Source organism: Natrix helvetica (genome assembly GCF_964273705.1).
Source record: "Natrix helvetica genome assembly, chromosome: 12".
Taxonomy (NCBI): domain Eukaryota; kingdom Metazoa; phylum Chordata; class Lepidosauria; order Squamata; family Natricidae; genus Natrix; species Natrix helvetica.
The window spans coordinates 11,154,707-11,225,645 of NC_138556.1; the positions used below are offsets into that span (position 1 = coordinate 11,154,707).

The window sequence follows — 70,939 nt, forward strand, 5'->3', positions numbered from 1 at the left end:
CACAGCCCACATCATTGTTGCTTCACCCAGAAAGGGTGAATTCAAAATGGCAGCCTGAAGCGGCGAGCTGAGGCGCTGGCTGCGCTACACGTGACTTAGGCCCGCCCCGTTCTCCTCCTGGGACTCCGCCTCTCCCTTCCCCTCCTCGCCGTCGATCAATTGCGTCACAAGGACCCAATAGCTCGCCGCCTCTGCTCCTGGCTGGGCGGGGCGGCGGGGCGAGCGGTACCTCCCTCGCGGCTTGGAAAGTCCGCTTTCTTTCCCCGCCTCTTCCTTCTCCGCCCGATATTTTTTTTTGTTTAATATTCGTCGCACCCGGCATCCGGGAGCCAATCCCGTGTCGCTTAGAGGCGGCGAGTGGCAGTCGCCGCCGCCAATGGAGTGACCAAGGCGGCGGCCCGCGAGTGGGTGGAGCCGGCGGCGGCGGCGGCGCAAGGTGTGTGAAAGGTCGTGCCTAAGGAGGGTGGGGGCGTCTCGATGGGAGCCGTTATCCGGCCGGGAATCGGCGGGAGCGCCAGCGTCGGGACTGCACAGGTGAGGCCAAAATCGGAGCCGCGAGGTCGGGCAGGTGCCCATCCGTCCACCGGCTCGAGATCCGGAGGCGCCCCCACATCCTCAAGCCGCATTTGTCCCCCCCTCCTTTTCGACCCCAGTGGATGCGGCTGCATTATCCACCCCCCCTTTTTTTTTCCCTCTGGCGTCCTCCAGACAGGCTGGACTACAACTCCCATCATGCCTCAGCCAGCCCGTTGGGACGCCTTGCCTTGACATCCCCACTACCCGTAGTTTTCTCTCTCTCTGCCATTCGCATCCTGCTTTGGGTCGGGCAGGACGTTGCTTCCTCGGAGAGCTCGAGGCACCTTCCGTGGGAGGGAGGGAGGGAGGGAGGGGCTGATTTTACCTTCACGACAACCCTGTGAGGTAGGTTGGGGCAGAGAGCGAATGTAACTGACCCGTGAAGGGCACTTGCGAAATGGAATTGGGATGGGAGGGGGGGCTTGGTCCCTTCATTCACTTTATTGGGGGGGGGATCTGGCTTTTTTTCTCCCTCTCCTCACTTGCCTCCCAATCTCCCCAGTCCCTATTTTATTTCAAGGGCATTTTCATTAGGGTTTTTTTCTAAATGGGTCCAAGGAAGACATCATGTGTTTTCTTTTTTTAAGATTGTTCCAACAATAATAAGTATACCTGCTTATACTTCTATACTTATGCTTATTATTATATACTTTATTCATTATTATTATTATTATTATTATTATTATTATTATTATTATTATTATTATTATTATTATTATTATTATTATTATTATTATTATTATTATTATTATACGATTGTATCACAGCGGCCAGTTGTTTTGCCGGATTTGACATTGATTACTAGTCAATATTATTATTATTATTTGGTTAATCATTGGTGAGATTCACAGCTTTTGGGGCTGGTTGGTAGCCTAACAGCTCGAGTCCTAACCGAGGACCTAGGAACTGTAAAGGTAACATCGGAGGATATAAGTTGTTCCAAGTAGGGTGGTTTTTTTGTAGAGTTCAGAATGTTCAAGTCAGGTAAATTTAGAATTTCCAAATAGCGAGTAGGTAGCCCTTTAGGTATTGCTCCAAGGGCTCCAATTACAATTGGGACAACACTCGATTTCTTTTTCCACAGTCGCTCAACCTCAATTGGCAAGTCCCGGTATTTTGTGCTTTTTTTTTTCTTGCTGTTTGTCTTCAATTCGTGCATCACCAGGTATTGCAATGTCAATGAGCCACACTTTTTTTTTCTTTTCAATTATTGTTATGTCAGGTGTGTTGTAGGCCAAGTGCCTGTCAGTCTGGATTCTGAAGTCCAACAAGATTTTGCTTTTCTCATTAAATTTTTTTAATTGTTTCTGGATTCTCACTTTAATCCCATACAGGAACAATCTCCAGAGGCTCCAATATCCATTGTGAAAGGCCATATTTATTTTTCACTTCCCACTTCTTCCTCTTCCAGGGCAGTGTTTTCTGATTGCACTCTTTTTCGCTTCCTTATCCTCTTGTTTGTCACTTTCTAAAACTGCTCCTATTAGGATACTAGTGGCTTGCTTTGAGAGGTTCATGGGCTGAGACTTACTTTTCTCCTGGCATGGTTTTAAAGATGGCATTACCCTTATCCTCCCCCCTCCCCCTTTTCTGGTCTTTCCACTATACAAAGAAAAGACAATAAAAGGGAAGTTCAAAACTACTGTGGAAAGTTTTCAATTATGTGCCTATTTTATAGAGTAGATAGAAGAAGGGAGTTGTTAGTTCTGGGTGGTACTTCACAAACCAGTTGCACTAAAATTAAAAAGGCAACTTTAATTAGATGCTAGGTAGGCAAATTGTATAGTTTGTAAAAATGGTGGGGATTTTTTTTTGGGGGGGGGATACAGTAGTTTTTTAAATGGAAGCTGGAAGAGTGCCCTTGTGAAGATGTTAGAGCCAGTTTGCCATAGTGATTAAGCTGCTGGCCTAGAAACCAAGAGTCTGAATCGTAGTTCTGCCTTAGGCATGAAAGCTGGCTTGGTAACTTTGGGACCAGACACTCTCTCTCAGCCCAACGCACCTCACAGTGTTGTTGTAGGGAAAATAAGAGGCAGCAGGAAGGGCTATTAAGTATGTGTTGTTGTTGTTAGTTGTGAAGTCTTGTCTGACCCATCACGGTCCCATGGACAACGTTCCTCCAGGACTTCCTGTCCTCTACCATCCTCTGGAGTCCATTTAAGCTGACGCCGACTGCTTCAGTGACTCCATCCAGTCCCCTCTTTCTCTGTCGTCCCCTTCTTCTTTTGCCCTCCGTCGTTCCCAGCATTCGGCTCTTCTCCATTGAGTCCTTCCTTAGGTGACCAAAGTATATGAGTTTCCTCTTCAGGATCTGGCCTTCTAAAGAGCAGTCAGGGTTGATCTCCTCTAGGACTGACGGGTTGGATCGCCTTGCAGTTCAAGGGACTCGCAGGAGTCTTCTCCAGCACCAGAGTTCAAAGGCCTCCATTCATTGGCGCTCAGCCTTTCTTATGGCCCAACTTTCACAGCCACACATTGCAATTGGGAAAACCATCGCCTTGGCTATACACACTTTTGTTGGCAGGGTTATATCTCTGCTTTTTAGTATGCTGTCTAGGTTTGCCATAGCTTTCCTCCCCAGGAGCAAGCCTCTTTTAATTTCTTAAGTATGTACATTGCCTAGATAGATGAATGCATAGGATAAAAATACAATAATGTTGCAACTTCAAATAATCTGCATTACTAAGTTATCTGCCTTAGCAAAGATGGAGTTTGATGTCCTTTCAAAGACTTCGAAATCTGTGTTAATGGTTCCTATTATTTCTTGAGTTAAGGCGGGAGAGAATAATGCGTCTACACCCTGTTGTTTTGGCCATCGTCCCAAAAGTGGTTTCACCCAAGTTTTTTGCTTCAGGAATTCTTTGACAGTTATTGTGACCATACTTAACACTTTAATGGGTAGTTATTTATCTTTTGATTCTTACATCACTCCCATCTCACGTAGCTGAGCTGTGTTGCAGTCTGATCTTTAATAGCTTTTTATGGGTCTTCGCTATTTATTTGCCTTATTTAATGTCACGTTAAGTAGTTTGCCGGGGGGGGGGGGATTACACAATCACACTTCTAAAGTGTGTTAGTCCAATTAATGTGCAAGGAGGCCTAGACTAGACACATCTTGCCTGCAGGTACAGAAAAACTCTTTGGTTCTCCTCTGCAGTTAATTGTGTTAGCAATTTAATAGTTCTATTGGATTGGGTAAGTGAATTCCTGTGGCGTCTTAACATTGACTATCACTGCTGCTGTACAGCTTGGTTTTATGTCATGATATAAATCCTGATTTCTTCTCGATAATGATTCTTGGAATCATGATGTCTTGGAATTGCTGTCAGAATAGAAAAATGAACTACAGGTCAAGGGCATGTTTTTACCTATTCAATTGACACAGAGTTGCATTTATTATTCCATGATTCCTGGCTTTTAAAACAAATATTAGGCAGTGTTTTTTTTTAACCTAACAATAATCATAACATTGGGACACGGTGGCTTGGTGGCTAAGACGCTGAGCTTGTCGATCAGAAAGGTCGGCAGTTCGACGGTTCGAATCCCTAGCGCCACGTAACGGAGTGAGCTCCCGTTACTTGGCCCAGCTTCTGCCAACCTAGCAGCTCGAAAGCAAGTAGAAAAATAGGGACCACCTTTGGTGGGAAGGTAACAGCGTTCCATGCACCTTTGCCGTTTAGTCATGCCGGCCACATGACCACGGAGACGTCTTTGGACAGTGCTGGCTCTTTGGCTTTGAAACAAGGATGAGCACCGCCCCCTAGAGTTGGGAACGACTAGCACATATGTGCAAGGGGAACCTTTACCTTTTTAATTGCAACATTCTCACATTATCTTGCATTTAATAATAATTAAGATGCCAAGATAGGGGCTATGGGAAAGTCAGTAAATAATTCGATGCCAAGTATTTTACTTTTCGGAACTTTCCAAATTGCTTTTAACACAAACTATTGCAATATTTCTCTGATATTTCTTGATATCCCCATTTCTTGATATTGTCTACTCTGTTTTTCAGCTGTAGGCATTGTTTTCTGACACTTTCTGGTGAACCACCTACAATTTCAATTCATTTATTCTTTTCTTGTACTTAAAACAATGTGCATTTTCTTTCGACAAATTACTTGTGTAGGATAGCCTGTTTTGTTGAAAAGGCATGGCTTTAAATCTCTTTTTCTTGCTTTGGTCATATAACATATCTTCGATGCCTGTCTAACAATGCTGTTTTAAAAACATTTCTCAGATGTTTATTTAAACTTTATTGGAAGTTTTGTTATATTTATATGAGATAGGGGAATTTGGCCCAGGTCTGAAATGGCAGAAAACATTCCCTTTTATTGCTCTTCAGACAGCTTAACAATATGGTATAAATTTTAACACCTCCACGGCTTCTTTATTGAGACAACAGGTTTGTAAAAGGTTTTTGGTTGGCTTTTGTCATGGTGATTAATAGAAGGAAGTTTTTCCTTTGCACTAAGAAAGCTAGGTCCAGAATTATTATTTTTTAATTCTACTTTTGAAAGTATAGATTGCATGTTAATACTTTCTTTCGAGGGAAGAAATTGGCATGTTAATTTAAAAAAGCTTTATAGATTTTCTATTTTACTTTTATCACTAATTTACTGTATTAAAGTTGTACATTTACTGTACACATGTTGTACATTAACTGTATCCACAGAGAGAGAGAGAAAGAGATGTAAAACATGCACATACATGCAAACAATGCATTTGAACTTCCTGTGATGTAAAGTATAACAAAAACAAAGAAGAACTGGCTATCATTGCTATATAACAATGTTAGGAATGAATATTTTGCAAATGAATTCACTTCCTTTCAGAACTGTTCCATAAACCTGAAAATAGTGTTGTAAAAATGGACTTGAGCCTGTCTCTAAAGGAGGACTGTCAAAATCGATTTAATTGACAGCCGCATCAGAGTTGTGTTTGAACTCAGGGTGGTGGTGGTGGTGGTAAGGGAGGGTGTGACCACCTCCACATCACTTGTGTCAGGAGCACCTGTGATGGCTCGAGCGCTCCGTCAGCAAAAAGGGGTTCCCAAGCTCCATTATAACTTCAAACAGTTACTAAATGAACCGTTGTAAGTCGAGAACTACCTGTATGAGCATTCAGAGTGTACATGAGGAGAGGGTGATATGTTCATGTCGATGTCATGGGAATTATGTACAAGTTGCATATCTCTGTCAAGCATCATTATGTATTGATGTACAGTACGTCACCATGGCACAAAACACATGTTATCATCTGATATTGCAGCTTGTTGTGATGGCTGCTGCAGTAAAATATGCTTTGGTCATGAATACCTATATTACTGCTTTAGGTAATGTAGTTGATGTTAGCCCATATAGTCTGAGAAATGAGCCACTTGTACATCAATGTTATATGGCTCTTTTTCTTCCTTTGTTTAAAAAAAAAACTAGTTTATTTCTTGCTGTTACATTTTATTGTATCACTATTGCTTTTTATTTTTGTTCATTACATTTCCTAATAACAGAAAAATACGTTATCACCAACATAAGGAGTAAAGATTCACACATTTTATGCTATGGATATGACTGTACAGTTGCATTGCTAAAACAGCGCTTTGGAAAAGACAGTAGAAGGACTACTATAGAGAATCTTAACATTTACTGAAGGGATTTCTGTTTTAAACTTGTCTTTTTTAGACTTTCCTTCCTGTTTATGTTTTGTTCGGGTCATTTGCAATACCCAGAAAGGGTCATTGCTCAAGATGTAAACCGTAATCTTTAAAGAATAGCAGCTGGGCAAATTATCTGAATAATTTGTAAACAGTGCTTGTTTTTGTTCTCCCCATCATCTCAGATTTTAAGAAAAAACCCATAATAATTATGAAATAATGGAAGCACTTATATTACAGAAAGAATTCACTTTGTATGGCTTCCTAGTTCATTGAGATAAGCTTTTTATATATGATTGTCTTGCTTATTATCAGTAATAGCAATTTATGAGCTTATCCCATTAGTATAAATATGTTTACAGGATCGTTATGGAAACAGTATTGTTGATTATCACTAGGTTCTTCATACAACACACACACACACACACACACACACACACACCTGTCTGTTGATCTAGCTAAGCTACCTCCAGCCTGGTGTCAACTTTAGCTGATGGTTTGGAGATAAATCAGGGGTGTCCAAACTTGGGAACTTTAAGACTTGTGGACTTCAACTCCCAGAATTCCCCTCCCAGCATTCTGGGAGTTGAAGTCCACAAGTCTTAAAGTTCCTAAGTTTGGACACGCCTGAGATAAATGAAACTATGATCATTGACGCCTATCTCAGAGAAAGTACTTTGTTTTCATTTTTGTGGAAACGATCATACAGTTGATTTGTAATATGAAGACAAATTTTATGCACAATGTCCCCCCCCCCCTCCCCGGATAAGTAATGATGAAGATGCAGTTGAAGTGGTTCCTATCAAACAGATTTGTATGGAATGGGCCAAAAATAGTATAGCAGGTGACTTTTGCTTTAAGTAGGATACCTATGCTTTGCTGTGACTTGTTTCTTGTGTGTATTTCTGCTGCCAATAGAGTGATATACAATCTGATTTTGTTTTATAGGCTAACTTTGAATTGGACTTCACACTTGCTTAGACAGCCTGGAGTTTCCTGTTTTTAAGAATAAGTGTCATACTACGCAGGTGGGTTTTGTATGCTTGGAATGCATTGTTTCCTACAGTATTAAATATATATTAACTAGCTATTGTTCTTACTAAAGGGACCAACCCAGGCAAATCAGGAAGTAATGGAATGTTTTCTCTGTGTTTCTTTCATCTATTTGCTTATAGTCTTCTGATTAAAATTTGGGCAGGAATACTATACCAAGTAGGAGTACAAAATTGGAGAGCGTATTTCAGATCGCACATTTAAAGACAGATTTGATATCCTTGGGAAATATCCTTTCTTCCAGAGGTGATATTCAACCAGTTCTGACTGGTTCTGGCAAACCGGTAGGGGAAATTTTGAGTAGTTTGGAGAACTGGCAAATGCCACCTCTGGCTGGTTCCACCCCCATCTATTCTCTCCCTCCCGAGTCCCAGTTGATCGACTGGGTCTTGTTCTGTTGCCCTGCACAGGAGAATGGAGCTAGAAAGCAGGTTAGTTGGGTGGGGAGGGAATGGGGATTTTACAGTATCCTTCCCCCAGGAGTGGGGAGGGAATGGGGATTTTGCAGTATCCTTCTGCTGCCTTGCCCACCAAGTCACTCTCACAGAACCTGTAGTAAAAAAAATTTGAAACCCACCACTGCTTTCTTCCATTCTCCCCCACCCCCACCCCGCTGGATACAACTTTTCTGTAAGTTTTTTTGGGGAAAACTTAGCAAGGTTTGAAATGAGACATAGTTTACTTTATTAGTCATAAAGCAAAACAGATAACCTACAATGTTATCAAACAGGTGCAGTTAGATATTGTATCAAAAAACCTGAAGAACATTGATAGAAATGTATATTGTACTGTACAATGCATAGTCACCGCCTGCGTGATTAATACCTCCAGTAGAGAAAAGGAAGATGATGCAATACATTTGCTCAGAATAGATCCACTTCCTACCTTTTGTAAGTGATCAGCTATATTTTATTTAGCCTTTTTGTAATGGGATGTGTAGATGACTTTGGGGGATGAGGGGAACAGATACTGCTCAAGAGTCAGAGAAAGAAACTTAGGGAGGCCTCACCCTATTGGATCCAGCAGTTAAAAATCTGTGATGGGAAGTTTGTACTTTCAAGCTTGTAAAATTGATGTCAACCCTCCCAGCTAAACCAGAGAGGAAGTAACAAACTGGACGAACTAATTCTCTTTTACTGTAAGACTACATTAATAGAGCTCTGTGAGTCTGATGCCATACATTTCCTGCCAGCTCTTTCAACTGCTTAATCGGTTAGGGCAGGTCCTTCCTACGTTGGTTTGACCCATAAGCCGCTGGGGGCTCCACCCTCTCTTGTCTGATTGTTTCCTAGGCAGCATCTGTTTCCTATGTTCCTTCAAGGTCATCTTCACAGGTCCCATTAAACTTGTGGGCTTATTAACAACCAGGCTTATCTTACCACAAGTAATTGATTTTGTCTTTGAGATAAGGTTTCTTTTCTTGGTACACAGGTAAGTGACTGAAATACATTAAGGAAGCCTATCATGATTTTTCAAGCACAGTAATATTTTTTTAATAAAAAACCTTGCACACTCTTAATCCATAATGAAATGTGGGATTTGGGGTAGTGCAGTCAGATTGAACAAACTTTGTCCTTTGAAAATGTGGCAGTAAAAGGTATTCATTTATTTTTATTCCACTTTATTATTATTTTTAATAAATAGCTCAAGGTGGAGAACATACCTGATACTCCTTCCTCTTTCGAATTTTCCTCATAATAAAAGCCCTGTGGGGTAGGGCTGGACTTAAGAGAGAAAGTGACGGTAAACAGTAACAGAGTTGGAAGGGACCTTGGAGGCCATCTAGTCCAACCCCCTGCTCAGGCAGGAGACCTGTACTGGGGATTCGAAGTCTCTCTAGTATAGCTTTCATGCTTAAGGCAGAACTAGAACTCACTGCCTCCTGATGATTGACCCAAAGTCACCTGGCCAGTTTTCACACGTAAGGTGGAATTAGAACTCATAGTCTCCTCGTTTCTTGCCTTCAAAATACCTCTGTTTTGTTATCAAATATTTTTTAAAGTTATGTAGGCAGGCTTCTGATGCTGAACTGGATGATCTGTTCTGTATGAAATTTCCTTGAGTGGTCTTAGATTTGAAAGCTTTTTTTTAAAACTTGATAGGTTAATATTTGTTTTCCAACCTTTTTTTCCCCTTTCTTTTTCAGATAGCAAGATGAGTTCCTTAATAGAAACCCCTGAGCTGCCGGCAGTGTTTGATGGGGTTAAATTGGCTGCTGTCGCTGCTGTTCTTTACATTATTGTCCGTTGCCTGAATCTGAAGAGCCCAACTGCTCCTCCTGAACTCATCTACCAAGACACACCTTTAGCCCGCTTCCTAATAAAATCGTGCCCTCTCCTGACTAAAGAGTGAGTAGTCCACCAATACGTGGAATTATTGGCTATTTTGATTGAATGTTAAGGTAATAGGAACCTGTGTACAAAATTGGAAGCAACTTCATCAGGTTAGACTCTTTCTTTACATCCTAAAAGCCTTGCCTTCAGAACCTTTTCCTACAGTAAATGAAATTTGCTTTGCTTAATTAAAAGTGCCTTCTTTACGACAGTAATGTACAAAAGTAGAGGGACGTGTTGGCTCAGTGGCTAAGAGCTTATCGATCAGAAAGGTCGGCAGTTCGGCGGTTCAAATCCCTGGCGCCGCATAACGGAGTGAGCTCCCGTTACTTGTCCCAGCTCGTGCCAACCTAGCCGTTCAAAAGCACGTAGAAAAATAGGGACCACCTTTGGTGGGAAGGTAACATGGTTCCGTGCGCCTTCAGCGTTGAGTCATGCCGGCCACATGACCACGGCGACGTCTTCGGACAGTGCTCGCTCTTCGGCTTTGAAATGGAAATGAGCACCGCCCCCTAGAGTCGGGAACGACTGGCACATATGTGCAAGGGGAACCTTTACCTTATTAGGAAGCTGTGTACAAAATTGGAAGCAACTTCATCAAACTCCTACAGTAAATGAAATTTGCTTTGCTTAATTAAAAGTCCCTACTTTACAAAAATCTCTCTCCTGAAAAGGAGAGCAAGTCTGCCTCTATACATCTGAAACCATCAATTCAGCCAGGACCCAAGGTGTGGTTGAATCGGAGAATCTGCGAATCCACTTCTTTGTGGGTGGGGGTTGGGGGGAAAGCACTTCTGAGAGACCTATTAGACCTGAAGTTGAAATTCAGGTAGAGACTGAATTGGCTAGTCTAATTACAGACTAATTTGTTTTGTTTTGGATAGTTGAAGGAGTGGTGCCCATTGGCCTCAGGAAATCTTGTGCAATCTCAGATTCCTGATGTAGTCGGTTTCCAAGCCTTGCTTTTCTTTTGCATTCAACTCTCCTGTGTTCCTGAATGGCTGTAAAAATACATCAGTAACATCTGTCAATCTCCAATTTTGCCCTTGAACTATTTGGGGAAGGAGATAGGTGTGATATAGGCTATGGCTGCAAATTATTATTATTATTATTATTATTATTATTATTGTTTGATAGTGGTTTTTATAATAGGTTCTGTAACATCTTCCAAGGGCTTATTTTAGTCTTCTCCTTATGATAATGTTCATTTATAGGGCATATTTGAAGTATTTTGCAGTGCTTTACTTTGGAAAGATGCTTATGCATTCTGTTACGACAGTTTTAAGAAAAAATGGTCATTAATTAAAAGCCAAAACTGGCCAATTATTTCAAAGAGTTCCTGGATTTTTCAGATGCAACCGTTAACAACATTTTGTATAAATATCTTTTGCTTTCTATTTTATGTTTTCATATCCTGAACAGTGATTCCCCTTTGTCCTTTTGGGGGAGGGTGGGGGGAACTGTTAGTGCTTTTTTTCTGACAATCTCCCATTTATCGCAGTTTTAGATTTAAGCCTCAGCGAAACAGATGCAGCCCTCTTCACACATTTTAAAACTCACTCCACTTAAGTTTTGCCTGGCAAGAGAATGAGGATCTACATTTTAGTTCCAAGTAACAAAAGCCCCGTGAATACGTAGCCAGCTTGTAAAAAAAAATCTGATCTTTCCTATTGCCGGGCAATGACTGCCTGCTTTCTTTCCTCTGAGAAAGTTTAGTAATTGGATTATCTAGTTTTACTACTCACATCAAGAAGCTTTTCATTGGTATTGTGTGCCAGCAGAATGCAGTCTGATTACCGCCTTTGCCCACAGTAATCTGGGTGCTTTGTGAAGGAACAAGCTTCTGAGTTTGATGTATAACCATATGCAGATATGAAAACAACCCTATTCCCCTTTCCCATCTGTGTTTAAGAAGTAAAAGGAAAGCAGGTTTAACGGCTGGATGTTGGCACTGTGGGCTGATGCTGAACTGGGATTTTATGCTAACTTGTTGGCTGCTGTTTTTGAATTCAAGGAACACTAAACCACCATAGTTCAGGGAGGCACTGAGCTTGTCAATCAGAAAAGTCAGCGGTTATGAATCCCTAGCGCTGCGTAACGGAGTGAGCTCCCATCACTTATCCTGGCTTCTGCCAACCCAACAGTTTGAAAGCACGTATGCAAGTAGAAAAATAGGGACCACTTTTGTTGAGAAGGTAACAGGGTTCTGTGCGTTGTTCGGCGTTTAGTAATGCCGGCCACATGACCACGGAGATGTCTTTGGACAGCGCTTGGCTCTTCGGCTTTGAAAAGGAGATGAGCACCGCCCCCTAGAGTCAGGAACAACTAGCACATATGTGTGAGGGGAACCTTTACCTTTATACTTCTACAAGTTTTTGTGCTATATCAGAACTTGCCTTATCTTTTCCCTTTCCTGACTATTCCATCTTGATATATTATCTTTTTAAAATGTTGATTTAATGGCTCTTTCCTAGTCACATTTTTCAATGCCGTTGTAACGTCAAACGGTCACTAAATGAACTTTATAAGTCAAGAACTATCTGTGTATGATACATGAGAACTAAAATACTGTACTTCCTGGTATGGTTCCCCTTTCTCCTGAAATGAACCAATATATTTTAAGTTCTCTATTTCTATAGCCTCAGGAACAAGTGGTTCTTACAACATCAGGAGTGAAAGTCAGCTTTTAAGAATATTCTGTCCTTTGCCAGAACATTGAGCACAAATTTCCTACCCCAACCCACAAGTAAAGGCATAATATTGTGTTACATTTACTCATCCATAGTTCTGGAAGATCATCTGCTCATAATTTTTTTTTTTTTAAGGAACCAATTTTGTTCCTGAACGATATTTGCTTTATACAAGTACTTAATTAAGCTTCTGTCTCCTCCACTGGATTTCCATTTAGCTAAATCTTTTCCTTGAGAACTAGCAAAAAAAACCAACAACCCTCCAATATGTTGTATAATTCTTTCAGTTAGCTGGATCCGTTGTAATGGGTTTGTACTTAAAAACCTAAGACTTTAACAAATATTCTAGGAGTTTTAAAAAAAAACCTGCACTTAAATAGCTTCAGAAATGACAACTGATACAAAGTGTGGAACAGGGGGAAAAATTGCTGCCATTAAACTAGGTGCAGAATGCGTGGAATTTTAATTGCCGTGTTTCATCTGGCAATTCCAAGGATCTTATTGAAGCTTAAGAGATTTTGCATATTTCTTCTAGCTTGATCTCCGAACAAATGGATAACAACACATGTAGGTGAAATTGTACTTTTCGGTTCTAATCAAATCAGCTTGTGAAGCAGTTGAGTTTTTCAAACAGGCCCATGAAAAATAGCATTCTCGGGGCACATTTGATGGGATTTAATTCGCTTTCCAGTGAAACTCAGTGATTACATTAATCTGGGTATTTGTTCTGGTTTACCTCCAAATTGTTCAACAATAGTTAATGATGGGTTGTGAAGTAATGGAACTGCAAACAGCATGTGGTAAAGGCCTGGATATTCTTAGCACGATTGGGAAGGTAGTGTCCCCCTACTTTAGCAGAATAGATGAATAATAGAAATGTGACAAAAAGGGGATTCGAATCATGGGCCACCAACTTTTTGGAAGCCTTCTGGATTGAGGTTCTTGATATCCATGTAGCACTCAAGATATCAATGTGGCTTGATGATATTTCAGAAATCCTGAAGACTTGTCTGTTCGCCCACACTTTAGATTAGTTTAGGTTAGTTTACCCTGTTTCCCTTAAAATAAGACCTCCCCGGATAATAAGCCCACTCAGGCTCTTGAGTGCATGCGCTAAGATAAACCCTCCCCTGAAAATATTGCAACACAGGAGCAGCCATGAGGTGACCACGCTTGCCACCTCCTACACCTCAAAAATAATAAGACCTCCCTGAAAATAAGGCCAAGTGCTTATTTTGGGGGAGCAAAAGAAAATAAGACCCTGTCTTATTTTCTGGGAAACACGGTAATTTAGTTTAGTTTATTGTCATTGCACATCGTACAACGAAATTAAATGCCATCCACAGTGTACATTATAACTATAAAAATAAAAACACAAACACACATCATTCACACATCCCAAGATGGTTGGGACTCTGGTAAGGTTACTTGTGGCCATGTTTTAGCCAGAGTTGCCATTGTTCTTGTTTTTTAAAATTGTTTTTGTGATTATTTTAGAGTATTTTCTGTTTCCTTAGCATTATAGTGCACCGCCCAGAGTCACTGGGAAGTTGGACAGTGTCAAAACTGAATAAATTCAGTTAAATCTCTGTAGCAAAAGTGGTTTATTGTGTTCTATTCAAAATGGTAGGTTTTAGATATCCACATTGGAATGGATACTCTGCAGAGATTAAATGTAACAAGGCAGAGTTTATATTTAACAAATAGGTTTTTCCAGCCCTTAGTGATTGGGACAAGAATATGTATTACACACTAGGCTAGACAGAACAGAACAGAGTTGGTGGGGACCTTGGAGGTCTTCTACTCCAACCCCTTGCACAAGCAATGGACCCTATGCTATTCTGGACCAGTGGCTTTCCAATCTCTTCTTAAAAGCCTCCAGTGATGGACACCCATACTTTTATATGAAAGTTTAACATAGAGCCAGTTTATACATTGAACTAAGCCATAATGCAAATTATTTAATTGTGACTTAGCAGTACTATATGGACCCATTCATTGTGCTTTGTAAACCATGGTATAAACCAGGGGTGTCCAAACTTGGGAACTTTAAGACTTGTGGACTTCAACTCCCAGAATTCCCCAGCCAGCCATGCTGGCTGGGGAATTCTGGGAGTTGAAGTCCACAAGTCTTAAAGTTCCCAAGTTTGGACACCCCTGGTATAAAGCTTAGTGTGATAAACTAACAAATTACAGCTTGTTGAGTAGCGTAGAGTACAATTTGGATTAGAATAGAATAGAATAGAATAGAATAGAATAGAATAGAATAAGGGACCTTGGAGGTCTTCTTATCCAACCCCCTGCTCAGGCAGGAAACACTATAACATTTCAGACAAAGGTTGTCCAACATCTTCTTAAAAACGACCAGTATTGGAACATTCACAACTTCTGGAGGCAAGTTTTTCCATTGATTAATTCTTCTGTCATGAAATGTCTTCTTAGTTCTCAGTTGCTTCTCTCCTTGATTATTCTGCATCCATTGCTTCTTTTCCTGCCCTCAGGTGCTTTGAAGTAAAAGTCTCTCTTACTACTGTATGTCTCCTTGGAAGAATATTCTGTAATCATGCCACCTAGCAGAGAAGCAACTTGATCAGCAAAGATATATGGCGGGAATTTCATTTAAATTCAACCTAGCACTTTGAATAGGAAACAGGCTGAAAGCCAGTGCATCTGTTTTGAAGTAACTCAAAATCCTTCCCAGTCTCCAACAAAAGTATTTTTATCTGCAATACATTGCAGTAATCCAACAGAGAGATTACACCGCATGATAACCGTAACCCAGCTCTTCCTTTTCTAGGTGGGGCTCGCTGTTGGCATATCAACCGGTAAAAAAGTACTTTGTCATAGAGGACATTTACATATCCAGGAACAGATTCAAGGGCACCACTTAACTTTCGCACCTGATTTTCTAGTGTGCAGCCTGTCCTTCACGACAAGTTGGACGCCGAACTGGGCATACAAGCCAAATGGCAGGAACATTCTTTGGTGAATTAATTCTTCATTCACCCTTGTTCTGTGCTGGAGGACTGATTCCAAACACTTGGCTCATTTGGGTTAAATGAAGTTTGAGCAGAGTGTAATTTGCATTTTAGGGACAACTCTTGTGCCCTGTTCTCAGCTGTTATATATATAAATGTGTGTGTGTTAAATAAGTTGATGGATAAAACGGAGGCCAGAGGAACAGAGCGATGAACTTCTAATACCATCACTCATCTAAAAATAGAGTTAATGTAAAATAATGCTACCCTTTACAATACCCAAGTCAACAGTGATATTATAACATTATTGCTTTTTATATCAAAAGCTATACCGAGATGTGGTGGCTCAGTGGCTAAGACGCTGAGCTTGTCAATCAGAATTAAGTTCGAATCCCTAACGCCACGTGATGGAGTGAACTCCAGCTTCTGCCAACCTAGCAGTTCAAAAGCATGTAAAAATGCAAGTAGGAAAATAGGAACCACCTTTGGTGGGAAGGTAACAGCGTTCCGTGCGCCTTTGGCGTTGAGTCATGCCAGCCACATGACCACGGAGATGTCTTCGGACAGCGCTGGCTCTTCGGCTTTGAAATGGAGATGAGCACCGCCCCCTAGAGTTGGGAACGACTAGCGCGCATGTGCGAGGGGAACCTTTACCTTTATCAAAAGCTATAGGCGGTCCTAAAGAAACGCTCCAGTGGATTGTGGTGAGAAGGAAAGAATTGTGCCACTGTAGTTTGATAGCTTTGTGTTTCATTGACAAATAAGAAAAGGCTTTTGGAATATTGTCATCAGAGTTTTAAACGCGCACATTCCTGTGTTATTAATCATAAAGATTTCAAGTGCGTTCTGTTTGTCACTTTTAATACATCTCATTTCTGAAAGAACTTAGGGAGGTGGCCAAACTGCTAAAAAAAGCCTCAGCCCTTTAATTTCCAGTACAAGCATTTAATAACTTTGTGGATAACCCTTCATGCATGTACTGCTAGTCAGTTTAAAGCACTGCATGGAACGTGAAAGATGCATGAATGTCTCTGCAAACAAATAGGATAGGATTACAATCCTAGTGTCCCACTGCTTTATTACTTTTTTAGTGTCAGAGATTCCATGACATAACAAATTCCTTCTATAAGTGTCTGCCTTTCCCCCCCTGCTTTTCATTTATGGGTGTCCTCTGAAGGCTCTTTTCATTTGTTTTTCTATATATGCCACTGTCCGTTTTCCCTCCCCCTTCCCCCACTCCTCAGGATCAAGCATTTCTCCATTCCAGCCGTTTCCACTTTTATTCTCCTTTTGTCTATGTTGCTAAAATATATTGTCGTATTTGTGCTGATAAATAAATAAAGGGAGACTAGTATAGATCTATTTCAAGCTATTTAGCTCTCATCAGCTAGCCATACCCTTACTGGGATTTGAACCATAGAAATGACTTGAAAAGCGAAATAGGAAGAAATATATATATACACATGCATGCATGCATGCATGCATGCATGCATACATACATACATACATACATACATACATACATACATACATATATATACCTCAGCCTTTTGCTTCCTATTTCTATAACAGTGTTTCGAACCATTTCTGTAGCTGCTTTTCAAGTCATTTCTATAACAATGTTTCAAGCCCTTTCTGTAACAAATATTTCAGCTTTTACTCCCCATAATGAGGATGCTAATTACTTTACAAGCTGTACTCAGGTTCCTGAGCAGTGCTGACCAGCTGTTCCCTGTTTAAATATTTGACAGAACGTTACTGGTAGTCCTCGACTTACGACCACAAAATATTGGACTAAAATGGCTCCTGGCTTGATCGGCAGGACCATTCTTTTATATATATATATTTTTTCTGGATGATCAGCCTCTAAAGAATGTGCTTGTCCTGTTTGAAATGCTAGCCAGGGGTTTTCGGGCAAGACGATGACGTTGTTGAAAGCAATGTCCGTTCACTTTTAACCTCTTTATTTCCTCTTCTTTGCCATTTCCCCTTTAGTATGTCTGAAGCCATAAAATTAAGATAAAAGGCCATCTGCTTTAGCACTGGTTATGCTACTTTAGTGATGAGTCTAATATATGTGTTGTTTGCTCTCTTAAAAGGGTGCTGCTTTGGGAAGTGTTTTTTCAGAGGTCACTAAATTATACCCAATATCTCAGGTTTGCCCTCTGTTGCCCCTTTGGCTCTTAACAGTGACCTCTGCTATTTATCTGAACTATCTAGATTGTACATTAACTTGGGTAAACATTTGTGTCAAAGCTGGTCTGCTAATAAAAGACCTATCTTTATTGATTGATGTTGTTTTTGTAGAGGTAAACATTTGTGTCCAAGGCAGCCTGCTAATGAATTAAATATCTATATTTATTGATCGATTTTACATTGGTTTTATGGATAACATATATGGGAATTGAAACCCTTCCTTATTACAATGCTATATTGTACTTTGATTTTTCCTCATATTTTTTCCCCACTTTCAATGCATGTTTTATGTATGGGGTTTTCCTTTCTGCCTTTCTTTGAAAATACAAGTATTTGCACTATTAAATTAAATATGTGTCTGAAAGCAAAAGCTCAGATTTGCACATATAGAGCCGAGGTGGTACAGTGATTAGAGTGCAGTATTGCAGGCTACTTCAGCTGACTGCTAGCTGCAGTTTGGCAGTTCAAATCTCACCAGGCTTAAGGTTGACTCAGCCTTCCATCCTTCTGAGGTGGGTAAAATGAGGACCCAGATTGTTGGGGGCAAGAGGCTGATTCTGTGAAGTGCTTAGAGAGGGCTGTAAAAGCACTGTGAAGCGGTATATAAATCTAAGTGCTATTGCAATTTCAATGCATGCATTTCCATTTTCTCTTTAGGTACATTCCACCTTTGATCTGGGGAAAGAGTGGGCATATCCAGACTGCTCTTTACGGGAAGATGGGGAGAGTAAGTTCACCGCATCCTTATGGGCTTCGCAAGTACCTCACCATGGCAGACGGGGCCACCGCAACCTTTGACCTCTTTGAACCATTAGCTGAAAACAGCAGCAAAGGTTAGCCCGTCCCTATCTTTTCTTTCTTGACTCGGAAGTTTGAGTAAACATTTGCAGAAAATACCGACTGCAACATTTAATGAATGTTTAATGAAAAGAAGGACTAGGGGTGACATGACAGCAGTGTTCCAATATCTCAGGGGCTGCCACAAAAAGAAGAGGGAGTCAAACTATTCTCCAAAGCACCTGAGGGTAGAACAAGAAGCAATGGATGGAAACTAACCAAGGAGAGAAGCAAACTAGAACTAAGGAGAAATTTCCTGACAGAACAGTTAATCAGTGGAACAACTTGCCTCCAGAAGTTGTGAATGCTCCAACACTGGAAGTTTTAAAGAAGAAATTGGATAACCGTTTGTCTGGTTGAAGTGGTGTAGGGTTTCCTGCCAGAGCAGGGGGTTGGACTAGAAGACCTCCAAGGTCCTTTTCAACTCTGTTATTCTATTTACTCCCATGGAGAGGCTGGATATTTATTGGGGCTATAATTCTGATCGGAGTTTCGGGCATTTGGGGGAGGGGGTGACTTTTGAACCTATGGCTTGAGAGCTGCCTATATGATACATATAAAGAGAGATTATTTTTTATAGCCGTCAGATAAGAGGAATTGCTTCATGGCTTCATGATTTTCTCCTTTAGGGGTAGAATTTCAAATGTCGTTCCTATCCTGTTAAAGGTAGACCGCCTGTGAGATAGGTGACTAGGTACAGGTCAGCCCTAGACTTACGACGGTTTGTTTAGTGACCATTCAAAGTTACAACGGCGCTGAAAAAAATGGCATACAACCGTTTTTCACAGTTACAACCTTTGTAGCATCCCCATGATCGGTGTGATCAAAATCCAGATGCTTGGCAACTGGTTCATACTTACGACTGTTACTTCATCCCGAGGTCATGCAATTATCTTTTGCAACTTTTTGGCAAGCCTAGTCAGTGGGGAAGCCAGATTTACTTAACAACCTATCAGCTGCAGGGATTCCATATCAGCTGCAGGGATTCCCTTAACAGATGTGGCAAGAAAGGTCATAAAATGAGGCAAAACACACTTAACAAATGTCTCGCTTAACAGCAGAAAATTTGGGCTCAATGGTGGCTGTAACTTGAGGACTACCTGTTGTGGGCCGGCAGCGGCCAGCAGATCTGGCATTAGATTCGGACAGTGGGGAGGTTGGTGAGGGACATGGGCCAGTCCTGGAGTCTGGGGAAGGCTCTGATGAGGGCTCTGTGTTGGAGGCAGAGGGAGAGTACCAGAGCCGTATGCCAGTTATCAGCTGCCTTCAGAGTCAGACATCAGTGAGGCAGACGAACAGCTGGAGCCCGTTCCCAGGGTGCACATGCACAGAGTTGGCAGACAAAAGGAACAGCTAAAGAACAGGGGTCGACTTGGGAGTAAGGCCAGACTATGAATGGCCTCTCCCAGAGGAAATAAAAGAGGAGCGAAAGGGTAGTGGAGTTTGCAGGAGACAATCAGTTCGCTTAATTGTTTTGTGACTCTCCGAGACTCCTTGCCAAGTTTTGCAGATATCGGCCTGGCAGCTCTCCAAGCCAGATAAGGTCTGTGACTGTAAATCCTCCCTTGAAAGACTTTGCTGGATGTGAATGAGCGGAATTCACAGTCAATTAATAAAAGGGGTTTTTGTCGGGACAAGGAGTTTGCTTCATGCTTTCAGGAAGCCTAGGTCAGAACACTACCTATTAATCAATCAATAATGCTTGAGATGAAAGTCTGTTAAATAGACTGTAAAGGCTGGGATTTTTTTTCCTCCCCTGGGTGAGAAAAGCTTAATTAAATCTGAAACCTATTTTGTTTGCTTGAGAGAATCTGCCCTAATCATATACTTGAAGTTGTCCATTTGAAGGGAAAGCAGAAAGCACTCCACTGGGTTTGAAGTATCCAGGTGTATTGGAAACTTCTACCAAATGTCTTAAGATATCCTCCTCCCCCGTGTATTCCTTTTGCCAGAACAACACATGGCTAGTTATTATTTCCCACTGCAACTGAACCTTTGAACAGCAAGATGCTTTAAAAGGTAACACTGTGCTCCTAACCATAGCTTAATTATTGCTTAGGAAGTATGATTTGGTCTTCCCCCAAAGGATACCTTACTTTCCATTTGTCACACAGGCATGAAAAATACAGGCCCAAAACAAATCCCTTCTCATCCAATCTTCTTTCTCCTTCTACTAAAGAATATCTTCCTAGGCTTCCCGAGAGCATGAAGCAAATTCCTTGTCTCGACAAAAAAAACCTTTTATTAATTGACTGTGAATTCTGCTCATTCACATCCAGCAAAGTCTTTCAAGGGAGGATTTACAGTCACAGAACCTATATGGCTTGGGGAGCTGCAAAATTTGGCAAGGAGTCTCGGAGAGTCACGAACCACCTGTGGCCTTACTCCTAAGTCGACCCCTGTTCTTTAGCTGTTCCCTTCGTCTGGCAACTCTGCGCATGTGCACACTGGTAACAGGCTCCAGCTGTTTGTCTGCCTCACTGATGTCTGACTCTGAAGGCAGCTGATAACTGGCATACGGCTCTGGCCCCCTCCCTGCCTCCAACACAGAGCCCTCAGCAGAGCCATCCCCAGACTCCAGGACTGGCCCATGTTCCTCCCCAACTTCCTCATCCGAATCTACTGCCAGCTCTGCTGGCCGCTGGCGGGCCACAATAGAATAGTCTTGAGAAGGGGAAAATGTCATGAGGTGTAAGTAACACCAGCATCACTCATAAGAGGTTCAGAAGGAAGAAGCTTATCTCTGCAGCTTATTCTGAGCTGTTTTAAGACCACCACCTCAATTTGAAGCTCCTCAAGCGTAATGGGGGAATTCTGTGCTAACAGAGCCAGTGACTGTGACAGCTTAAAGTTAGAGTTCACATTTGACAGGCGTCAAATTAAGAATGCTTTTTTTAAAGCCTTTCTGATGAAAAGAGGACAAACATTCTAGGGCAGGGTGCGGAAATTAATTTTAAAAAGCCTAATGAACCTGGCTATAAGATAAAGACAGGGGATTTAAAAAAAACAAGTTTGTTCTGGAATTTTAACAGCTAGTACCATTTAGAGAAGTTGTCTTAGTCAGTGACTGCTAATTGGAGAAGTTGTTTTCAACTATGCTTGCAGTAACTTGTCAAAATAAATTCTGGATCGTTTTAAAGAGCTTGGCTAAACAAACTGATGTTGCGTAATGGATGTTAGGTGTCCTCTCTCTGTGTTGTACTGTAACAATAAACTACCACATTCTGAGCAAAAGTGTGTGTGAGTATGTGTGTGTGTGTGTGTGTGAGAGAGAGAGAGAGAGAGAGAATGTAAAAATTGCTTTGTTCTAAAATTAGTCTCCATAGAGTAAAATTAGCGAATGAAGTGTCATTTTGCATCTTCCATATCCAATTTCTCCCATCTTTTTATTCTGCAGAAGATATCACAATGGTCATATGCCCTGGAATAGCTAATCACAGTGAGAAGCAGTACATCAGAACCTTTGTTGACTATGCTCAAAAGAAGGGCTACCGATGTGCTGTGTTAAATCACCTTGGGGCCCTCCCAAATATTGAACTGACTTCGCCGCGCATGTTCACTTATGGTAAATATTGGCTCACTCTTCCATCTTCTCCTGTTAGCGTTAGTCCCTAGCATGCCCTGTGTTCCTAGTGTCAAAGGTATGGGTCTGATTTGATCAGTAAACTTTCTCCCTCCCACCCCCCACCCCCAATCTCCAACGCCCCTTTTATTTGCTTTCGTAGCAAAGAACTGAAAAAGTTTGGTTCTTAAGTTACACTGGAAGTTTGGAAACCGGAAGCCAATATTAACGTTTGTACAGAAGAAAGAAGAAAAGAAAAATGAAACATTTTTCCAAGACTGGTCAAGGCAAAGCGATGGTTGTTGGAACCTGCAACCTATCAACGTTTTTTGGGGCGGAAAGCAGCCAGTCTCCCCGTGCTTTTTTTGTCCCGGGGGGGGGGGAGGGGTTCATTTTAGCTGTCCCACTACTCTCCATTCCTTGGAGCGTGGGACGCCTGCTTCGGGGGCCACACCATCCGCCAAGAGCAACATTTCAGCTAGACATTCTTCACCCGTTTTTTGACAGCCATTAAAACAGACTCCATAGCCGATGCAACTCAATATTCAGTATCACTGAACCAGTGGTGGGTTCCTGCCGGATCGCACCGGAACGCGCCGCTCCCGTTCGGCAAGGAACCCAGAAGTAAGTTCCTGCCCCGCCCCTGGCGACGGGACGGCGCTTGCCTGCGATCCACCAGCTCTGCTGGGACCGGAGACGTTTTCTCAGCAGAGCGAAGCTTCTGAAAGGGACGAAGGCTCAGCCTGCCAGGCTGCCACCGCTCCACTGAAGTTATGTCTGCGCAGAGAAACGTCTCCGGTCGCGCCTGAGCTGGTGGAGCGCAGGCAAGCGCCATCCCGTTGCCAGGGGCGGGGCAGGAACTTACTTCCGGGTTCCTTGCCGAACAGGAGCGGCGCGTTCCGGTGCGATCCGGCAGGAACCCACCACTGCACTGAACGGATGGTGGCCCAGACAACAGGAACTGAATCAGGGACCTGGGCATTTCAAGGGAGGGAGGGGGCAGAGAAAAACAGAACCTTTGGGTAACCGAATCCGGCCATCCAAGGAAATCCGGGGGAGGAAACACCCTACAAAATGCCAGATCAGTAAACTTTCAAATGACTCAGATCACATTTTTACAGTAATTAGGTTACTTTTACAGTAACCTAATGAGCTTGGCTTGGCTTTGTCTCATCATGTGAGCCCGACCAGGATTGTGGTCTGTTAGAAAAGATAAGCATGTTGTTCCATCATTCGAAGGAAAAACAAATATGACAGAAGGGTAATTCAATGAAAAAAGACCTTTTTCAACATGTGCATGTTTCTATATGCACGAAGAGAAAAGACAGAGAGAAGACCAACTGACCTTTTCTCCTAAGAATATACATGCAACGCTGTAGTATCAGTTTCTTCAGCTTGACTTATAGTGCCAGAAAAGGGAGTATGACATACCATGTTTTTTGGAGTATAAGACGCACCCTCCCGCCCCAAAAGTGGGTGGAAATGTCTGTGCGTCTTATACAGCTTATACATGCTGGGAGATAGAGGCAGGTTTTTTTTTAAATTGTTTTCCTCCCCAAAAGCTAGGTGCATCATATAAATCCCAAAAATACAGTAGTTTTCAACTAGAAGTAGTTTGGGAGAGTAGCACAAGCTGATACTTCATAAAACCCAAGAGACAGGAGTTAACACCAAAGGAAGAATTTGTTTTTCCATTGAAATCCTGTTGGCTCCTGCCATTCCTTGTATCCTGTTGTTTATGATGAGTGTTTCAAATCTCTAGTGTAAAAGCCTTTGGTATCACTTTTAAAAAATTATTATTATTATTGTAGTCTGTAGCCTCAGGAGATTATTCTGGAGTGTTATTGAGCAATAAAAATGTTACTGTAACGCTCTACCCTTTTATTTCTCTTATGCTTTATTTAACTATACTCAGGTATTGACACTTGAAAACTCTGTACTGCAATGCGAATAGAATACTATCATTATTCATAGCGGTGGTGGCATTCAACCGGTGTAACAACCGGATTCGCTTTGCGTGTGCTTCGCGCACAGCAAACGCGCTGCACGGCCGCGCATTGCATTTGAAATCAGCACTAAATCTTACCTTTCCCTGCAGCCCCGGTGAGTAAAGCAGTTGAGATGCGGCAGTCCGCTCTGCTCTGTCGATCAGCTGGGCTTCAACCAAAGGAAATATAGGACAGAATAGAGCAGGGGCTGGTGGGCGGGGCCAGCAGATCGCCAGAATTACTGGTTCGCCCGAACTAGTCCAAACCGGCTGAATCCCACCCCTCATTCATAGTATCTGGTTTTCACTACGTGTAATGATCCTCTGTTTCTTATTTTATGGTTCTTAAAATGTTCATCATTTCTTGACTTCGATTAGATTATTTTATAACGTATAGAAGCCTTGAAGAAATGTGGGAAATTATAGTTCCGTTTGCAACTTGGCAAGTTTAAGACTTACGGATTTCAATTCCCAGAATTCACCCGCCAGCATCATGTCTTTGTCTTCACTGTTTCATAGGTTGCACCTGGGAATTTGCTGCTATGGTGACCCACATCAAGAAGACATATCCTCAGTCCAGCCTTGTTGTTGTTGGCTTCAGCCTGGGTGGAAATATAGTGTGCAAATACCTTGGGGAGTCCCACGTTAACCAGGAACAGGTGCTCTGTTGTGTCAGTGTGTGCCAGGGATATAGCGCATTGAGGTAAGTTGACTTATGAGCTTTGTTGTAGTAGAGCAGGAAGTCAGTATGGTTGCGAAGTGCTTTTGCTGAGTGCAGAGGAAGTAAACCATTTCTACATACCCTGTTTCCCCAAAAAATAAGCCCTCCCAGGATAATAAGCCCAATTGGGCTTTTGAGCGTATGCCCCAAATAAACCCTCCCCGGAAAATAAGCCCTCCCCGAAAATATTTAAATGCATGCGCAGCCGGTCCCCGCCATTTCTTCTGGTTGTTTGTTGCACAAACACGAGGTGAGGAGGCGAGGGAGGGGGGAACATGCCCCATGCACCCCACACATCCTTACCTAATGACCACTCCCACAACCCTATCCACCGCACCCCTTCTGTTACGCTAATGGCCACTGCAAAAACAGCAGCAGGCCCAGCTACACGCAACACAGCAGCAGCCATGAGGTGACCACGCTCACCACCTCCTGCACCTCAAAAATAATAAGACCTCCCCGAAAATAAGGCCACGTGCTTATTTCGGGGAGTCAAAAGAAAATAAGACCCTTTCTTATTTTCGGGAAAATATGGATTCTTGTATTCAACCTAAAGGACTCTTTCTGGTCCTTTTCCAAGGTACTGTCTTTTCCGAAAATATGACAATAGAAGGCACCATTTCAGCTAGACATTCTTCACATAGGCAGATGTGAAACCCTGGTGGTTCTGCAATTAAAATTTCATGAAAGAAAAAAAAGCAGTGAGAAAAATGTTTGAAATATTATACCTCTGCTTGCTATTCTTCCACTTAACATAATGGCTTTCCAAAGCTTTCAGAATTTTTAGAATTGCATTATCTAATTAAACTTCTAAGATTTATCAATCATCTTAACGTATTCAGTAATAGCAGTAGCACTCAGTCTTATATACGGTGTTTTACAGCCCTCTCTAAGCAGTTTACAGAGTTGACATATTGCCCCAACAATCTGGGTCCACATTTTACTGACCTCAGAAGGATGGAAGGCTGAGTCAACCTTGAGCTGGTCAGGATCGAACTGTTGGCAGTTAGCATTTGGCAGAGTTAGCCTGCAGTACTGCATTTTAACCACTGCGCCACCACAAATTAACCCAAAATTCGTGTAAAATGCTATAAAGGAAAAACTGCAATCAGGCAAAAAAAATCTCAATATCCGACAGATAGGAAATTATTATAGAAATATAATAGAAATTAATTATAGAAATAATTAATAGATCTGAAAGAATAGGGCAGTTATCTCTTGCTGGGGAGGGGGGGGAATACTACCTCTTTAGTAGAGTATTCTATTTTTCTTGGGCAGAAACCTCATGTGATCTTTCAGTCTGTTTTGGTTCAGTCCAGCACTAAAAGGAATATAACCATGATCTTAATCTGTCAAGTATTGGTTTATCATTCCAATACAAGTAATTCATGGGTTAAAAGTCTCGTCCAAGTTTGATTTCCATTTTAAAATTGCTAACTTGGCCCAGAATGTTATTGAAGTCCAATACTACAACTACATCTTAACTAAATAAACGCTAGACTGGCCAAAATTAAGGGACTTTATATTTGAAAGTCTATACAACAGATAGATCTTATTAGAGTGCCAAAAGCACACTAATGATCCAGTAGAATTGAGCCATAACCGTATTAAAAGAAAAATATATCAACTCGGTTCGACTCTTAATTTCTACAGATTTTATATTTCAGGCTATGAAGTGGCAGCAATTTTGTCCAGATTAGATCTTTAAAAACAATAAGATTAGAATGATGCAAGATTTATATTTTGCATCTGATTTTGTCCTTCCTCATACTTGTCGAATTGAACTGGAGGAAAGGGGAGGGGGATACTGTACTTAATGAGGAAATGGATCCAACACTTGGTTATTTGCAAACAGCTTGACAAGATGATGTTGTATGTTCCATGGGTATGCAGGCAAGAGTTTGAAAGACCATAATATAACACACACAGAAAATTCCTTGAACTAAGAACTAAGGGATGAAGTAATGTTTTCCCTGCCAAACCTGGCTAAATATTAAAAGAAGCTTTCAAATCAGAATTCCGGGTTAATCTGTATGTACTTTGCCAGCTTTTGCAACATCTGATCATTCAACTGATTTTAGAAATGACCCTTTGAGACAACATAGGAAACCATACACTCTCTTCGTGAATTTTTCTTTTGCAAGTTGTTGGCAGCTGTTTGTGAGGGTTTTGTTCCCTCTAACGGTTGACTTTTTAATAGCACTTCTCCATGCCATTGCCTAAGTTGTTGGAGCCACGGTTAATCCTCAACATACGACTCTAATGGAGATTGCCAATTACAGCTGCATGTTGTTTTCATCCTAAAACTTTTTTTGCAGTTGTCGTTAAGCGAACAGAGTCATAAAACGAATGCCCTAGTTCAGAGTTTCTCAAACGTAGCATCTTTACGATGGGTGTACTTCAACTCTCAGAATTCCCCAGCCAGCAAGGAATTCTGGGAGTTGAAGTCTGCTGATCTTAAAATTGCCAAGGTTGAGAAATACTTCCCTCGTTATTAAAGGAGCACATTGTTCACTAAACCTGGGTTTGCCCAGAACCAGAAGTGCCAATTTTCAGCAAAATTGTGCCGAAATGCAGTCATGTGATTGCAGGATCCTACAAATGGCCATCAGTGCAGTCATGTTCCTGAGTGCCAGAGGTGCGGTCACATGATTGTGGGAGGGGGGAAACAGTCATAACTTCAGAATTGGGTTGTACCTCCCCTTTTTCAGGTAAGTCATAACTTCAAATGGTCGCTAAGCAACCAGTCGTAAGATGAGGGCTACTTGTATTGGTGGTCCCCAAGAAAAAAAAAATTAAAGGCGCAAAGTTAGCCTCTTGTCACCATAACCTGACAAAAACTTTCATTAATTGGTTTTATTTTTATTTATTTCCCCCTCTCTCCTTCTTAGGGCACAGGAAACCTTCATGCAATGGGATCAGTGCCGGAGATTTTACAATTTCCTCATGGCAGACAACCTGAAGAAAATCATCTTGTCTCACAGGTGCAGGAATATTTTTATTTTGTTTTATTTTATTTAGTTTGTCAAACATGTACAAGATATCAGGTACAAGTATAACTATGGACATGAACAAGGAAATGAGTACAAATAAATGGGGACAGCGGGACAGGGACGGTAGGCACTTTGGTGCGCTTATGCACGCCCCCTTTACGGACCTCTTAGGAATGGGGTGAGGTCCATGGTAGATAGTTTAAGGTTGAGGCTGTAGGGGTTTGAGGATGTAACAACAGAGTCAGGTAGAGCATTCCAGGCATTAGTCACTCTGTTGCTGAAGTCGTATTTTCTGCAATTGAGTTTGGAGTGGTTTACCTTGAGTTTGTATCTCTTGTGTGCTCGTGTATTATTGCATTTGAAGCTGAAATCGTCATTGACAGGTATATATCTGTTTTGCTCCCATGTTTGTGTTGGGTGGATTGCAGTTTTTACTGCCCCAAGCAAAGTTAGTTAATCAGGTTGGATAGATTACTCACTCGATTCATCTGGATGAAAACTAGGACATTTAGCTTAAGAAATTGTCTGTTACGACCAGAGACTGGAAAATAGATTTTTTTTTTTGAAAAAAAGAATACTTTTGGCATATTTTTAGCAACCTGTATGGAATACTAATAGTTGTAATGGCTGCAGTGATTCCCCCTCAAGGCTTTCATGGCAAGGAACAGGGGGAAGGAAAAATCTTTAGGGCATTTAGAGTCTCTTATGGTTTACAGGGTTTTGAATCTACTTAATTTGTCCCAGATATCCAAACATTTTGACAACTGCGAGATATTTTAATCTCCCTCTTTTAAAAGAGTTCCCAGTCTTAAGTACCAGCAACCCTTCGCAAATCTGAAGGATATCTTGTTAATCTGCCAAAAACATTTTGTCTCCATAATAGATCTTTTGTGCTGTCGTGCAACCCCCGAAGCCAAATTTCCCCAAATGTTTTGTGCTCTACAAGTACAGAGAACAAAGCTCACACATATGGCCCACAGTCCTCCTCTTGTTCCCAGCTCTTTGATTTCCTTCACAGTCAGATCGCTAATGGTCTCTACCCTCTAATGTCTCAAGCCAGATTTCTCTGGTGAACAACATATGTTGAAATAACTATGCCGAGTGAATTATTTGATTGATCGGCACTGTCACGTCACTGTCATTGTGTGGTAATTGATCACACTAAGGCTATCAGTCCAGCCTGATGCCTTTATTATTTGCATCACAAAATCTCCTCTGTAAAATGACCCATTGTTGCCTATGAAAAAAAATTGTCATTGTTGTTAGTTACAAAGTCAGGTCTGACCCATTGCGACCCCATGGACAACGTTCCTCCAGGCCTTCCTGTCCTCTACCATCCTCTGGAGTCCATTTAAGCTGACGCCGACTGCTTCGGTGACTCCATCCAGCCACCTCCTTCTCTGTCGTCCCCTTCTTCTTTTGCCCTCAATCTCTTCCAGCATGAGGCTCTTCTCCAGTGAGTCCTTCCTTCTCATTAGGTGGCCAAAGGATTTGAGTTTCCTCTTCAGGATATGGCCTTCTAAAGAGCAGTCAGGGTTGACCTCCTTTAGGACTGACCGATTGGATCGCCTTACAGTCCAAGGGACTCGCAGGAGTCTTCTCCAGCACCAGAGTTCAAAGGCCTTAATTCTTTGGTGAAAAATTAATCAAATGAAAAAAATATGAAATATAAATGAAAAAAATAAATGAAAAAATTAACATATTTTAAATAAAGCTTTGTATGGTAAAACAAAATGTAACTTTTTAAAAAAGGCATGCTCAACTATGTTCATTTTTCCATATTCCAAAACTTATCTGACAAAGTTTAGTTGTTTTCGTTTATAGATTTGATTTTGTTAAATGCATGTAGAACTCAGTGACTATGTTTCCCTTCCTTCCTTCCTTCCTTCCTTCCTTCCTTCCTTCCTTCCTTCCTTCCTTCCTTCCTTCCTTCTTTCTTTCTTTCTGTTTACAGTTTTGAAATTGCTATCTAAGTCCTATTGCTATCTATAAAAACATTTTTCAGATAAGGATGACATCAAGAGTTAGCAAATGCCGTTATCCCTCTGATGCCTGTGATGGGCATATAACAACAGCTTTTTTCCCCCCTGTGTATTTTAGACATGCTTTGTTTGCTGAATCTTCGAAAAAGATACAGTCTTTAGTGGAAACAGATCTAAGCAGACTTCACACAGCAACCTCTCTCATGCAGATTGATGACAGCATTATGAGGTACGTAAGAAAATCGTGTTGTCGACATTTTCTACATAAATATTTTAGCATGATCATGATTCCTGGAAATGGAGTTTCCGGTTCCTATGACTATGCTTTAATTTCAACCGCCCTTTATTGGGATTCATTTGAAGTTGCACTTGGTGCAGGATGATTTTTGTGTGTGTGTTTTTTAACTATGGCTCTCGGGATGCTGTCAATGGAAATATTGTGTGTAAGTGAAGTTACAGGGCTGAATAGAATGATTAAGCTGTAAAGTTAAGATTTTGCTGCATTTCTGCAGCTTCAGACTTTTTGCTAGAAAAGTGTGCTACGAGCCACGGTGGCGCAGTGCTTAGAGTGCAGTACTGCAGGCTACTTCTGCTGACTGCCGGCTGACTGCAATTTGGCAGTTCAAGTCTCACCAGGCTCAAGGTTGACTCAGCCTTCCATCCTTCCGAGGTGGGTCCAATGAGGACTCAGATTGTTAGAGGCAAGAGGCTGATGCTGTAAACCGCTTAGAGAGGGCTGTAAAGCGGTATATAAGTCTTAAGTGCTAGTGCTATGTGTTAATTCAGGATTTATTTACTCTTGTAACATTGTTGGATGCTTTTAAACACCTGCTGGTGTAGAGTTTTATTTAATGCCAAGCATGGCACTATTTTAAAAGAACCTCTGTTTTCAAAGTTTACTTGGTGTTATGGATATTATAAATATAGCGAGGCAAGCATTGACAAATGAGTTATTTACAAGTCATACAGAACCAAATTGTCATCATTATGATAGGACCTTTTTAATCAGTTAAGCAACAGACTTCTTTAATGGCACTAGAAAAAAAGAAGTCCAACTTTTAGGAATTCTTCCTTTTCAGTTAGAGGATGGTCCACTTGAGCCTCATCTTTTATAACCCTGAAACAGATTTATTCAGCCACAAGGCAGAAACGTAGAGCATCTTAGGAGGAACTGGCATTCTAATCAGGATGAATTTATCTAGGCAGATCTGATTCAACAGAATTTTTTTTTTATGTATTAGGAGACATTATTTAAAATGATCCATCTATCCCTTCATATCGGGTTTTGACTACTGGAGACTACCTGGAACAAGTCCTGAAAGTTTTCTTGGCAAAGTTTTCAGAAGTGGTTTGCCAGAACTTGCTAAGCATTTTCTAGAGCAGTGATGGAGAATCTTTTTGGCAGCAACTGCCCAAACCGGAACATGCATGCATGTGAGCATGCGCATCGGAGAAATCTGAAGACTCGCTGGCTGGCCCGTGCATGCCTGTATTTTTTGCTGGTTTGGGGGGCCTTTTTCAGGCCATTTTTAACCTGAAAATGCACTGAAAACGGCCCGAAAAACAGGCTGTTTGGGGGGCTGTTTTCAGGCACCTGTGAAGTCCAGCTGGTTGGCGCGCATGTCGGAAACCAGAAGAGCAGCTGGCGATGGCACACTTGCCCACAGAGAGGGCTCTGCATGCCACCCCTGGCACGCTTGCCATAGGTTCGCCATCACGGTTCTAGGGAGCGACTGGCTGATATTCCTTGAGCTGATTTTCTGCCTAGGAATTTATGGTTTCCCAGTGCTTTAAAAAAAAAATCTCTCCCCCACCTCCATCAGTGATTCAATTATAATTCACTAAATCTTTCTCATGCTTGTGTTTTCTTTTTTTTCCCTGGTCTTAGAAAATTTCATGGTTATGGCTCCCTGAGAGAATATTATGAACAAGAGAGTTGTCTGCATTACTTGCACAGAGTAAGTTTATCATAACACGTACTGAATATTTATTGTTTTGGTTCTGCGGTTTAAAGTGAAAAGAAAAAAAATAGGGAGGGGGGGGGAGAGGTCATTTGGTCTTGGGGTAGAAGATGGAGTGCAGCTTCAGTGCATTTAAGAAAAGATGCAGAGGGATATTTGACCAAGCGTTTAATACAGGCGCTAGAATAATTCTAGGGAGGATTTTTTACAGGATCGCCTTCAAAAGTTACACGTTTCGTGGGAAATATATGGTGACATATTTTATGGTAGAGTAAGGTAATGAAAATAGAAAGCAGCAAGGGAATTTTGGAACTGGAAATAAGTTTGATTGGGTTGATTCTTTTCATATCCTGATTCAAACTTCTGAATAATTCATATGAAATTGTTCAGCACAAATTCCTGCCTATTTTCTGTGACCCTCATGCTGGTATATTAGCAAGCAGTTGTCCCTAGAAAACATTAATGTTAAATAGAATACGAATAGGATAGGGAATGGGATAGGGATAGGGATAGAGTAGAGTAGAACAGAACAGAATAAGAATAAACAGGAAGGGACCTTGGAGGTCTTCTAGTCCAGCCCCCGGCTCAAGCAGGAGAACTTATACCACTTCAGAGAAGTGACCATCCAGTCTCCTCTTAAAAACATCCAATGATGGAGCGCCCATAATTTCTGAAGGCAACTTCTGTTCCACTGGTTAATTGTCCTCACCGTTAGGAAGTTTCTCCATAATTCTATAATACTTAGTATTACAGAATTATACATTAGTATACATTACATATACTAATGTTGAAGTTCTTTCACATCAAGTATGACTATTAATTGGCTTTTTCATGTGATCTTCCCCCATCCCTTCTCAAGGGGGGGGGGGAACTTGTATAAGAATGGGAACACCACGAGGGTGTATTTGTGAATTAGATTAGATATCATTTTGGATATATGTCTCCCTTTCCCTCGCCTTGGTTGAATACCTTAGGGTCTGTTCCTAAAAGCTTTTCCTTTGACAGCTCAGGGAATATTTCTAACGTTTTTTCATGCTTGTTATGCTGTAAGCCGCCCAGAGTCATTTGAAACGAGTTGGGCAGCAAATAAATTTAATAGATAAACAAATGCCATCCAGAATTCTATTCTTTCCTCTTCAGAAAACTCGACCAGTTGCCCATATAGTAGAAATTGTCTCATGATGGCGAACCTTTTCGGCACCAAAAAGAGAGAGAGAGCGCATGCGTGCGTAGCACCGAGTGCCGAAAAGGGAGCACTTCGCACACACTCATCTAGGCTGCGACAAGGAAGAGGGGCTGCCCAGGGGGCATGCGTGTGCCAGATAATGAACTTCCAGTTTCTGGCACACAGATGTGCGCCAGCCAGCCAGCAAATCTTCTAGTTACTGCCGGAAGCATCGATCAGCTGGCCGGCGTGCATGCTCACGCTGGAAAACTCCAGCGTATTTCCAGTTTCCGGCACTGCTGTACGCACAAGGGTCAGCTGATCATCACATGCGCATGCACACCAAAAACCCAAGAGAGGAACGGGCAACGCCACACGTGCCAAGCAACATGGCTCCCGCGTGCCACTTTGGGCACACGTGCCATAGTTTCGCCATCACGGTCATAGATTATCTAAAGAATTAGATAATTGTTATACTAATAATAATTAGTAGTAGTATAACAATTTAAGCATCCTTACTGAAGCAGTAACTAAAACATTGGGACAAGTACAGGCTGAGTCTTTGTATTCTTAATCCATCACTCAGTTTTCAACAAAATATCCTGGTTCTCTTAAGTCAACATTGTTAACAGGATGTGAGTTTCTGCATGTTCAGGTCTCCCTAAGTCAGGGGTCAGCAAACTGCGGCTTTGGAGCCGCATGTGGCTCTTTCCTCCCTCTGCTGCGGCTCCGTCACCGGTCAGCACCACAATTTTTAGAGGAACTTCCGATGGGGGGGGGGGGAGAGAATCACAGTGCGCCAGGAGAAGACTCTATGGCAAGAGGAGGGTTTTCCAGTTGTCTCCACAATTGATAGGGCTTTCGGTTATGACAGGTAGAGGAAAAAGGACGCCGCGCTAGGAGGAGACTCTATGGTGGGGGAAACTGAACTTCCGGTCAGCTCCAGAATTGAACAGGGGGGCTTCCGGTTAGGACCTTTGTGGCTCCGGGTGTTTTCTTTTCTGTGGGAAACAGGTCCAAATGGCTCTTTTGAGTGTTTAAGTTTGCGGACCCCTGGCCTAAGTGATTGCCCTCCATTGGGACATTTTGAGCAGGATGCATGCTTTTTAATGAAATCATTCAAAACCCACACCTTGCTCTTTTCTGTCTTCAGATCTTTGTTCCCCTCTTGCTGGTTAATGCTGCTGATGACCCTTTGGTGCATGATAGCCTCTTATCCATCCCAAGAGCCCTCTCAGGTAAGGCCCAGCCTTTGCCCGAACTTTTCTTTCCAACCCTAGCAGAATGTAGAATATACCCCAATGTGTCAAAATGGAGCACAGCGTTCTCCCTTCTCTTTGGATCCGATTTACAGTCATCCTCCTCTTTTAACGACTCCATAATCCCTTGCGGGGTGGAGTCTGGGCAACTGCAATGGAGCTGTGTGATTACTGGCCGGATGCCCTTCCTGTCGCCAATGCGGAGTTATATTCAGCAGATATATTCTCAGTGTGCCCGGAGAGAGAAATATCTGCCTCTACCTAGGATCGAACTCACAGCCTCCTGATTGTGAGGGGAGAGCTCCACCTCAGAGTCACCGTAACACGAATGTGATTTACAGTAACGCCCTACAGAATAAAGGCAGTCCTCGACTTAAAGCCCCAATCGAGCCCCAGAATTTCTGTTGTTAAAGCGAGACAGTTGCTAAGTGAGCTTTACCCCATTTTACAGCCTTTCTTGCCACAGTTGTTAAGCCAATTACTGCAGTTGTTAAGTTAGTAACATGTTGTGCGGTGAACCTGGCTTCCCCATTGACTTTGTTAGTCAGAAGGTTGCAAAAGAGGATCATGTGACACCCACCCACCCACCCCGATCGCATGATGATGCAGCCACCATCAATGTACACCAGGCACCAAGCGCCTGAAATCTGATCACGTGGCCACAGGATGTTGCAACGATCCCGAGTGCCGTACATCGCTCCCCCCCCCCCCAAATGCCGTTGTAACTTAAAATGATCGCTGAACAAATTGTTGTAAGTCAAGGACTACCTACCTGTAGGTCCTTGGGTCACACGGAAGCAGGCTGTGACTTCTTTTCACAGCTTTGGCCAAACAGCCGTAACATGGGACAAAAAATGTCCGTGAGTTTTTCACGCATTACAGTTTGCTGTGTAGGATGCCCTCCCCACTTTGCAGTGTAAGAAAAGAGTCGGATAGTCTAAAATCCAATATGCGGGGGATAGAAACATCAGTTGGAGATACCAAAAGTGGACTTGGTTTCTATAATTTCCTGGCTTTCATTTTGACCGAAACAGGTTTTTTTTTTATCAGGATATATAATAACTGCTGTTGGTGTCATTTATGGCTGCCTATAAACAACAAAACTTTGGAAAACAGACTTGGGCAAAGTCCCAAGCGAGCGGCATGCGATTGCTTTCTAAACTTCATTTCTTTTTTTTTACTCTTTTCAGAAAAACAGGAGAACGTCATGTTTGTTTTACCCTTGCACGGGGGCCACCTGGGATTCTTTGAGGGCTCCGTCCTTTTCCCTGAACCCCTCACTTGGATGGATAAGCTTGTGGTGCAATACGCAGACGCCATCTGCCAGTGGGAGAAGAATAAAACTCATTGCTCAGATACGGAACAATCGTCCGGCCAAGAATAAAACAATCCCAAAGACTTTTCAGGTTGTTTCCGACTTAGTTCTCATCTTCCTTCCTTCCTTCCTTCCTTCCTTCCTGCTTTTTCCCAGGCCAAGCCTGGTCATCTTCAATGTAGGCATTTGACCGCCGTGTTTCATGCCAAAATAGAGGTAGAACACAAGGTGTTGCTCTTTGGAACAGTTTGGGAGCAGGTTGGCAGGCAACGCAAGGACAAAACTCGTCCGGTCTCCTGGGGGTTGCTGCCTGTAGCTTACTACAAGGTTTCTAAACCAGCGCAACTCCTCCGAACATCTCTTGAGAGAGGTGAGATGTTCCAACGCTTATGCTTTTCACTGTTCCAAGAAAACAGAATAACCTCATCTGGTTGTTGTTTTTGCAAAACTTTGCCTAGCGAGATAGAAGTGTACTTTCTCTGTGGTTATGTTTCACCTCGTTGCCACCTTAAGAAAAGGGAAAAATTTCTATATCTGCGGAAGACACCGATAGAATCATCTCTGCCGGGGCCCATCAGTGCAGCCGTTTGCAAAGCAGGGGAGAACGATGGGGGATTTTGAATTCCCGGGAATCTCGCCCACCCACCCCTCGAGGGAGGAGGAACCTCACTCTTCCGTGTTTAATGCATTTCAAGGGTTCTCGGTGGCTATGAAAAACGTTTGGATAATCCCAGAATTCCTGACTTGAGTGCATTCAATCACACGCTTTGTTTTCCCTCAAGGGGGCTTTCCAGGTAGGAAGTCTTGGGGAACTCAACGGTAGATTCCCGACTCTGTTACTACTTGACATTCAAACAAGTAGCCTTTGACCGTTGCCTTTTCTAAAACAAGGCGTTCTATTTTGAGATTTTAAAAAAAGTCGTGAGTGCTCCTAACCCAGGCCTTTTAATACTGTCTGTAAGTGAAAAACCAGTGACCATCGAAGTCTGTAAGTTGTCTGTTCTTTTTTTTTTCCTTTTAGAGGATTTTCATATGCGAAGGATGGAGAAAATAAAATATCCAAATTCTTTTCGCCTCCCCAGCATACTACTAGAGCAGTGCAGTAAGATTTTGAAAGCCACAATTGTCTTGGCTTAAAGAGTTAGATTTTTTTAAAAAATGTACTGTATGCCTTAACTATTAGTGGCTTCTGCAATTCCCTGTGTCCAAAGGTGCTCGTTTGAATTTTCAGCTTAGTGACATCAAACTGAGATTGGCAATTGGGGGCGAGATGCAATCATGCAGATACTGTGGAGAAGCAGGATTTTTGCTGCTGTAGGAGAGAGAAACAGATTTTTGTACTGAGCAAGTTTCCAATACGAGCATGGGGGAAAAAAGCCACATCTTTATTCAGATATACACACAGAAACACCAATTCAGAAGCCTGGATTACTTAAGACAGTGAAACGTTGCGATTAGGCTATTTTTCAACTGCAGTTCGGTTTGGAACTGTCCGTTTGGTGTTGCTTCCTTACGGCATATTTCAGTTTACATTTGAAGAGTCATTCCCCCTGCATTATAATCCCTATAATAGTTAGCACTTTATTGCTTCTATCTTTTGTTTTTGCTGCCTGGACACCTTAATTATATCCAGCATTGTTATGTTTTGTTTTTTTAAAAACTTGTTAGGAAGTCTTTCTTGAAAATAGATGTATGGGGTATCTTCCCAGTCAGTTTTGAGATTCTAAAAAGTGTAACTTATGTCTGTGAGGATTTCTTTCTTGTTTTTTTTTTTTTAAATTGAGCAATAATTGCCTGCATCAGAGGGTTCTCGCATCAGGAATCAAAGTGCTCCAGGTTGAAAGCCGTCTTGACCTGTTCAACAGATTCTGTGACTTAAACAGAATAAACGAATTCGGATTCTGTTTTGTTCTCGCATAGGAAGCATTGACCACATTTTTAAAAAATTAACTTTCTCCCCGTCCTCCAACCTCATCGTTGCTTATCAGTCTTCTACATTTGCTTTTTTAAAGCATTTCTTGCTACTTTCCTGCAAACTAAATCCAAGATAAGCATATGATTTTAGCTGCAGAAGAACATTTTAATGATCTCAAATGCTTATTTCCATTTAAGTAACAACCCCACCACCACCACTACTTTGAACTGTTTTCTTTGCTGCAATATATAAAATAGGCATGGACATGATTTATTTTTCCTCAACTGAAAGATATATTGAAAAGCAGACTATAAGAGCCTGACATTATTTCTCATCATTTCCGTCTTAAGGCTAATAACTTTATTTAAAATAAATGTACGTAATAAAGTTGGGCTTTTTCTAAGTCAATTCCTAATATCTTTACCTTAATGGCTGGGAATCATATATTTCAATAACCCTGAAGGAGCATCAGTTGATAAAATAATTGCTGTGGATTAAAACGATAAAATTCCTTGCAAATAAAGGCATTTACTAGTTTTTATGCTGAAGAGACTGTGAGAGTAGAGTTTGCCTTTATCTTTCTTTTTAACCAGGTGCAATAAGACAAAAAATGTAATCCTTCCTTGTTTAAATTTTGGGAATTGGGTTGCAAGGTTGTGCAGTTGTGCAATGTAGCAATTTCAATGAGGATTGCTTTCATGACTTAAATACATTTAGAACTATTGAGCACTTTGGAAAATAATTTTTGCTTGCTCCATACTGTAAATGTAATAAGACTCTTTACATGTCCCAGCTGTTATCAGGAAAATCAAAACTTTTTAGTAAGTCACACAGTCAAAGAAATGTCTTTTAAGTCACAAATTTGATCTTTTCTGCTGCATCAATGAAAAAAAACCCATATTAAATCATGGTAAATTCAATTCTAAACCCCTCTCCTCCCCTTTCCCCCAAAAAATAATTCTGTAAGGAATTCTGGAATGACGAGAGATTGACCAACAAAAGATAGTTGCCAATTTATATACCTAGATGACGTTAAAGTTTTTTTTATTTTATTTTAGTGAAACAGAATATTGCTTGAAAGTTCTTGGAAACAAATCAGGTTTTGTTTTTCCACCATCCATCTTAAACTCAGTTAAAAGGAAACCTCTGGACAAGATCTTTTTTGAGGGAATTTCTTTGCTTTGCATGTTCGGAATTTGGTGGTGTTTCCTCTGAAGATTTTTTTTTCATACTGGAGACATTACTGCTCATAAGTTTTGGGGTGAACCTGACGTACTCCCCCTTTTAATGAAGGATGCGGTGTTGAGAATTGTATGAGCCACCCCACCCCACCCCCAAATGAGCTGTTGCAGCCCAACGGTTCATCTTGTGTCAGCTTTGCCAGTTGATCAAAAGATAGAAGCCAATTCTTCCGTGGCAACCTTTGTGCTAGAGTTAATGTCTTGGCAGCTTGTCTTTGCGTTAAAGTTAGCCTTGTGATGGGTCAAATGTGCATTTCCCAAGTACATGCTACTCTACAAGTGTTCCTTAGGTCTACATGTAAAAAAAAAAGGAGTAGCCAACTAATAGACCGTATTTCAGCTTCCATTCCTTTTCCATTTAACAATTGCTGAAATTCAGTCACATTATCTCTGCCGTCTTTAAAATAAGTACTGTAACATTGGTGCACTTAGTAGCTTCATCTGTATATTGGGTTTTTTTAACCAGGGCTGAAAATTCTGGCCCTATCCTTCCAGGGATGGCACTGCTATTCCCATAGCAGCTAGATCAGTGCCTGCTTGGCTCCAGAAACATTGCCTATTTCTGATATTCTGAATTTCTGATCTAAAGGGGTATGTGACCAGGTTCCCCAGGATCACACAACCCACTCCATATATAAACTTAGCAATGTGTTAGTCCCAGATACCCGTTTGACATGCATACGTGTGTCAAATTTTAAAAAAGGAAAACATTGTTTAAAAGCACACGTCCCAAAACTGTCTCACGCATAGAGAGACCAAAACACGAGAGCATTTTTTTGCTTAGATTGCATTGTTAGACTGATGTGAGCTCAGTTATTGTTCACTTCCTTTAGATGTTCAAGAACGGAGCTTCCAGTCCCTGGGTGGGGATTTTTATCATAGGAAAATACCTCAACGAGGCAGCTTGACTTCAAATCGGAATGAATACCCAGGCAGTAGTAGTGATAATCAAAAAGAAGACGACAATTCAAGGGGTCCATATCATATATTTTTTTCTCCTCCCGCCTTCTGTTTCTTTCGCATATGTTAACACGATGGTCTTAATAGCAAACCTAATTTCACTTCCTGCAGATATTTTTAATCAGAGCAAAAGGCAGCTTGGTTGCTAGTTAGAGCAACCGGAGAAAAGGGATGATTTTTTTTTTGCTCGCTTTAAAAAGGAGAGAATTCTCATCCAGCGCTTGGGCTGGTATCGGAGCTCTCTTCGCCTTCTTTGTTCTTTGCAAAACTACCTTTGTGCTATACTATGTGTTTCTGCCTGGAATTAATTTGATTAAGTCTGTCTCTTTTCTTTTCCTTGAAGTGTCCTTGATGAAATTCATGGTGAAATAAAAATAAATCAACTGGGGAGCTGGGGAAGAATTCCCCCTAGATAACTATGTTGTATTCCATTTTAAATGTTCTGTTCTTTCTGCTGGTTTCACTCAAGGGCACAAGCATACACGGGCAGCATTCGCCATTCCCCCTTCCTTTTTTTCTCTTTTGTCTACTGGAGGATATGTTGTTTTTATTTCCTTTTCAGATCCTCAGGTCCTAGGACCATCCAAGTCCCAGCAGCTTTACTTGATTCCAGTCTTAGTGGAACACGCCTATTCCCCCCCCCCCCCTTTCAAGATTCCTGAACTGCGGACAAAAAAACCCTTGTCTTTGAGGGCGCGGCATTTATGTTGCTTTTGTTTTGATGTTGCATCCAGTAAAACATCTGGGTTTGTACAAACAATCGTGCCATTATCCAGAAAGGTCCAGTTTCATATCAAGAGTAGAAAGTCATAACATTGCCTGAAACGTATGAGAAATCAACCCACTAACGGGGTTGTATCCATACTTCTATTTTCTGGCCTTCTAAGCTAGCGTCATTCCAGCTGTTTAGAACGGGTTGCGTTTGATAGCAAATCCATGTAGGCGTTTTGGGAAATCTGTTCTCCTTTTTTTTAAAAAAAGCACAATTTTTAAAGAGGGGAAATCCTGATTTATTATCCTCTTTTCCCCCACTTCTTTTCTTCTTGAACATGTCCTAATAGAGCAGTGTTTCTCAACCTTGGCGACTTTTAAGTCCTGTGGACTTCAACTCCCAGAATCCCCCAGCCAGTAGCTGGCTGGGGAATTCTGGGAATTGAAGTCCACAGGACTTAAAAGCCACCAAGGTTGAGAAACATTGTAATAGAGGGACCAGACACCTCAGGAAGCTAGACCTGCACCTGTGCTGTTTTTCATTTGTGTCACTGCAGCTGCCTTATTGGAGTAAGTTGACTGTTTTTGACTCTCCCCCCCCCCCCCTTAAAAAAAAAAAGCTGTTGGACTTCGATTCCAATTTATTTTATCGACAATTTTGGATTCCGAGACCTATTTTGGGAACCCCTTATTTCCACAATCCCAAATTCTTTTTGGAAATATAAAATGCTGCCCTGGGGAATTTTGTGTGTGTGTGTGTGTGTGATCCTCGCTACCGGTTTCGTTGTTTGGACCGGTTGTCTGCGGGATGATATTTTGCAACTAGCAATGCAATTTTTTTCTAAATCTGCTAATCTTTCCAGTTTAGAAAAGTGTGTCCTTGATATATTTCTTTTTTTTTTTTTTTGTTCTGTGTGTGATCAATCGACGCTATTGCAGAACAGTAATTTTGTTATTTGATTCAATGGAATTTATTTGCTTAAAAAAAATAAAGACATTAACTGAGTTCGCAATGAGGATGGTGTCTCATCATTTATCTTTACTTGGACAGGAATAAGTAGACTTGGAATTTAGATTTCCTCTATGTCTTATTTTTCCCCAGAGGTCAAACTGCCAAAACAAACAAACAAACACAGAATTGTTATTGGGTGGCACAGCCAAATTCATAGGTGTTATTTCCGATACTTACTGTAACTGCAAATAATCACAAATAAGCACATTGAACAAACACATATTTTAACCTGAAATAGTTTATTGCTCATTGTATCTGAAATTAGAATACCATATAAACTTCTGGAGAATAGTAACCAACGGATGGTCCCATTTCAAGGTTGACAAATGTTGAATGTTAAGAGGGATAATCTTGAAGATACATAATTTCTTATTTTACCCATTTAACTTAGCTCACCATTTATAATTGACTAGAAACGTTGCAGTGTAATTTAACTTTTTGTATGTTTCCCAGTTTAGGAAGCATGAAGTGAAATAATGTAATACAGCATCTATTGCAGATAGTTCCTGTGCCAGATTTCTCATAAAATCAGCTAAGAACTTACAAACAGATTAGTATTTTTTTTTTGTATGTTAGTGGCACTTTGGCCAACATGCTTATATGCTATAAAGAGACAATCAACTGTACTGCTCAATGTAAAAAGAAATAATAGGATTAGTAATAATAGGAGGCTAAAAAAATAGTAGGAAAATTTGAAAATATCATGCGTCTGGGAATTTACGAAATATCAATAAACCAGAAGAAAAATAATTTGAAGGGAACAGAATGTGAGACCAAAACACCAAGCAAAGTTGTATATAACAAAGGCGATTTTTGAAAAACAGTTTCTCTTCTACATGCAACAAACACAGTGTCAGCATTCACAAGACTTCGAGTCTAAAGGCCTGATTAAATAAGTACACCACGTTGCTAGATTGCAAGGGATCTGTTTAATTTCCTCTCCCGGTTTTCAGGAACAAAAAAAAATGAATGTTTAAATTTTCTGTGAGTTGGGGGAGGATCGTTAGGCCCTGTCTGGGTTTGGAGCAAACTACAAGTTGTGAGTCAGTGGCTAAAACGCTGAGCTTGTCAATCAGAAAGGTTGGCGGTTTGAATCCCTAGCACCACGTAACGGAGTGAGCTCCCATTACTTGTCCCAGCTTCTGCCAACCTAGCAATTCAAAAGCAGGTAAAAATGCAAGTAGAAAAATAGGAACCACCTTTGGTGGGAAGGGTATAGTGTTCCGTGCACCTTCGGCATTTAGTCATGCCAGCCACATGTCCATGGAGACGTCTTCGGACAGCGCTGGCTCTTCGGCTTTGAAACGAAGATGAGCACCGCCCCCTAAAGTCGGGAACGACTAGCACATACGTGTGAGGGGACCCTTTACCTTTACAAGTTGAAAAACTACAGAATCCAGCTGTTCCCAGCTATCCGCTAACTTTGAGAAATGGAGGTCTTAGTCTCGCCCTTCGGGGGGAGTTAAGATGGCAAAGAAACATCTGATCCCATCTCTTCCCCTCTGCTCAGGTTCTCCATGTCTCCCAGAGAGTGAATTTATGCTACGGAGGTAGGCAGAAAGCTCCCCCACTTCCCTCTGCAGCCTCAGAGCGTAAGTCCTGTTTAGCTTGAGTCAGTGCCAGTCTTGTCCTGAATGACCCTCTTGTAGGTTTCTTCCAATGGTTTCTATTTCGGAGTTAACCCTCTTGGCCTGTTCCACCAACCAAACAAGCCTAGCATTTAAGCCATGTGGAGCAGGATAGGGAAAGAGAGAGTGACCGTTGCAGATCTGATTTCATGTAAAGAGAACAAGAAAGGACTTCTCTTTGGAGAGCATTCTTGCTTTCCATGTATGGCCTTGAGAAACCACAGGCGGGTATGGAGGTAGTGACAAGATTTCATTTTCCTGGGCTGCAAGAGCACTGCAGATGGGGACTGCAGCCAAGAAATTAAAAGACGCTTGCTCTGGGAAGGAAACGTATGGCAATTCTAGACGGCATACCAAAAAGCAGAGACATCACCCTGCCAACAAATGTGCGTATAGTCAAGGATATGGTTTCTCCAGTTCCAATGGATGACTGTGAAGGTTGGACCATAAGGAAGGGTGAGTGCCAAAGAATGGAGGCCCTTGAACTATGGCGCTGGAGAAGACTCCTGCGAGTCCCTTGGACTACAAGACTATCAAACCGGTCAGTCCTAGAGGAGATCAACCGTGAATGCTCTTTAGAAGGCCAGATCCTGAAGGGGAAACTCAAATACGTTGGCCACCTAATGAGAAGGAAGGACTCACGGAGAAGAGCCTGATGCTGGGAACGATGGAGGGCAAAAGAAGAAGGGGACCGCAGAGAAGGAGGTGGCTGGATGGAGTCACTGAAGCAGTCGGCGTGAGCTTGAATGGACTCCAGAGGATGGTAGAGGACAGGAAGGCCTGGAGGAACATTGTCCATAGGATCACGATAGGTCAGGTATGATTCGCAACTAACTACAATACAAAAAGTACTTTTGAAGGGGATGAAGTTCTTAAGAGGCTGCAAAGTCTCACGATTGTTCTTAGCTGAGACTCTGCCATCTTTTCAGGAGGAGGAGATTAGAATCGAGAGATTTCAGGCAGGCATGAGATGATGGCCATTCCGGGGAAGAAAAATGCACAGGCTGTTCGGAAAAACTGCAAGATGATGCTTGACTTACGTAAGCAGGAGGGGTTTATTTTCAGCTATACGTGAAGAAGGAGAAAGCATAGACCTCCCATAATGCAAAGTCAGGGCTCTGTCTTTGAGGTACGCTTCTCCCCAAGGGGATGAGCTGAAACCCAATAAAGTAAGCAAAAGAAGACAAAAGTACATCTGTCTCCGATTTACCCTGCCTAATTGCTTAAAGCACGTTGGTCTTTTAAAGCATGGAGCGTACAAACAATTCTTGTGATTGGCGCATTTAGTTTACTAAAGCAACTTAAGCCAAAAGCATGCACGTTATTGGAACCATTTCTGTTGGCTACAAAGCTTGTATTTATACTGGAATAAATATCTCAGTTGGCCTTCAAGTTTCTACAGTGACTTCCTATTCTATTCCAGAGGAATTCTTCCCCTACCCTCCACACACATAACTTAGAACCATCTTCCAACGTCCATTAACATTGTTTGATCCTAAAATACACAACTCTGAATGAAGACATACTTTTCCAATGCCCCAATCCGAATAAGACCAGTTCTAAAGTGGTATATTGGACACGCCAGTGGTTGAGCTCAAAGTGAACCAAACTAGCCATAGTGCCTTCTTTGTAGATCCCCATAGATCAGTGATCTATGATCTTCGGTTTGCTTTCTTATCCTCACTAGGGAAGGCTGAGCTAGGATGACAGCACCTGTTTTTGGAGGTGGGGTTCGGGGGGGGGGGGGGGGCTCTGCCTTTGATGGCTGAAAGAGGGTGAAAATGAGGAATGAAAGAGATAGAGCTTATGATCACAATCTACGTTTAGGCAAGAAAAACAAAATGCCCAAGCACAGTATAGGTGGTACCTTGCTCAATAGTAGTAACTGTGAGAGGGATCTTGGAATCCTAGTGGACAACCATTTAAATATAAGCCAGCAGTGTGCAGAAGCTGCCAAAAAAGCCAACACAGTTCTAGACGGCATAAACAGAGGGATAGAATCAAGATCACGGGAAGTTTTAATACTACTTTATAATGCCTTGGTAAGGCCACACTTGGAATACTACATCCAGTTTTGGTCGCCACATGTAAAAAAAGATGTGAAGACTCTAGAAAGAGTGCAGAGAAAAGCAACAAAGATGATTAGGGGACTGGGGGCTAAAACATATGAAGAACGGTTGCAGGAACTGGGTATGTCTAGTTTAATAGAAAGAAGGACCAGGGGAGACATGATAGCAGTGTTCCAATATCTCAGGGGCTGCCACAAAGAAGAGGGAGTCAAACTATTCTCCAAAGCACCTGAGGGCAGGACAAGAAGCAATGGGTGGAAACTAATCAAGGGGAGAAGCAACCTAGAACTAAGGAGAAATTTCCTGACAGAAGAATTCATCAATGGAACAACTTGCCTGCAGAAGATGTGAATGCTCCAACACTGGAATTTTTTAAGGTTGGATATCCATTTGTCTGAAGTGAAGTAGGGTTTTCTGCCTAAGCAGGGGTTGGACTAGAAGACCTCCAAGGTCCCTTCCAATTCTATTATTCTATTCTATCAATTGAGGTAGTCCTCAACTTAGAACCATTCATTTAGTGACCACTTGAAGTTACAACATCACTGGGGGTGGAAAGTGACTTAGGACTGGTCCTCCCACTTACGAATGACGCAGCGTCCACCCCATGGTCCCATGATCAAAATATAGGCCACTGGCTATGTTTATAACGGTTGCATGCAATCGCTCCGGCTTTCCACTAGCAAAGTCAATGGGAGAACGTGGATTCACTGAACCAATCGCGTGATTCACCATAGCCCCCCCCCAAAAAAGTTCTAAAATCGTATGCTGCTTGCTTAACAAACGCCCGTCGTAGCAATGGGAATTCCAGTCCTAATCTGGGTTATACATTGAGAACTACCTGCGCTGCATTTCAAGGCGAAGCTGAGGTTGATCTTCCCACCTGGGACTGTTCATTTTTAGAGAGTTGTGTCTTCAGTGTCCATCCAGACCCCAAAAAGCTTCTCGGCGATTATTTTGCCATCATATCGGGGCAGGTTGCCTCCAAAGTCAGCTGGCAAGATATTGGCATCTATCTCTTGAAAGAAGGTGGCAAGTTCATCCCCATGCACGAAGACCTGTGTTAGAAAGGAAAGGGGGAAAGTGTGAGCAGAAGGAAGCCAGGATTCTTTTGTGGAGCTGCTTATTCTGGCTTTTTTTTTAAAAAAAAATCTAGCCTAGCAATGGAAATTCTGGTCCGAATTGTGGTGATAAGCTGAAGGCTACCCTGTTGTGGCCCACCAGCAGAGCTGGCAGCAGATTCGGACAATGAGGAGGTTGGGGGGGGGGAACATGGGCCAGTCCTGGAAAGGGGGGAAGCTCTGATGAGGGCTCTGTCAGAAGCAGAGAGGGGGCCAGGGCTGTATGTCAGTTACCAGCTACCTTCAGAGTCACCTTCAGTGAGGCAGACAAACAGATGGAGCCTGTTCCCAGTGTGCGCATGCGCGGAGTTGCCAGGCAAAATGAACAGCTAAAGAACAGGGGTCGACTTGGGAGTAAGGCCACAAGTGGACGATGAATGGCCCCTCCCAGAGGAAATGAAAGAGGAGCAAAAAGGGAGTGGAGTTTGCAGGAGACAATTGGTTTGCTTAATTGGTTCGTGACTCTCCAGAGACTCCTTGCCAAGTTTTGCAGATATCACCCCTCCAGTTCTCCAAGCCAGATAAGGTCTGTGACTATAAATCCTCCCTTGAAAGACTTTGCTGGATGTGAATGAGCAGAATTCACAGTCAATTAATAAAAGGTTTTTTTTTTTTGCTGGGACAAGGAGTTTGTTTCATGCTCTTGGGAAGCCTCGGTCAGAACATACCCGTACTATTGTGCAGTCTTCGGTGGTGCAACTCACCCTTTCCAGAAGCTTGTTCTTCAGGAATGGTTTGACAACATTGTAGGTGGTGGTAAAATACCAAGGCTGGTGAATGAAATGAATGGCCTTGAATCGAGCTGGAAAGGAATCCTGGGAATTCCAAAGATAAACGTGAAATTATTTACGTACAGGCAACTGAGTTATTGTAAATCCTGAGCCCCAACCCCTTAAGTGGCAAAGAATTTTGCAGAAGTCCATTGACTTCAACATGGGCTGCATTTGAGATTTGGAACTTAATGGGGTAGCAGTACAAAATGGAGATTTGGAACTTAAACAAAATGGAGATTTGGAACTTAATGGGGTAGCAGTACAAAATGGAGCCCTAGGGAAGGATTTGCTTTCAAATCCTTCCCTAGGGCTCCATTTTGTACTGCTACCCCATTAAGCATGATTGTCTTAATTTAGGGTCATTTTCAGATGCTGTTCCACCTCTGCAGCTTGCTAGGGCAAGTAGATGAGGCTCACCTGTAGCATGTCCACCATTTTTTTCAGTTCAGAAGGCTTGATACCGTAGGCTTGCTGCATGGTGAATCCCTTGAAGTTTTCAATGATACAGAAGCCATTGATTTGAGTTTCCTCGTTCTCCAGCAGCTTCTCCAAGATCACGCAGTAGGCACGGAGGATCTGTAGCAAAACCATTGGAGAATACCAGCTCAGGCTCCCAACTCATTCACGGGCCTTCCTCTACCACGTTGGCTTTGAAACGCCAGCCATAAAACTTTGCATTGGTTCTGCTAGTGATGCAATCAAAGTAGTTAATTGTCATCAAAGAAAATAGGATTGGATTTGTGGGGTCCTTGGTGCTCTCCGAGCTTCGTTGTTTTCTTGCAGATGTTTCATTACCAAACTAAGTAATGTTATCAGCACTGATGGTGTTACCTAGTTTGGGTAATGAAGCATCTGCAAGGAAACAACCAAGCTCAGAGAGCATCAAGGGCCCTATGGGTCAAATAGTATCTTCTGCCAATAGGATTGGATTTACACATCATGCAAAGACGTAATGGAATTTCTTTTGACCATGCATAGGCTGAATGAATCTAGCTGCTGTAGTTTGGAAACCATGGTTCCTAGCATAGCATAATGTGTGAACTCCCCAACCAAATATGTTTCCTTAAACCATGATTAAAATAAACGGTGGATTAGTGTGTTGTGCAAACTATTTGTGTCATTATAAACACTTGAGTTTCCAATAATGTGGGCAGCTTTGCCTGGCCCAATGGAGGCTAAAATGAGAGGCCGCAAGTTGTGATGATTATATCTGTGATGGATTCCTTCATTAAAGAAACCACATTTGGTTTTAATGAAGTTTTAGCAGGCTGCAATTAATTATTATAATATACGGTACACTAATCCACGAATTGGGATCTCCAAAGCACAGTTAGTTCACTTCATCTAAATCAAAGATATTGGTTATGGGCTGCAAAACTCCAAATGTCCGTGGGATGACAGCAAAGAGATACAGAAAGCATTAACTCTGTTTTAGGTCCTTTCAGATGTTCCCAGCCCAGATGTGGTACTTCTACAAAAATAAGCAAACTGTAGTGTAGTGCAATGTGTGAACCCAGCTACTTAATTCTATTGCCGTGGTAGTATAGTTCTGAATACCAAATACTTGTGAATTGATTTTGCTTGTTCTGCTTCTGGGTTTCCTTCCAGTTGATTTCTGACTGGCTATAGATGTGACTTAGATTCATGCCTATCAAAACTGATAAGGCATCACGTGGCTTATTCCAAACAAAGCAATTCATACAATGTTCCCTAAGAGACATTCTCCTGTCTTTTGGCTGATGTAAATTTTCTGGTGCAAGTAAAAGAACTTAACATAGCTACCCCACCTAAGAAAAAGAGCATAAACAAAGATCATGAAAAATGAAGAAAGGCGGAAGTTCCTTCATTACATAGCAAGTAAGCTACATGGCATCTCCCTTCTCTGTTTGCATTTGTATCCAGATGTTCTCCAACCTAGATGAAAAATATCGGCAATTGCCATTGAACAACGTATTTTCTGGCCACAGCACTTTCCCTGCTTTAGGGAGAACTGTTGTGGCCCACCAGCAGTCAGCACAGCTGGCAGCAGAGTTGGATAGTGAGGAGGTTGGAGAGGAACATGACCAGTCCTGGAGTCTGGGGAAGGCTCAGACAAGGGCTCTGCATCGGAGGCAGAGACAGGGTCAAGGCCATCTGACAGTTCTCAGCTACCTTCGGAGCTAGGCAGCAGTGAGGCAGAGGAACAGCTGGAGCCTGTTCCCAGTGTGTGCATGTGCAGAGCTGCCAGAAGAAAAGAACAACTCAGAAATCAGGGTCGATTTGGGAGTAAAGCCACAAGTGGATAGTGAATAGTTCCTCCGATAGAAAATAAAAGAGGAGCGAAAGGGAAGTGGGCTTTTGCAGGAAACAATTTGTTCATTCGTTTCAGGAGTGTGAAGATCTGAATCTCAGAGACTCTGTGCCTTGTACAACACTGTGTTTGGAAAATATTTACAAAGCAGTTTTCCAAGCTAGATAAGGTCTGTGGTCATAAATTCACCTTTGAAAGACTGTTTGCCAGGCCTTTGCTGAATGTCAATGGGAGGAATTGACATTGATTTAATAAAAGGGATTTTGTCAAGACCAGGAATCTGCTTTGTGCTTTTTGGGGAAGCCTAGGTCAGAAGAGGAACTATGATGGTTAAAGGCTTAGAAAAAGCTTACAAAAAGATGAACGCCTTTGCCGAACAAATACCAACCTCGTCAAACGTGATCTCTTCATAATCCCAGTTCTCTATGTTGAACAGCAATACCACCCGACCATATTTATCCCTGTTGCACAAAATGCCAGGGTAGCCAGCCTCAATGGTACTCCGTACTGCCTCGGGTACCAGGTTTTCGAAGAGTTCTGGATACTGCTGACGGAAGTTGACGTAACCTGGAGTTAGGGATAGAGGCTCTAACAGTGCCACATTTAGAGATGCTACATGGGCCAACAGCTCAACAATCAAATTAAAACGTGACGTCTCCAAGGTGGAACTGGTGACAGAGGCAGGGTTTTTTCCTAGTTAAGAGCTGCATGCTTTGAACGACAAGTTAATACACTCCAATCAATAGCTCAATAAACTCAACACTTTCGTTGTGATACAGAAATTACCCATTTTAATTTGAAGGAAGCCAAAGGCACAACAATAATTTTTGGAATTCGTAACTGGCATGCATAAAAAAATGTAATTTTGCACACATGGACTTGAGCGTGAATAGAACAACCTCTTAAAGCAAAAGACCTGCTTCTATCCGGATTCCAGTTTGTAGAGATGTTTCAATGGACATTCAAAATAAGTGCAAGCAGAACTCCTCTGCAGACCGTCCATCTCAAAAATCTGAAACCCACTAGCTGGCAAGTAGACAAATAGTATTGTAACGACTCCTATCTATGACTAATGGAGGTGGTGGAACTATTATACTGGTGACTTTTAAGAAGAGACTGGACAACCACTTGTCTGAAAGGTCTGAAAGGTATAGGGTCTCTTGCTTGAGCCAGGGGTTGGACTAGAAGATCTCCAAGGTCCCTTCAAACTCTTTTATTCTGATCTATTCTGTTCTGATAGTGCTATTACCCACAATTTGGGTAGGAATAGAAATAGAATAACAGAGTTGGAAGGGACCTTGTAGGTCTTCTAGTCCAACCCCCTGCTTAGGCAGGAAACCCTACACCACTTCAGACAAATGGTTATCCAACATCTTCTTTAAAATTTCCAGTTGGAGCATTCACAAATTCTGGAGGCAAGTTGTTCCACTGATTAATTGTTCTAACAATTAATCTATCTTTCAAGGGCCACTGAGCCAGTGCTGTCCAAAGACATTTTCGTGGTCGTGTGGCCAGCAAAATATCAGGAAGCACTGTTATATTCCCACCAAAATGGTACCTATTTATCTACTGGCATTTGCATGCCTTCAAACTGCTAGGTGGGCAGGAGCTAGGCGAGGACGGGAGCTCACCCCATCGCATAGCACTCGGGTTTCGGGCATCAGCTTTCCTGCCAACAAGCCCAGCCTCTTATCCACTGAGCATCACACCACCAACCTATGAACTGGATAACTGTAAAAACCATTGAAATCAGTAAGTAAATAAAATTCAACCCCCACAGAGTAAGAGTTATGGATCTTTATGTCTGGAGGAAAGGGTCCAATGGAAGAATCCTCACCTTTAATCAAATCATAAGCTCTGTTGATATCAAACTTGCGGGCACGTATGAAACGGAGGAGGAAAGCTGCTTCCTTCCCCTGCATTTTATCAGCCACCGTTTTGCAAATGTCGTCTCCATCTTTAGCTTTCTCCTGGATAAGCTCCCGAAGCTCTTTGATTGCTAATTCACGTTTCTCTGAGGTCTCGTTCAATTCATCTTTAGCCTAGAGATGAGAGCCAAAGATAATGTGACAGATAGACAATGAGTTGGAGGATCATACTGGAGCCTCTGCTTTTCCTGGGAAAGTACAGGCAATCCTCAACTTACAACCATTTGTTTAACGGCTGTTACAAGACACTGAAAAGTGTGACTTATGATCAGTCCTTGCACTTTACAACTGTTGTAGCATCACCATTGACAAAGGTGTAGGTGCTTCCAACAAGCAAAGTCAGTGGGGGAAGCAGGATTCACTTAATAACAATAATAAGTGAATCCCGCTTCCCCCACTGACATTAGCCAGGAGATCACAATACTATTGCAGAGTAGTAGTTTGGCTCTGTTGTAGGAAATGCTTCCACGATTCCTAAGGTGTGCCACAGGAGGGCACGCTGTCTTTGCACCAGAAATAAAGACAAGCGGGGTCATCCAAAGCTCCTTCCATTCCCAGAGCCACCTCGCAAACAGGCACAGCAATTGGGGAGGTTCAGAGAGAAGGAATCTGTCTGCCTGCACAGAACACCAACTCGTCTCCTCCTCACCAAAGTGGAACCTATTTATCTACTCACATAGAACATGCTTTCAAACTGTTAGGTGGACAGAAGCTGAGGTGAATGACGGGACCAGTGCTAGGACTCAAACTGCTGGATCAGAGACCATCTCCAGGGTCATCAAGCCGCTGAGCCACCACACTGCCAACTGGTTTCACTCTATGACATGTGATTCACTTAACAATTGTAGTGATTTGTTTAACAACCGGGACAGAAAAGGCTGAAATATCAGGCACCACTCACTTTCTTAGCAATGGCAATTCAGGGCCCAGTTGTGGTTTTAAATCCAGGACTGCCTGTAGTCCTTTTCTCATTAATTGGAGGAATCCTTTCTACCAAAATATACCCCCCCCACACACACAAATTTTTATGGTACACAACCTGAAATCTGGATGCAGGATTAGAGTCCTTTCTAAAGTGGAAACCAAATTGTAACTGTTATGTATGTATATGTAACAAGGAATATTTTTAAACATGTGGGGAATTATCCTTTAAAAGTAATGGTTCCTCTTCCATACCAAGAGTTGTTGTGAATCAAACCAACATTTTGAACTAGAGTGAACTGATATCCAAGTAGAGTCAACAGTTTGAGTTGGAGCTTACAATACAGTACTGCGGTTAACGCTGCCCTATTTTTTGGAGTTTGGTGCCATCCAGTGGCTGATAGGGAAAGATTGAAGGCAAAGGAGGTCCAGGCAGAAGAACATCATGGAAGGAGGAGGAGGAGGAGGAGGAGGAGGAGGAGGAGGAGGAGGAGGAGGAGGAGGAGGAGGAGGAGGAGGAGGAGGAGGAGGAGGAGGAGGAGGAGAAGGAGAAGGAGAAGGAGAAGGAGAAGGAGAAGGAGAAGGAGAAGGAGAAGGAGAAGGAGAAGGAGAAGGAGAAGGAGAAGGAGAAGGAGAAGGAGAAGGAGAAGGAGAAGGAGAAGGAGAAGGAGAAGGAGAAGGAGAAGGAGAAGAAGAAGAAGAAGAAGAAGAAGAAGAAGAAGAAGAAGAAGAAGAAGAAGAAGAAGAAGAAGAAGAAATAATAATAGTTCTCTCTATCATCTAGGCGTGGCTTAACATTAGAGGATTTTAGGATTAGGTGGCCATGACTGTGAAGTAAATGGTTATAGCTCTTACAATGAATAAGATGATCAACGTTAGGTAGCTGAGCGTAGATTAAAAGGCCTGAGTGACATGCAAACTGGCACAAGGAACTTGCAGCCAAAGACGTATATATTTACAGTCCTCTCTAAAGCCAGCGCATCTGTGCTGAATGTTTTTCTTGGCCATCTTCCGCATCTGCAAAGGGTCCTTGGCTTCCTGCTCCTGTCGTTCTCCCCAATTTTACACGACGCTCACCTTCTGCAGGGTGTGTGCGGGGATCTTCTCATGCTTCCCAAACACGGGACCGTGGTCGCTGGTGCTCAGTCGCTCGAGTTTAGTCCGCAAAGCCTGCTCCTCTTCCGAAAGAGGCCTGAAGGTGCCAGTCTGGGAAGGAAATTGCAAGGTGAAAATAGCATCTGCTCCGGTGGTGGGATTCAAAGTTTTTTTTTTACTAACGGTTCTGTGGGCGTGGCTTGGTGGGCCTGGCATGGCTTGGTAGGAGGAGAGGAGTTGCTCTTCTCTGCACTCTTTCTAGAGTCTCCACATCTTTTCTACATCCTGGCAACCAAAACTGAATGCAGTATTCCAAGTGGGGCCTTACCAAGGCATTATAAAGTGGCATTAACACTTCCCGTGATCTTGATTCTAACTAGCTGGAACCGAGTTGGGAGGGACCTTGGGAGGGTCTTCTACTCCAACCCGCCCGGATTTATTTCAATATGAGATGGGCGGCAAATCAATAACATAAATAAATAAACCCCTTACCCAAGTAGGAGACCCTGTGCCATTCTAGACAAGTGGCCACCTACTCTCTTCTTGAAAACCTCATGTGATGCAGCAGCTCCAACTACACAGACCGGACTTGTAGAGCATGCCAGACCAAAATGGGGTTTGTTGCTTTGGGGTTTAAAGTGTTGTGTGACCAGAGCTGTTGCTAGTGCAGAAGCCGGCTGTCAGGGGAAACTCCCTGACGTCATCAGCCCGGACACAACAAGAGCCAAGTCTGCTGAAGAGAAGGTTTAAATCTGGCATGCTTTCTAACAGTTTATCCCCAGTAAGAACTCGAGAATGGCATCAAAGTAAGGGAGTTAAAACTCACCATTGTTGTCATCTTTGCACTCCAATCTAGCCCCTGGGAGAAAGAAAAGGAGACAGAAAACAACAGGTAATGGGCAGAGGGAAGAACATGGAAGAACATGGAAGAGCTACCAGCAAGACAATCCTCAGATAGAAACAATTTTAGTCTGGGGGAGAAATATAATTTGAGAAAGCATTCGAGACTTAACCCTCCATTTTGCTCATGAAAATAAAGGGAGGGCGTGGGGAAATCTTCAAACTTGCAAGATTCTGTTATTATATCCTTATTTTAAAAAATTATATTAGCATTCATAGCTTTGGTTTTCTAATTTACCTTGAAGGGCTGACATTAAGTGTAAAAAATACAAAACTTCTCTATACATACTCAAGTTTTTATCTACCGCTGCCCAACTAGTTGTTTTGATTTTTGTGTTTGTCTCCATAATAATGATAAATAATAATAATGCCTCAATAGTGAATGTTGCAATACCCGGAGACAGCAGAGTAGAAGAAAAAGAATAGGATAAAAAAGTCACAAAATATAAAGTCCTTCAAATAGAAATAGAACGACCGTGGCAAAAGAAAGCAAAGAAAGTACCAATAGTAATCGGAGACTTGGGTACAATCCCAAAACATCTAGAGTATCATTGGAACAACATCGTCATAGAATGGAATGGAATGGAATAGAATAGAATAGAACAGAACAGTGATTGGATACACAAGAAATTTGTCTTTGGTGCATAATTAACAAAATCACCATCAGTTAATTGCAAAAGGCAGCCCTACTTGGAAAGCTTACATCCTGCAATGATTTCTTTTAACACCATCATCAACCTGTTTGCAAATACTGTACATCCAATTCCTATCTGTGAAATGGTTGCTAGCCTTAGGCTCCATCACCACTCCTTTTTTTTTTAAAAAAAAAAGATCAATAAAGCTACGGCATCTTTGACTGCAGAAACAGAACTAACGCTGGCCATATTGCAAAACGTCAACAAAGAAAATACTCACAAAGGATGCTAAGATACTTGAGGAAGATCTCTGTGGGAGATCCTGAAGCCAAGAGTGAAGAACCCTGGACACAGGCAGGCTGCAGGGAAGCCAGTGGGACTGGAGAGGATCAAAAAGAACTCCTGACAAACTTCCCGTTCGAAACGCTGGGTTGGGATTAGGCCGTCCCAGGGCATCGCTCAGGAGGGCTTCATAATAAGGTCAACCCAAACCAGTGAAGGGATTCCCATGGAGGGAAAGTACAAAAGGCAAATGAGGGAATGGGAACAAAGGTTAACGCAGCGGCCAAGGAGATTTGGCTCAGAGAAACGCATAACAGGGACATTGATGGGATTCTGGGACCGATTAACCGTGCATAAAAGCCTCTTATTGTGTAACTGGGCCAGACTCATTAGTGTAACATGGAGGGAGAATGAAGGATTCATTAGAATGTGGAAAGTGAGATAAAAGGCAAAGATGGCAACTCCATCAAAGGAGGAAGAGCAGCTTTCGGGTGATTTTAGATATTTTGCATACGTGAGGTCCATATTCTCTTCCTTCCCTGTCCGTGTGTGTATTTGTGTGTTTGTATCCTTTGTCAGAGATGCGGTGACTCAGTGGCTAAGACGCTGAGCTTGTCAATCAGAAAGGTCGGCAGTTCGCCGGTTCGAATCCCTAGCGAGCTCCCGTTACTTGCCCCAGCTTCTGCCAACCCACCAGTTCGAAAGCATGTAAAAAATGCATGTAGAAAAAATAGGGACCACCTTTGGTGGAAAGGTAACAGCGTTCCATGCGTCTTCGACATTTAGTCATGCCGGCCACATGATCACGGAGACATCTTTGGACAGCGCTGGCTCTTTGGCTCTGAAACAGAGATGAGCACCGCCCCCTAGAGTCGGGAACGACTAGCACATATTTACCTTACCTTATCCTTTGTCAGCAGAAGGATGCAAGTTCTCTTTATATCTTTAAATGCATCACTGCTTCTTCCCACCATTCTTTTGCTTAAACAGGTTCTTAAGGTTCTGAGTGTTTGCTGATATAAATGACTTCCCTGCCCTGAGAACTGTTGGCCCCCAGCTCATGGCTCACTCTTTGGTCGATGTCTCAGTGTGTGACATCCATCTAACCAGACCTTCCTTACCAATTATGGGCAATTGTTCTGTCCTTCGACTGGAGCCCTTCCTGGAAGCATCTGGTGGGACCTGGGACATCAATCTCTTTACTTGATCCAAGAGGGTTCTTCTTCCTAAGTCCTTACGTACTCGTCAGTTCATTCTCTTTACATAGAATGGGGCGGAGGCTGGAGGGCTACGGTTAGTCCTCGACTTACAAGGTTCAAAGTTAGGACAACCTTGGAAAAGTGACTGGTGAACCCTGCTTGCAGTTATGGCCAGTGTACCATCCCATACGGTCACGTGATTGCAATTCGGGTGATTGGTTCCCATTTAGGATAGTTGCAGTGTCTTGTGAACCAACTATCCACCTTTTCAGATACGTCTTCTGAAAAAAAAGTTGATTGGGGAAGCCAGATGCGCTTAATGACCACATGATTCGCTTCATGACCGCAAGCTTCACTCAATGACCATGGCAAACATGATTGTAAAATCAGTTCTGAAGATTCCAATCCCAATGGAATCAACCATAAATTGAGGACTACCTGTACCATTAATTATAGGGGGAAGAGAGGACAACAGAGAACAAATGATGGCATGTGCGTGAAGACACCGTCACAATGACATCAAAACACATTTATTTGTATCATGATTGTGCCATTTTTTGCAAGTAGTATTCTATTGATATCACAATGTGTACTTAATACACCTGCAATTATGCCCATTCACATTTTAAACTTTATGTATGTATTCATCCATGCTCTCTCTCTCTCTCTCTCTCTTTCCCCCTCTCTCCCTCTCTCCTTCCCTCCCTCTCTTTCTTTTTGGGTTCCCATGTTGCATCAAACAATAGTGTATTGATTTTTTGAATAAGCTACCAATAGCAGAGTGTTCATAACTTGCTAAGCCATTATTAGCCATCATTTATAATCCACAGCAGCTACGTTCAAATCACAAGGCAAGTCAAAAAAATCAAAGCTTGGATTATCACATACAGTCACAGGCCGTTCCTCTAATGGGAACAGGAGATTAGTTTAGATTCAGATTAAAAAGAATAGGCAAGGGGGAGGCCATTAAAACTAGCAGACGGTCCTTTTAACTTAAAAAGATTCCAGATCCAAAGAAAGAAGCACATAGGCCCAGTAGAGAGGAACTGAAATAGGAAAGATGCATTCTTTAATTGCTTGGGGATGTAAGGATTTGGAATTCCATGGCACCAGGACTGTAGAAGGAAAATATGTGTTCCAATTGTGAGTGCAGATCAAAGGGGGGGACAGAGGGGGGGGGAGGAAGGGAGGGAAAGAGAGAGAGAAAGAAAGAAAAGAGAGAGAGAATGAGAGAAAGAAAGAAAAGAAAACAGGAAGAGAGGAAGAAAAAGAGAAAGAAAAGAAAGAGAGAAAGAAGAGAAAAAGAAAAAAAGAAAAGAGAAAGAGAAATAAGAGAGAGAAAAGAAAGAAGAAAGAGAGAAAGAAAGAACAGAAAAGAGAGAGAGAGAACTGTCATTGGGACTTGAGTGGAGAAGGCACAATATGAATTCAGGCAAATGTCATTTTGATCTCTTTTCTTTCCCCTGCAGCTTCTGATTGGTCATCCTCACATTTGACAGTTTTCATGAATGGTATTATTTGGCCCTTGTTAAGCAAACACAATACTGTATGTAGGCATTGATGTCTGGCCCCCATTTGACATTGTCTGCAGAGGCTCTGTGTGAAGGGCTGAAAGATTAAAAAGATGTCTCTCTGCCTGTCTATCCACCTACATATGAAAGCAGGATCTGGAAATCACCCACCAGTATTTTTCAGCAGAGTGCTTGGGCCAATAATTAATGTTACAATGTGTAGTGTTATGATAAGTAATAACTGGGTATGAATATTGAATGGTACCTATGAAAGGAAGATTAGAAACCCTTTTGGATTATATATAAAGGTTAATAAAAAAAAATTAAGTTAGATTCAGTTAAATCTTGATTATTAGGGGGGAAAATGATATGCAGGATATAGTCAAACAAAGGAAGGATAATGATAATAACGTATATGTATGTATGTATGTATGTATGTATGTATGTATGTATGTATGTATGTATGTGTACAACATAAGGAAATGGGATGTAAATTGTAAACAGTGATTTGGAAAGAAGGATTAGAAAACTTTGTTATTAAATATTATGGATGTTTAGCTAGAATAGGACATAAGGATTTAGTGTTATTGGAGGGTTTTAGAAATAGTAAATGAAATGCCAGTATGTGGTTATGTATTAAATCTTGGTATATTTTATGATGAAGGACATTTAAACAATTATAGTCAAATGAAAATGGAAGTATGATGACGGTAACATGTATAAATATCTGAGTTAAAATACTTGAGTTAATATGAATTATGCTTGATGACTGTGGAAGAGATGCACAAAAGCCTTTTGTAACCAACTGATACACTTGCTACAGTATGTAAAGAAGGAAGAATTTATGTGTTGTGTTTGTTTTGAAAATAAAAAAAAACTTTTATAAAAAAAATAATGTTACCTAAGCAGGATCAGCCTTGCAGCCTCCACCTGATGGTATGTGAGCCACTAAGGCAGCAGATCTCCAAGCAGCAAACAGTTTAGCACATAATGTTCTAAAGGCAGCACGTCAAGTAGAACAATGCAATCTGTTCATGGGAACATCTAATGGTGGGAGAAGTAGGAGACGCTAGAAAGTCCACGCCAACAGTAATTTTGGCTGGCCAAAAATATTAAGCAGGGTCATGCTTGGGTGGAACATAATGAAGTCCCAGAGCTGCTAGATTAGAAAGCTGGAAAAAAAAATCCTAAAAGGCAACGGAGTCTTTATCTTCGTCTTTAGAAATACCATCTCATCTGTTTTGCTAAAGGCATATAAATGATAAAATAACAACAGCAACTCAAGTCAATAGAAAAATGACATCCTTAAGGAATAAGGCCAAGTTGTACTAATCATTGGGGATTACAGTTCTCCTCCATTGGCTCATTCCAAGAGCTCAAGGTTTCATAGAAAGCTTGAAAAACAAGCTGTGTGTTTGCAGAAAGGCCACAGGGATTACAGTAATCCCATTTTTTGAATAAAAGTAAGCTTTCTTGTAGCAATAGCAATAGTATTCAGACACAGTATATACCGCTTACAGACTCTCTAAGATGTTTACAGAGTCGGCATTTTGCCCCCAACAATCTGGGTCCTCATTTTACTGAGGTCTTCTAGTCTTCTAGCCGCTAGACTCTAGAGAGAGAGATGAATGCAATTGTAGATCTGCAAGGAATGCAACTTTCACTCAAACAGTTAAGGTCTCAGGCGAGGGACTGTTAAAAAAAAACCCTGCTGGACCCAAAAAATAAATCTCGCCCCGACCTTTAACGGGGCAACTTCTTGAGTAGTTAGTAACGGGACGGACTCGAACCCGCAACCTCCGAAACTATCGGACTTGTGCAAAAGCGCGCCGCGGCTCCATCCGGGTCTTTTCTTTTCGGGAACGCCTTCGGGGGGATACGTCATTCGTGACGTAAGGCGAAGCGGGGATTGGTTGCCTAGGGAAACTAAAGTCCCTCCCTCCTCCCTCCTCCCGCTTTAGGGGGCGGGGTTTGTTGGGTAGTTCCTGGCGGGAGATTCGACCCTCGGAAAGGCTGGCGAGGAAGGCGGGGGTGCCTCGATAGGGCGGGCGGAGGAAGAGAAAAGGTGGGGGAGAGACTTCCCAACGCCTCCCGATTGGGGCAGGGTCCTGCAAGGGGGGAAAGGGGAGGGGGAGGGGGATTTGGGGGGTGGAAGGAAGGGCTGGGGGGGGGTGTCAGTCGAGGAACCCATTGGGAGGGGAAGCGCATTGGGGCGAGAGGGGTCTCCTAGGAGGCTCAGGCAACGAGGGGAGTTTATAGAGCTTAGATGAGAGTTCACGTGGGCACCAGCCAATAGGGGGGAGGCAACGGGGGGGGGTCATTTGGGGGAAATAGATTGGGAGTGTCAGAACCCCAATTGGGACAGGGTCCTGCAGGGGGAAGGAGTGGAGTGGATGAGGGATTTGGAGGGGGACTTGGGGGGAGTCAAACCCCCAATTGGGGCAGGGTCCTGCAGGGGGAAGCAATGGAGTGGAGGGGGGATTTGGGGTGGGGTCAGTTGGGAGGGGGACGTGGGGAGGGTCAGACCCCCAATTGGGGCAGGGGAGGCAGTGGAGTGGAGTGGGCTTTTGGGGATGTTAGTTGGAAGGGGGACTTGGGGGGGGCAGACCCCCAATTGGGGCAGGGTCCTGCAGGAGGAGGCAGCAGAGGGGAGAGGGATTTGGGGGGGGGTCAGTTGGGAGGAGGACTCAGGGGAAAGGGGAGTCGATGAACCCATTGTGGGGAGAGGGGTCCCAAAGGAGGCTCAGGCAATGGAGAGGGCTTATTGGGTGACAAGAGCTTATGTGGGCACCAGCCAATAGGGGTGAGGCAACGGGGGGTCATTTGGGGGAAATAGGAAGGGGGTCACGGGGGGCAATTATGGGCTTCCCCAGATATGGAATAGATTAGAATAATGTTATGGTCACTTTGAATGTACACTAATTGGCATGCATTAAAATGACAGCATTTCCTTGACCGAGGAGGCAAAACAAATGGAGGAACCTGTTTTTGTGTTTTAGCAAATCTCCCTTATCCTTGAAGATTTGGTAAGTGACCCTAAAGCTTCCATTGGGCTCGCCCTGCCAAAATGGACCAGAAAATCCTGCTTCTGGCAGCAGAGGGAAACTCAGAGGGCCTCCAGTCGTGCCTGCAGAGCCTGAACGAAAAAGAGGTCAGCCCCAATTGCTTATCTCAAATTCAGCCTCCCCCACCCTCCAAAAAAAGTAGCCCCATTATTCATGCATGGCTTTTGCCTTGAAATTGCTTTTTTTTTGTTTAGCAGGTTTGTTCTATCCTCAGTAGCTTTTTCATGTTGATTCACACACTGGGCAAGTGGCATTCTAGGTCAGGAATCCCAAAACTTGGCAACTTTAAGACTTGTGGACTTCAACTCCCAGAATTCTCCAGCCAGCTGGCTGGAGAATTCTGGGAGTTGGAAGTCCACAAGTCTTAAAGTTGCCAAGTTTGAAGACCTCTGTTCTAGGTAGTACTGAGCTACAGTTTCTAAACTCTCTTTAAAGCAGAGTTCCTTAAAGCTTGGTCTGAAAACTCTCGGAAAAAAATGAAAATTATTTGGCAGACGTTGAGGATATTTGCAAAACTTTTTTAAAAATTATTTTCAGGGTTGCTAAAAGATAAGAGTTTTCATCAAAAACATGATCGAAATTTGTCACCCTGAAATTAAAATTGATGTTTTCATCGACTATGAAACCACGGACAAGAAACCATTAGACATGAACGTAAATATTTTGCACGATTTGAAATGTCTCTTGCCAACTGGGCTAGATTGCCATTTACGAAATAAGCTATCGATGGACTTTGCTACTGTGTTGCCTGATTGTTTAGATCTCAGTTATTCATTCATTCTTTTTTTTCCCCCAACATCTTCACACTCTTGCAAAGATTACTCGTGGGATCATTTGTAGACTACATTAAGAAGACAATAAATGGGCATGTTTTTATTCAAATTAACACTGGGGGTAATGATGGATGTAAAAGTTCAGAAGAATGACACGTTTTACAATTCTGGTCTCTTTGCTGCAGTTGAATGACCTCATTACAAAACATGCGTTGAGGAAGAAGGGGATTGGTGCTGTTCTGAGAGGAATGTTCAAAGGTACTTACAAAGGACTAGTGGATTGATCCTTTGGCCCAATGTTATGGCTACTTGTCCAGACGAAGCTAGTATTCTGAGCAAGTATATACAAATAATAGTTTCCTGACTGCACTGGGGATGACCTGCTTCTCTGCTTTTCATTTTAATATCTGGGTTCCCTGCCTTTTAAAATATTATTAAAAGATAGGAAACCCACATATTAGCCTGTTCTACCATTATAATAGGCTAGTAAGGATGTCAGCAACCTGCAGCTCCAGGACCGTATGTGGCTCTTTCATTCCTCTGCTGCGGCTCCCTGTCGTGGCAGATGGATGGAAGAACAATTGTCCCTGTGCGTGTCTTTGGGTGGCAACAGGATTCCACGTTCGTCATGGTACATTTGCTGTTGCCGCCAGCAGTTGGGAGAGGATGCTGTTGCCGCCAGCAGTTGGGAGAGGATGGCGGGGGCAGATCTTGTGGGCTGGGGAGAGAGAGAGAGAGAGAGAGGTGCTGCAAAAAGTTTAACTGGTTCTCTGGCCTAATGACTGGCTGGGTAGGCCTGGCTGGGGGTGGGTGGGTGGGTCATGTGAGAGTGGGAGTGAATGAAACCGAGTTGGCCACGGCCACCCATGTTTTGTGGCTCCCGGTGTTTTCTGTGGGAAATGGTTTCAAATATCTGTTTGAGTGTTTAAGGTTGCTGACCCCTGGGCTAGCATCAAGTAGTGGCTTATAACCCAGATATTATCCTGTTCTGCTATTAGAGCAGGCTAGCATCAAGTAATGGCGTATGAACAGTTGAATCTTTTTAAATCAACAAAGTGATGGGGAAAGAAATTGCCCCTATTTGTTGATAAAGGAATATGCAAGCTTTCAGATTGCAAAATCCCACTTCCCGCTGTTTAAGCAGTTCAAAATTAATCATGGTTTGTTGCTATTGTGTGATGCTGTTTTTGTTTTTGTTTAGGTTCCCCTTGCTCTCAACAGAAGGGTGTTTCCAGAAGACTAAGTATTTACAAACACTGCATCGAGTTAGTGGAGTCAGGTGACCTGCAAGTGGAAATTGCATCTGAGATAATAAGACTGCTTATGTTAGAGGTAAAAGATTAAAAAAAAATTCTCAGGATTTTTCCATGAGTGACAGTGGGGAAGATAAATATATATATATATTGTTTTGAGTTGGAATGTCAGCTCGCAAAGCATCCCTGACCTGCTCTCAAATTGCCATAGGCAAGGGGGGTGGGAAAACGAACTCTGCGGTGAGGGAGCATGTCAGTCAAAACAAAAGCACATTCCAGCCATATCTCTCTCAAGGCCATCTCCGTGGTTACCCACAGTGGCCGGAGGGGAGTGATCTCTACAACCCCCAAAATTGCTTCCTTGGAGAATGTGACTGATGACACACCTTGAGGGGAGGGGGGGAAACAGGGTCAGAGCTGGAACGTAAATGACATGGAGTCAGAGTTGGCTTCACTTGGAAAGTGCTTGGCATGAAGCTCCTACTAAATAACTGGATTTCTTTTGGCTCGAGGCTCATGATTTAATTAAGGCATCGGTTGGAAACCTGACATGGTCAATATGTTAGCAACATGCTAATCATTTCCTTTGCAGTCCAGTGTATGTTTATATAGATATCTGCAACTGAATAATTTCTTACTGTCCAGGATTGCTTTTTCTTTCTTGTGTTTTTATGACATCTCTCACAGTTTTTTTAAAAAAAGCAACTTTCTCTAAGCTGGCAGTGTCCAGATGCCTGGGCTACATCCTAGAATCCTTGCCGATCTTCATGTTGGCAGAGGAAATTTCCAAAAATGGAAGCCCACATAATTGAATGGTATTGAAGATGGGAAGGGCTGCAATTAGGATGGTGTGGCATGCATAACTTTGCATTTTTTTTAAATCATGATTCCTTATAGTGTCTACGTTTGTGCTAGTTAGGCTGGGATGCACCCTCAGCTTCTTAATAGCTGACATGATATACAAAAATGTATATAACAATTCTTCTTACTTTGGGGGATGATATTTCAGGTTGTGAGTAGAGGAGGTACTTCCTTGACACTTTTATAGTTGTTATAATGTAATTCAGAGCTCTGTTTGGTCTGAAACCTCTTAATACATAATCAGATTTTTTAAAATAATAATATATATTTTAATACATCAGGCTCATAAGCTGCCGGGACTCACTTTGGCTGACTTGGCTATGTTGTTCATTGAAGCAATTAAAGGAGGCAGCCTATTGAGTGGCAAGTCTTTGGAACTCTTTCCTACGATTCTTACTGTGCTGGCTACGTCTAAGGAGACTCTTGAATATGGGACAGGTAAGCTCTTCCCTCTTCAGCTTTCCCTCCTTGATGTCTTTTGCTAACTGGCAACATCTAACCTATTCCCCCTTTCAGGTGAGCTGACGGGGGAAGAATATAAGAAACAGCTGATTAATACCCTCTGTTCCAGCAGGTAAATTTGTGCTTGCCAGACCAGATGCCATTTGGTGGCATCTTTTCTGGTGGTCAATTTGATGTAAAGTTTTTATCGGCATAATTTGCATAGGCAAATATGAAACTATCCATAACTACATGGAACATCTCTCTCCCTCTCTCTCTCTCTCTCTCTCCTCTTTCCCTCTCTCGCTCCCTCTCTCCTCTCCCTCTCCCCTCTCTCTCCCTCTCCCTCCCCTCATCTCTCTCCCTGCCTCTCTCCCTTCCCTCCCTCTCTCTTTCTCCCTCTCTCCCTCCCTCTCCCTCCCTCCCTTCCTCTCTCTCCCTCCCTCTCTTTCTCCCTCTCCCTCCTGCTCCCTCTTTCTTCGCCAATATTTTATGAAGCGTCATCATATTTCTTCCCATAGATAATGAGCAAAGCTAATAGAATGTTTACGTTGGTAATAACTGGAAATGTTCATGATTGCATTTGGCTTGTAATCCTTTGAGTAAGCCTCAGAATAGAACTTTCAAGTACCACTTTATAAATGAAGGCATTATTTAAGAAAAAAGGCAGTTGCATTCTGGATGGATTGCTGGTAATTTGTATTGGTATAAGCTTTGTGGATTATTTAATTAGCAGTCATCAATCTCTCTGTAGGTTTAGTTTATCAAACAAATGCAGTTTCTCTGGCCACATCATATTTGTTATCATATTTAGATTCAAAGTGGGAGGGGTTTTGTTTGTTATTTTTTTGGACAGGTGGAGCCCTCAGTATGTGATCCATCTAACTTCCATGTTCAGGTAAGCTCCTACTCATTTCCTTTTTGTTGTTGTTGTTGTTGTTGTCTGCCTCTGATTTAGGGATCAGGGTGCACAGAGGTCTTCAATAACAGTCTATGCTTGGACTTCAAAAAGTGTTTTAGGCTTCCCTTGTGTTCCTTAAGGGGGAAAGGTTCCAAAGGAAAGCATTCATGCTTGTATCGTTTTGGAAAGATCCAGGTGCTAAGGAATGCTTTTATATCCTTTCCTGAATTAGCTGATGAAACTGAAAAGAGCTTAGAAAGATTATTTAAAGTGTTCAAAGCTCAGAATTTATTTATGGTCCAAATTCAGTCATATTCCGAGAGCAGCTTGTCTAGACTAGTAACTTTGCCTGCTTTCTTTAAATGAAAAAAGTGGTTGTGGGGAAAGAATATTAGACACACCTGACCTGGATTAGTTTAGAATACCAAGATAGGATCCAAACATCTGATTTCAAATCCTGAGCTAGCTATAAGTTGACATGTTGATATTATCTTTCATTGTCTGGATCCGTGTACTGTGTTAACTGATAGCTTTGTTTTAACTTGAGTTTATGACTAAATCACAACGGTCCATTGTTTAAGTCATGGTTTGCAATCCAGAATACCTCAATTTATAAAATGTAGTGAGCCAAAAATCAAACAAAATTATGATGTGTAATGTGTGCCACAGAGAATTGTTATAGAGTTGGGCAGTCTCACAAAACTGATAAAATAAATTAACCTAGTCTTCATTATGCCTCGAGCAATTTCAACCAAACTTGGTACACAGATAACTTATCTATGGAAACGAATACTGTGGGGGTAAGGCACCCCTAACGCCCCTCGTGTGTCTGTGTGTTCCAGCATAACTCTGGAATGCCTGGGCCGCTGAAATGAAAAGGACTGAATTATAATGTGTCAAGTCACAATACTTTTGACGGTGATAGTGTGCATTTTGGGTTCAGGTTCTGTTAAGATACAGCCTGTTGTGCCTTAGAATGGATTCTACTGTACAGCACAGTGGAGTTGCCATGGCACTCCACAAGGGGGCTCCTTCTAATACAGGATTGGGTTACATACTCGGGCTATGCCGGGCTATCAGTTAGTAATATATACATAAATGTATGTGTTATTTTGCTTCTTTTGATGTAAATGTGGTACTTCTTTTCTGAAAAGACACCTATCTGTCTTTTGTTTCACTATGCAGGGATGTTCCATTGAGTAAAGAAGAACTGCAATTTGTGGTAGAAAAGATCTTAAGAATGTTCTCTAAGTTAGATCTCCAGGAAATCCCACCTTTGGTGTATCAGCTGTTGCTACTTTCTTCAAAGGTAATGTTGTCGGGGAAATTGCCTTCCCAAATTTTCTAATATCATAGTTTCAGAGGAATCATCCCATTTACCCAGAGACTTGGCAATATGGGCCATGTAACACAGTTATCTCGTAACTTCTCAGGGTAGCAAGAGAAACGTTTTGGAAGGGATTGTCAACTTTTTCAACCAGATGGATAAGAAGCAAAAGGAAGAGCAGAGAGATTCAGAGTAAGTTGTTTTTCTCATGTTCTTGATTTGAAGCTGTGATGTCCATTGCCCTTTGTTGAAGCAGACACATTGCCTTTGCTTCTTATTACAACCAAAATTCAATCTTCCAGATCCCTGGAACTTGAAGAAGCTACAGTGCCCTTAGAACAACTCCGCCACGTGGAAGGCACCATCATTCTGCACGTTGTACTAGTGATAAACCTGGACCATGATCTAGGAAAGGAGCTAATAAAATACTTAAAGGTATATTAGATGCAGAGTTCAGGAGACTGTTCTGACCCAGGCTTCCATAGAAAGCAAGAAGCAGAGTCTTGGTCCCGGCAAAACCCCTTTTTATTTACACGACTGTGAATTCCTTTCATCCACAGTCCGCAAGGCTTAGCAAACAGTCTTTCAGAAGAATATTTATCGACACGAACCTTAGCTTGCCTGGAGAGCTACCAAATAACTAGTTTCCAAACACAGGGCTTGGCAAAACTTGGCACAGTCTCTTATAGTCACAAACAGAACTTTCCACTTTTGAAACGACCGAAAGAACGAATTGTTTCCTGCAAAAGACCCCTCCCAGTTCGCTCCTCTTTTGTTTCCTATGGGAGGCGCCAATCGCCTCTAAGTGTGGCCTTCCTCCTAAGTCAACCCTGCTTTCTTAGTTGCTCTTGTCTTCTGGCAGCTCTGCGCATGCGCATACTGGGAACAGGCTCCAGTTGTTCCTCCGCTTCACTGCTGTCTAACTTCCCTCTCTGCCTCCGATGCAGAGCCCTCGTCTGAGCTTTCCTCAGCTCCAAGGACTGACCCATGTTCCTCCCCAACCTCCACACTTTCTGACTCTGCGGCCAGGTCTACTGGCCGACAGCGGGCCACAACAGAGACTGAGTTGATCTCGGGTGAGCAATATTGCATTATTTCTTTGTAAATAGGAAGTCCTCTTAAATTGCTTTGCATTGTTTTGATGCCTCCTAGGCAGAGCAGCAAGGAGATCCTGGGAAAGCCCTTTGCCCCTTCAGTGTGACCATTCTGCTTTCAATGGCCAGAATACACCGATTTAAAGAACAGGTATGTCTTTCTTCTTTCTAAATGTTGAGTGTCGCTCACTTAGTCAACTACGGAAAACTTGGTCATTCTGTCGGGTTTAGTTTCGAGCCTTAGTGGCAGCGGTTAGAATGCAGTCCTGCAAGCTACTTCTGGTGACAGCCGGCTGCCTGCAATTTGGCAGTTCGAATCTCACCAGGCTCAAGGTTGACTCAGTCTTCCATCCTTCCGAGGAGGGTAAAAGGTGGACCCAGGTTGTTGGGGGGCGATAGGCTGACTCTGTAAGCCTCTTAGAGAGGGCTGTAAAAGCACTGTGAAGCGGTATATAAGTCTAAGTGCTATTGCTGTGCTTATTCTGTATTGAATTTGCTGAATTGTTTTCTTCAAGACACTGATTGAGGGAAGTCCTAATTGCTCATTCTCGTGGCATTTTAGATATTTGACTTTCTGAAAACATCACTTATGAAAACTTTCAAGGACAAACAGTTTCTTCAGGGCTCCAGGTTTCTACAGGATTTAGCTCCTCTACAGTATGATATATCTGACATGTTTTTGGAAGTTGTAGTGAACAGGTGAGTTACTGTAACAGCCTGTCAGTTGAGAGCAATTAATGCAAGGAACTTTACCTTTTCCTCCTGTTAATTCCCCACGTAAACTGTGAAGCTTTGTAACCAACAAATTTACTATTAAGAATTTTTTTTAAAGTACAGATGTAGAATCCCTTTATTGTGCTGCGTTCTCTCTCTCTCTCTCTCTTTCTGATGTCCCACCCAGCGTGTTTGGCTGGGATCATGTGACTCAGGGTCTAGTAGAACTTGGATTTATCCTGATGGACTCTTATGGGCCAAAAAGACCTTTTGGAGGTAAAGCCACGGAAAGTAACCATATTCTGCCCAAAACCCCAGCCCAGCAAGTCTGTAAATTGGGAGCTGATATCCTCTTGGAAACTTTCAAGGTAATCTAAAAATGGAATTGTAGGATGCTGTAGATATAATATTAAGAAGGTTTTATTTCTTCTGTTGATATAAGATTTCTTCAAATTCTTATGATATTTAGAAATATTTCTAGACTATCTTTAAAGGCAAAACTCAAGCTGTTTTGTTAACCTTTTCCTTCTCAAATTAAAATAAATGTACTTTTTTTCTTAACTTTTTCTTTCTTCCCCCTAAAAATTGGGTGCGTCTTATACACTGAATGTAGCCCCACCTTTTGGCCTGTTCCTCCCAGCAATTTACCTCCTTGCAGCAAATGGGGAAATGGGGCTTGCAGAGGCTGCAATAGGCTATAGCAATCCCTGCAGCCTGAAACAGCTGATGATCGGGAGGCCCACCGAAATTGAAAGTGAAACTTGCTGTTAGCTCCAGGAGGCAAATTGCTGGGAGGCAGAAGCAGATTTTTTTTCTCGTGCTAATCAGGCTGTTTGTTGCAAGGAGGTAGGTCAATAACTATAAATGCCTATAGAATGTTCAAATTATCAGACTTATTTTTTAAAGACTGTTTTATTATTGTTCTAGACAGCTTCACACAATGAAGAAGCTTTTTAAAATAAATGCTTGATCTGAAGAGGCCCAGTGCTATTGTATCTTCTTTTAAATAGCAGAGAATAACATATACTTCCAGGAAGCCACATCAATTTTAACAGAATCTGTACAAGGATACTCTGAAATGTAACACTACAAACAGTGTATATTGTCTGTACTGTTTGCTGTTTGTTGCAAGGAGGCAAATTGCTGGGAGGCAGAAGCAGATATTTTCCCCTTGTTTTCCTCCCCAAAAGCTAGGTGCGTCTTGTACTTCGGAGCGTCTTATGCTCTGAAAAATATGGTAATCTAGTCTGCTCTCTGAATTGAAACTGGAAACCAATCTCTTCTCTCTGGAAGAATCTGCTGTTGGCATTGTACATTTATTCATGTGCTTTTATGTATATAGAGAAGTTAATGAGTCCTGCTGAATCAGTTATCTGCGTGTGCTTTCTGGATTTGATTTTCTGCCACAAACTCTGACAAAGCCAGCTTTCATTCATAAATATTATTTAAATAATTAAAACAGGAGGAAGGTAATCTACCTAATATATCACAAGGAAATCCAGAACTGAAGGCACCACCCACTACCACCACAGAGAAGTTCTCTTTTTCACAAATGCGTCAAAGCGCCTATAGATGCATTTTCTGTGCTGATCAGTGAATTGGGGAGTAAACATCTTTGGGGGCTGCCTGGTAAAGCAATCAACCAATGTAGCATAGCTTCAAAGGCCTATAGTATTTTCTCTTGAAACTAGAGGGAGAAACCTTGCATTTTTAAAATACCGTATCTTCCAGGTGCATGAACCGATCAGAAGTGAAATTCTAGAGCAAATCCTGAACAGAGTGATCACAAATGCAGGCGTTCCCATCACCCACTTCATAGGTAACTTTGCCACATGGAATTCAAGCTCACAAAATCGACTGCAAGCTTCCAGTACACTATCAGCATCCTCTTTTAACGACCCCATAATCCCTTGTGGGGCGGAGTCTGGGCAACTGAATGGAACTAGCAGAGTGCTTTAATGGCTGGATGCCCTTCCTGTCACCAGTGCAGAGTTTTTTTTTCCCAGCAGATGTATTGTCACTGTGCCCAGAGAGAGAAATATCTGCCTCTACCTAGGATCGAACTCACAGCCTCCTGAATGCGAGGCGAGAGCTCCCCCTCTAGGCCTCTAGTATACTATCTCAAGAAAAATTCATCAGCCAAGAATTTCCCCAGGCTCCTGACTTCAAAAAGCAGATGATAGTTTGGAAAGAGTAGTTCTATACTGCATGAAACCATAATGGCTTACCCAGCAAGCCATGATGATGTAAAGAATTCCTCTGCATCATATATGAACTCGAGAAGTTACTCATTTCAAAATTATTATTATTAGCTGATTTTCAGCAAGGCCAAATAGGCTATGTACCCATGTTTTCTGATCTTAATAGGACATATTAAAAGGGCCTGTTAACCCTTTAATGTAGCAAAACAAGTTGACTGCCTCACCAGTTTGAGGGTTGAGGAAAAGTAGTGAATAAAACGTTTTCCTTCAATCTATGAACTTGAATTGAATGGAATACTTTATTTGGCCAAAACACGCAAGGAATTTGTCTCCAGTACTTGGTATATATGCAAAGCAACAAAGAGAATAATACCCATAATAGGAAGACGTAAAGAAGATAATAAAAAGGATAAATAATAATACTGCAGCCACCCTACGTGAGTTAATTTACATGGGTATTAGACAGCACTGCAAATAAACATGTATCTGCCTTCCTTTTTGAAATAGAGTAGAATAGAAAAACAGAGTTGGAAGGGGCCCTGAAGGTCTTCTAGTCCAACTCCCTGCTTAAAAAGATGTGCTTATTCAGAGCATCCTGTCCTTTTCCCTAGCAGATGCCACAGCTTTGAATGTTCTCTCCTCTTCTCTTTGCAGACTTATTGTCCAGCATAATTCTATCTGCTCCTCTGGTCCTCCAGAATTCTTCCTCTAGTGTTACAGAAGCTTTTGAGCATTTGTCATTCCTTCCTCTTGACACAGTTCAAGGGTTTCTCAAGGCTGTGCAGGTAATGTAATATTATAAATATGTGGTTGCTCAAAAACCGAGATACTTTTTAAAATACTACTAGCTGATAACTCAG

The 70,939-nt window shown here is 42.2% G+C and overlaps 3 protein-coding genes across 7 annotated transcripts in view; 2 read left to right on the forward strand and 1 right to left on the reverse strand.

Moving 5' to 3' along the window:
* The first annotated feature begins 379 nt into the window (after positions 1-379).
* Positions 380-41,094, forward strand: ABHD2 (abhydrolase domain containing 2, acylglycerol lipase). Of its 3 annotated transcripts, none has more exons than XM_081964835.1 (11): positions 380-534; positions 7,178-7,257; positions 9,429-9,630; positions 18,137-18,312; positions 21,714-21,881; positions 24,385-24,568; positions 27,478-27,570; positions 29,680-29,790; positions 31,450-31,519; positions 33,841-33,925; positions 35,137-41,094. In XM_081964835.1, the coding sequence occupies exons 3-11, from the start codon at positions 9,437-9,439 to the stop codon at positions 35,328-35,330; spliced, it is 1,275 nt and encodes a 424-aa protein (XP_081820961.1). In that variant the 5' UTR covers positions 380-534; positions 7,178-7,257; positions 9,429-9,436; the 3' UTR covers positions 35,331-41,094. The 3 variants fall into 3 exon arrangements, with proteins under 3 accessions (XP_081820961.1, XP_081820962.1, XP_081820960.1); XM_081964836.1 differs by lacking the exon at positions 380-534 and adding an exon at positions 748-782; XM_081964834.1 differs by lacking the exon at positions 380-534 and adding an exon at positions 790-921.
* Positions 41,095-45,693: 4,599 nt separating this feature from the next.
* Positions 45,694-54,913, reverse strand: RLBP1 (retinaldehyde binding protein 1; the record flags this gene model as incomplete). The annotated part of the gene is made up of 8 exons (XM_081964507.1): positions 45,694-45,852; positions 46,620-46,730; positions 47,106-47,264; positions 49,367-49,545; positions 50,816-51,020; positions 52,905-53,033; positions 53,749-53,781; positions 54,755-54,913. 8 exons carry the CDS (start codon positions 54,911-54,913, stop codon positions 45,694-45,696), a joined length of 1,134 nt encoding a protein of 377 aa, XP_081820633.1.
* A 4,396-nt stretch (positions 54,914-59,309) lies between these two features.
* Positions 59,310-70,939, forward strand: part of FANCI (FA complementation group I) — a 30,014-nt gene continuing 18,384 nt past the window's right edge. The window contains exons 1-15 of one of the 3 annotated variants that reach the window (XM_081964424.1): positions 59,310-59,514; positions 60,394-60,600; positions 61,473-61,545; positions 62,489-62,619; positions 63,683-63,839; positions 63,918-63,975; positions 64,699-64,740; positions 65,929-66,052; positions 66,177-66,262; positions 66,373-66,505; positions 67,223-67,315; positions 67,727-67,863; positions 68,066-68,246; positions 69,610-69,697; positions 70,734-70,864. In XM_081964424.1, coding sequence (XP_081820550.1) covers positions 60,517-60,600; positions 61,473-61,545; positions 62,489-62,619; positions 63,683-63,839; positions 63,918-63,975; positions 64,699-64,740; positions 65,929-66,052; positions 66,177-66,262; positions 66,373-66,505; positions 67,223-67,315; positions 67,727-67,863; positions 68,066-68,246; positions 69,610-69,697; positions 70,734-70,864 — 1,518 coding nt within the window. In that variant the 5' untranslated portion in view covers positions 59,310-59,514; positions 60,394-60,516. The remainder of the gene's footprint in view (positions 59,515-60,393; positions 60,601-61,472; positions 61,546-62,488; positions 62,620-63,682; positions 63,840-63,917; positions 63,976-64,698; positions 64,741-65,928; positions 66,053-66,176; positions 66,263-66,372; positions 66,506-67,222; positions 67,316-67,726; positions 67,864-68,065; positions 68,247-69,609; positions 69,698-70,733; positions 70,865-70,939) is intronic. The other 2 variants (XM_081964423.1, XM_081964425.1) reach the window with 2 other exon arrangements.

Bases quoted from the DNA above. Each gene is read 5' to 3' on its own strand.
- ABHD2 (XM_081964835.1), top strand. From the start codon at position 9,437: ATGAGTTCCTTAATAGAAACCCCTGAGCTGCCGGCAGTGTTTGATGGG. The intron at 18,313-21,713 runs GTTAGCCCGTCC...TTTATTCTGCAG, and splicing joins AGCTGAAAACAGCAGCAAAG to AAGATATCACAATGGTCATA. The intron at 31,520-33,840 runs GTAAGTTTATCA...TTCTGTCTTCAG, and splicing joins GTCTGCATTACTTGCACAGA to ATCTTTGTTCCCCTCTTGCT.